The sequence below is a fragment of the Brassica napus genome, chromosome C3, assembly GCF_020379485.1.
Source record: "Brassica napus cultivar Da-Ae chromosome C3, Da-Ae, whole genome shotgun sequence".
Lineage (NCBI taxonomy): Eukaryota > Viridiplantae > Streptophyta > Magnoliopsida > Brassicales > Brassicaceae > Brassica > Brassica napus.
Window position 1 is genome coordinate 44,833,277 of NC_063446.1, and position 61,012 is coordinate 44,894,288.

Consider the following 61,012-nt stretch of genomic DNA (forward strand, 5'->3'; position numbering starts at 1 on the left):
CGACCTCTTCATCATACTCTACTCCTCATGTCTTTCTCTTCCCATATATTGATCTCATCTCAACAATTCTGACCCCACCATCGATTGACATTAGGTGACCGTCATCGATCGACAACCTCAAGCACCTATCAATCGACGAGCACCTATTACGTACCGAGTGCAGATGCCAAAGATAGATGTTGCACGTCTTAATGCACTCAGGCCAAAACCCAAACCTTCAGAAAACCCACCGGAGACCGTCGGGACACCTTCAGGTGATGGAGTAAATCCTATGGAAGTTGATAGGGTTCCTAAGGGGAGAACCCTAAGGAAAAGAAAGGAAAAAGTGGCGAAACATCTGAAGAGGGGGGTTAATGAAAAGGAAAAGGAAAAGGAAAGTTTCCGGAAAAGAGTCTTCAGGATTCCTCTAGATAAGCCATTCAATGAAGCTTATTATACCCATATATTGTGGATGTTCTTCAGAGAATCTAGAGAGACAGAAGAAGACATTAGGAGAATGTTCTGTGAAGCTAGAGAAAAGATGAGGATGAGGATTGCATTGAAGAAGAAGAGTGATCCTGGGCAATTTGCAATACCATGCACGGTGAAGGGTATTGAATTCCTACATGCCTTGTGCGACACAGGAGCATCAGTCAGCATCCTACCTAGGGTTATGGCAGACCATCTGGGTCTGAAAGTGGAGCCTTCACTGGAATTATTCACTTTTGTGGATTGTTCCCAGAGGAACTCAGTAGGAATTGTGCGAGACCTAGAGGTGCAGATTGGTAATGCCCTAGTTCCAGTAGATTTCCATGTCTTGGATATCAAGCTGAACTGGAACTCTTTTCTATTACTAGGGAGAACCTTCTTGTCAACAGTGGGAGCAGTGTGCAACTTGCAAACCAACCAGTTGTGTCTAACACTCATCGATCCTAATGCGCACTACGACCCTATCCCAGTCAAGAAGCCACAGAGGACCTCCAGAAGAATCAATGACCCAGGAATCATTGCAGCTTGCCACTATGGAGCCGAGTACAAGACAGAGTACTCAGCGTCGATCGAAACTCACACTGCAATATCGATCGACAGTGCCCATCAGATATTGACCGACACCCCGAAAGAATAATCGGTCGACAGTAGTCCAGATGATTGGGAAAACGACTACTACATGCCCACTATGGCAACACACACCATGCATACAGAAGCGTATGATGAAGATTATGAGGATGAACGAGCTATAGAGCAAAGAGCGACCCTTGACGAGGAAGATAGACTTCCCCATCATTCCTTTTGGAAAAGGAAGTCGCCATCGATCGATAACTACGGTTAAACATCGATCGACACTCAACCTCACCAACCAAACCACTTTCAAGTATCGACCGACAAAGCATACCTCCCATCGATCGACACTAACGTCGACGCTACCAGAGATGGAGATTACTCAATTGGCAATTGGGCAGATAATCGCTATCACGAGAGCTACGCAGTAGAGACAGCATACCGTCATCAAGGAGACGATGAACTTAATGAAGGTTTCACATACGAGGAGCCTCTCAACATGCAAAGACGCGATGAAACAAATCAGAATCGAGCAGCAGCTGCTTGGGAAAGAACACGCTTCAGCCATCCAATCGACAGGGAGAGTCATCCATCGATCGACACCAAGCATTCACAATCGATCGACATCAACAATACAACTTCGATCGACATCCGTCCAGTGCCAAAAATCACTGTAAGCGAAAAAGATAAATCTGAAAACCAGTATCTAACTCCAGACGAATTTGGTATTTTCAGGGACCCAGATGGCTACGCAAGAGCAATAGACGGACGTACACTGCACGTATCTTGAGAGGACATCGCAGACATCATTCAGACAGCTAATGGAGTAGACAACCTATTCATACATCAACGCAACATTCCAGAACACCAACAGAAGGCTACAAAAGAGTTCTATGACACAGCTGGTGGCATAGACAAAAGCTTCAAACACATGACTCGCCATCCAACTCAACTATCGATCGACGTTGATTTCCCAACATCGGTCGACAGAAGGCCAGAATTCGGTAGAAGAGCTTTCAATCTTTTCGGTACCAGGAGATTCTACTGGGAAGAAAAGGATAAGTATGGAATATACAGAGGTGATCAGGGATACGCCAGAGATCTAGATGGACACAGCATTCGTGTTCATAACAGAGATATCAGAAGACTTCTGGAAAGTGCATCAAGAGATGAGCCAAGCTACATATATCTTCCTGAACTTGCTAACTCATTCACACATACCATGTTGGTACCAAAGATCTACACCAAAGACAGGATCAATGAGATATTCAATGGAGTATGTGGAGAACACGAGAAGAACAAAGAAGCTTTCCAGATGAAACTTGATGGTGTCTATTATCCACTAAATGATAGTATCAGTTGGCTTACGAGTTGCATGAAGGAGATGAAGCAAGACATAGCCAGAATTCAGAGCGCGACCAACGCTACTCGACCTACATCGATCGACAACCATTTACACACATCGATCGACAGTGGCTTACGCACATCGATCGACAACCGCATATCAGCATCGGTCGACACCAATTCACCACACCCACATTTGATAAAGTCTCAACCTGATTTTCACACCAGGGCAGAGATAGATCAGATAGTCGAAGGGATCTACAGAGCTCTGGAATCTATAGAAGAGAGGCTTGATGGGAGATGTGATGACATCTATTTCCCAATGGATTTTAGCATTAGTGCTTTGACCTCAAAGATAGAAGCTATTCAAGGGGAATTGGTGGAGTTTCAGCGTTACATTGCCCGTCGACCAGAAGCATCACCATAGATCAACATACGCAACAACAAATCGACCGACATTCATCAACATATATCGATCGACAAAGCTTCAAACCGAGGGAGGCTAGTACAAAAGATAACATCAGACATGTCTGATACACACAACCATGAAGAGGAGATCTCAGCTGACACATACGCCAGACTTATGAGACATCAGTTCAATTTGGAGAGTCTTGGAGATAGATTGTAGAAGATAGAAGATGCAACTGCAATAATGAAGGACAAATGGCGCAGAGGAGATGAAGCAATGAGAGACTTCACTGATACATGGTTCAACAAGCGCAAAGAAGATATGGAAACTTGTTTCCCAACAAGTGCCAACTTTCAACATCACTAGCCCAATCACCTCCAAAGTCATGTTAAATGACTATAACAAAGCGCTGAGTGGGCGGCAACCCACTATTAGGTAATATTTATTTAGTTTTAATTAATATATTATTTATGTTGGTTTTTATTTATTGCAGGTCTAAAAAAAGAAAACAGATCCATGTAGACGATTGCCCTTCGTATCGACCGATGAGACACTGTCGACATCGATCGACAGGACAGCACCTGCATCGATCGATATCAACATCCTTACATCGGTCGACATTCATTCCGGTCTGGTATATCGTTCTAACTTGTTACATTGACTACTTATGATTTATTATCACCATAACTCCGACTGAATTTACACTGGGGATAGTGTAGTTTAAGTCTGGGGGAGGTTTACTGATATTAGTTTAATTATGAATTATAAAAATATATTTTCAAACATAAAGTTTTTATTGAGTCAAGAAGGGGATAATGAACTTATTAGATTTTTGCTTGTTATCTAACCACTTTTTAGCATCATTCTAGATTTACTGATTGAAGATAGTACTAAAGATACTAAAGTGGATCAACCTGTCAACTATGTTACACTTGCTGAGATTGTTTGAAGGAACCAAAGCTGACCTCCAACACTAAACTTGACACAACTGCTTATCTTGGGGCTTGGTATAAATGGGATCGGATTCTTCAAACAAGTCTGGAAGGTAAAGTCTTGTGTAGATAGATTTATCACCCTCTCTCTTTCTATTTTTGAAATATAGATATAGATATAGATTAAAAAAATATATATTATTATTTATTAGAGATTTATTTAGGAAGGAATTCGAACAGGACTTGGTGGCTACAACCATAAAGGCTTTCTTTATATGAATTCTATAGGCAAAGGATTAGAACAGGACTTGGTGGCTACAACCATTAAGGCTTGCTTCATAAATAATCCTAGGATATAGGTCAAAAAGAAGTGAACAGGACTTGGTGGAACCACCATTAAGGCTTGATTCATGGAAGCCTGTCCAATCTTGGTCAATGATCTTGCAAATATAAGCAGACATTGACTAGGAGAGAAATTAGTAGAGAGAGAGGATAGGAACTAATGTTTACCTGCAGGTCCAGATACTTGTATGAAAATCTTTGCATCCTGTGATCGATACTCCCAAGCTAAAGCCTACACTTTTATTTATGCTAAGAAATGAGGTTGGTAGAGGGGAATGTCAGCTAAGATTTGCTAAGTTATTGGCTAGGTGAATTTGGTTGCTAAGCTAGGATATGGTATAATGTACTTTTGTGATTAGAACTTTTTAGATGTGGATTGCAATATTGTAGAGGTGATGATTCTAAGTTTTAAATCATGTGAGTCCCTACTGTTTTCAAACCTCTTTCAGAGAGACTGCCTATTTGTTTTGCTTGAGGACAAGCAAAAAGGTAAGTCTGGTGGAGTTGATAGACCATGGATTTGACCCATTTTCGTGTATGGTTTATAGATGTTTTTACTATCTATTATTATATTATAGAGTCTATTTATTATATTTATAAGATCAGAAGTGATTTGGAGATAATTGATGATTTTGGAGCATTTTAGAGATATTTGGAGCAAGCACCCGAGATGACCATCGAGCTCGACCATCGGTGGATATTGGAAGAAGAATATCGATCGATGTTCACACTTGAACATCGATCGACAGCGAAGCGCGCAGAAAGCCAGTTGGTCACAGCCGACTTGAACCCAAGTCTTCACCAATTTACAAGATTACCCCTGACGAGTTTAAACCTAACTATATAAATTTTGTCACCATGTTAGAGGCAAAGTGTGCTTTTCTGGGTTTTTAGTTTTATTACTTTCAGCAAAAGGTTTTAGGATTGTGATAGATTGGAGAGAAATCTAAAGTTATAATTTGTGATTGGAACTCCATTAATATATATTTTACTATTCTATGAAGTTTTCTAACCTAATTGCTTCCATGAATTGCTTGGCCATGTCTGAGTAGTTCCACTGTTAGATTTAGGGTTTAAATAGGTTATGAGGGATTAGCCCCAACTATAGATTGCTGAGTTATGGTAATTGTCATTAGGATTGTTCATTAATGCTTGTTTCTAGATTAGCTACCTAGAACTTGCCCAAGGATTGATAGATAAAACCGAGAGCTTCATTCTCATCCTGAAAACATTCTAACTGAGCTAAATTTCTTGCTAAGAGTAAGGCGAGAGCTGATCTAGTGAGCTTTGTAAGCATTCATTCAACTCGCGCATAAAGCTTAACTAGAAGTGCGTCGATCGATATTCATATTGTATAATCGATCGACAGATCGAAAGGTGTATCACTGCTATTGATCGAACACATCTGTCTGGATCATTAGATCTAGTTAATAGACGAATTCAAACATGCGATAGCTGATGAACTTGTTGAATTGAAAGTTGAGCTTTACATTATCATGCATCTAACTCATTAGGCATCTGTAGGATTATAATTCCAAGTTTCCTGAATAGAAACCCTAAGTCTAGCTATTTCCTTTTAAGCACCAAAACCTCAACCAATCAATCGAGCAATTACTTGCTCAACCAAAACTGCAAAATTACATTTTAAATCTTATAAACTTCTTACTTAACAAATCATATTAGATCCATTAGGTTCCCTAGCTCCCTGTGAATTTGATCCCTAAGTACTACAACTCGACCTCTTATTTGAGAGAGTATAAATCACTCCTTAGGGTAATTTGAGTGATATCACATAGGTAGGATGATGATTGATGCTCATGTGTCGCACAGTGCATGTGGGAACTCAATACCCTTCACCGTGTATGGTAATGCTAACTTCCCAGGATCACTCTTCTTCTTCAGTGTAATACTATTTTTCATCTTTTCTCAGGCCTCACAGAACATTATTCTAATGTCCTCTTCAGTTTCTCTGTTTTCTCTGAAGAACATCCATAATCTGTAGGAAAAATAGGCCTCCTCGAATGGTTTCTCTAATGGAATCCTGAATACTCTCTTTTGGAAACTTTCCATCTCCTTCTTTTAGCTTCCCTTTTCAGATGCTTAGCAACCTTTTCTTTTATCTTCCTCAAGGTTCTCCCCAAAGGAGCCTTATCAACTTCCAAAGGCTCTGTTGCATCATCTGAATGTGTGCTGGTGGACTTTGGTGGGTTAGCTGAAGGTTTGGGTTGTGGCCTGAGTGAATTGAGACGGGCGACGTCTATCTTTGGCATCTGCACTCGGTATGTGAGAGGTTCGTGTCGATCGATTGGTGCTGGAGGTTGTCGATCGATGGCGGTCTCTCTCTGTCGATCGATGGCAGGACCAGTTTGCCGATCGATTTTGAAATAAACAGGGCTGGGCGGATGTGGGTGTCTTGCTGCGATGCCTCTGAAGAAAACGCTGAGCAGCTGGACCTCATTGAATCCATGGTGTGGACAGTCCCTCTGATAAGACTTGAATCTGATCCAGGAGCTTCTGAAGGACTCTGTTGACACTTGAGTGAATGTGGCAATCTTGCTCTTCAAGTCTTCAGCACGCGCCTCATGAAAAAAGTTTCATAGGAATGCATTCTTGATATCGGCCCAGGATGTGAGAGATCCTAGTGGTAACTGCTTAAGCCAATACGAAGCCTTGCAAAGTAGGTAGTCCTCAGGGACTCCTTTGACTTGAATAGCAGATATTAGATCCTCGAACCTCTCCAGATGGACATAGGATGCTCGTGAGATAACCCATAGTAGGGTGTCTGTCCCACGAGTGTGTAGTACTGTGGCTTCAACTCGAAATCCCCTATCTGGATAGTTAGAGGACGAATAGCTGATCTGTTTGTGTAGAACTGAACTGGACGGTTGTAATCAGCCAAATTTCTGGGTCAAGCAGCCTCATCTACAGGTAGAGCAGCTCCTGTAGCATCAGTATCGGACTCAGGTATTGCAGCCCCCCCCCCCCCGAGCATCTATCCTTTGACCTGCTGCATTACGCAGATGACCTTCCTGGTCATGCAGGTCTCCATTCTCATCACGTACAAGAATCAAAGTCGCAACCATGTCTCGTGGCTCAGTATTGATCGATGTTCGGACTGAAGTATCGATCAACGTCGGGTGGAAGATATCGGTCGACGGAAGAGTGTCTTCGGTCGACGGAAGAGTGTCTTCGGACGACGGTGGTGAGCGAGTGTCGGTCGACGAGACTGGTGTCTGGGTCGATGGTGGTTGGCGAGAATCAAGCGACGAACTAGTGTTGTTGTCGATCGATGAGGAGCGTCTTCCTTTGCGGATTGAACGTTCCCAACTTGCAGGATCTGATGGGAATAGGAGTTGATTTTTCTTGTTGCTTCTGGTACTGCTGGGCATGTACCTGAAAAGACAAGGAAAAAAAAATTGTGTCAGAAAGTGGGTTTAAGAAGAAACCTAGACTAAATCAAATTATATCTATCAAGCGATCAAAGCTCCCCAGCAACGGCGCCAAATTTGATCTCATTCAAATTACCCTAAGGAGTGAATTACTCTCTCAAATAAGAGGTCCAGTTGTAGTAATTAGGGATCGAATTCTCACGGAGCTAGGGAACCTAATAAATCTAATTAAATTGATTAAGCTAGGTTGATTATGATTAAATATAAAGACAGGTTTGTGAGCAAGGCATTTTCTCGATTGATTGATTGGGGGTTTTGGTACTTAGATGAAAGTAGCTAGACTTAGGGTTTTTATTCAGGTTATCAGAATTATAATCCTACAGATGCCTAACAAGTTGTATGCATGATATTGTAGAGCTCAATACTTATAAACAAACCATTAGGCTCTCGCTTTCTAGGTTTGTCTATTGACCAGTGTCGATCGATGATTCTATAGAAATATCGATCGATACACTTGTTGAACCGGCGACCGATTATTCGATTGGAATATCGCTCGACGCGTTTGGTCAAGCTTTAACGTGCGAGTTGAATGTGCTCACTAAGCTTCTTAGATCAGCTCTTGCCTTACTCTAGCAATCTTAGCTCAATTAGGATGGATTCAGGATGAGATGCAAGCTATCGCTTATGTCTATGACTCCTAGGGCAAGTTCTAGGTAGCTAATCTAGAAGCAGGAATTAATGACAATCCTAAAGATGAATATCACAACTTAGCAATCTATAGTTGGGGACAATCCCTCATAACCTATTTAGACCCTAAATCTAACAAAGAGAACTACTCAGACAGGGCTAAGCAATTCATAACAGCAATAAGGTATAAAAACTGCATAGATAAATAGATAGATATCAATGGAGTTCCAATCACAAATCTCTTTGGATCTTCTCTCCAGTCTACTAAAAATCCTAGAAAACCTTTTGCTGTGAAAATAGAAAAAACAAGAAAGCACACTTTGCCTCTAACATGTTAGCAAAGCTTATATAATTAGGTTAAAACTCGTCAAGGGTAATCTTGTAAATTGGTGAAGACTTGGGCTCTAAGTCGGCTGGATCCAAACGGGCTTTCTGCGCGCTTCGCTGTTGATCGATGTCAAGATGTGAACATCGATCAATTATTCTTCTTCAATATCGACCGATGGTCGTTCTCGATGGTCAGCTCGGATGCTGACTCCAAATATCTCCAAAATGCTCCAAAATTATCATTTTCTTCCAAATCAGTCATGATCCTATAAATATACAAAATAGGGTCTAGAATATAGTAAATAATAGTTAAAACACTTATAAACCATGTGTAAAAGTGGGTCAAATCCTTGGTCTATCACTAAGCAGTGTATTCAGGAAATAAACAGTCTCTGCTCGGCTTTTTTCTGGTCAGGTCCGGTGTTTTCTACTCAAAAGGCTAAAATTTCTTGGGCGGATGTTTGTAAACCGAAAGAAGAAGGAGGGCTAGGACTGAGATATTTGGAGGAAGTTAATAGATTCTCTTGTTTGAAGTTGATTTGGTGTATTCTATCATCCAGGTCTTTTCTATGGGTTCAATGGATTCAGAGATATTTGATCAGAAAGGGTTCCTTTTGGAATGTCAAGGAAACAAATTCTTTAGGATATTGGATGTGGAAGAATCTGTTAAAACTCAAACCCATGGCCATGCAGCTGACTAACTGGAAGTTAATAATGGCTCGATGACGTTGTTCTATTTTGATGAGTGGTCTAAGTTGGGTATTTTGATCAACCTAACTGGAGAAAGAGGTTGTATTAATTTTGGTATTCCGATAAATGTAACGGTGTAGAGGGCTGTGCGCACATCTATCACAAGCGTAGACACAAAAGCTCTGTCTTGCTGCAAATAGAGCAGGAGATCCTGAACCTCCAAGAGCATGGTCTTGGACAACAAGATGATACTTGCCTTTGGAAGCGGGAAAATGTTGAGTTCATACCGGGTTTCATGACTTCACAAACATGGAACCTAACAAGATCGCACGCTCCACGTGTTCCATGGTTCAAAGGGCTATGGTTCAAAGAGGCAACTCATAAGTACTCCTTTCTTAGTAGGGTAGCGGCCCATAACAGGTTATCGACTGGGGATAGGTTGCTCCGGTGGAATCCTCAAGCAATATCTACTTGTTGGCTCTGCAATGCTGCCACTGAAAAGAGAGATCACTTGTGTTGTGAACAAACGCGAATTAACTCGAAGAAAGCTAAAGGGAGCAAAAATGTATCGATGCAAATACCTGTTTAGGGTTTCTTATTATTATATGAATGAATAATCTTACAAACCCTTAGATCCGTATTTATAGCAGCCTCAAAACCTGATTTTCTTTTCCCAATAGGAATACATATTTATCTAGAAAAAGTAAATTTCCCAAACCAATGAATGTTGGGATTTTACTGGTGCACAGAGATTTAAGACACATCCAGATGCAACAAACTCCACCTTGACAAAAATTTCTACAAACACTTTATCTTGTCTATCTTCTGGGAGGAACCTCCTTTGCTTCTTAGCATCGGCCAACATGGAGCAAAACCAAGCAATGCTTGAATTTCTCCGTTGTAAAAAGCTTGGTCAACATGTTAACTGCATTTTCCGAAGTATGCACCTTCTCCAACAAGACTTCTCCAGACAATGCTAACTCTCTTATTTTATGAAACCTTATACGAATGTGCTTCATCCTTGCATGATACACTTGATTCTTAGCCAAACATAACGAACTTTGACTATCACAGTGTAGCTGAACACCTCCTTGATCAACAACGAACTCGGATACAAGACCATGTACCCATACTGCTTCGTCAGCTGCTTCTCCAAGTGCCATGTATTCAGCTTATGTGGTCGACATCGCTACAATAGATTGTTGTGCCGATCTCCAGAAAATAGGTGCTCCTGCAAGAGTAAAGACACACCTTGTAGTCGACCTGCTATTATCCAGGTCTCGACCATAATCTGAATCCACGAACCCAATAACTGAACCACACTCTTGACCTCCAAACATAAGCCCATAGTCACTTGTACCACGCAAGTATCTTAGGATCCACTTTACAGCATTCCAGTGACTTCTTCCAGGATTCGACATATACTTACTAACTTGACTAACTGCTTGTGTTAGATCCAGCCTTGTACACACCATTTCATACATTAAGCATCCAATTGCGCTTGCATTAGGAACTTCCTACATATCTTTGAGCCCTTTAGCAGACTTTGGACATTGCTCTGGTGAAAGTATGAAGTGTTTCGCCAAAGGTGTAGAATCCGGTTTTGCCTTCAACATGTCAAAATGTTCTAAGACCTTTTCAATGTAACTCTTCTGAGAAAACCATAATCTCTTAGAGTCTCTATCCTTGCGAATCTCCATTCCAAGAATCTTCTTTGCAGCACCAAGATCCTTCATCTCAAACTCATCTCCTAGTAACCCTTTTAAATGATTGATATCCGCCATATCGTTTGAGGCAACGAGCATATCATCAACATATAACAGCAGGAATATGGGAGAATGGTCGTCAAGGGATTTAACATAAACACAGCAATCGTACTCACACCTTTGATAGCCAATCTTCAACATATATGAGTCAAAACATTTGTACCACTGTCTCGGAGCTTGGTTCAAACCATAGAGTGACTTCTTCAATCTACACACAAGATGCTATTCTCCAGACTTAACAAAACCTTCTGGTTGCTCCATATATTTCTCCTCCTCCAAGTTTCCATGAAGGAAAGCCGTTTTTACATCCATCTTCTCAAGATGCAAATTCAAATTAGCTAACAAAGCCAACACAACTCGTATGGAAGTGTATCGTACTACAGGCAAGAATATCTCGTCGTAGTCTATACCTTTCCTTTGTAAGTATCGTTTTACCACCAGTCATGACTTAAACTTGGGAGGTTCATTCACAAACATCCCTTGTTTCTTCTTATAGACCCACTTGCAACCAATCGCTATATTCCCTTCAGGTAACTCCACAAGATCCCAAGTCTCATTTTTATCGAGACTTACTAACTCTTCTGTCATAGATCTAATCCATTCCTCCTTCTCATCGATAGGTGGTAGGATCATCCATCTCCACCACAAGAGAAAAATTGAACATGTCTTCACACCCGAACCTCACTGGAGCCTTTATTGCATGTTTTGGTTTTCTAGATACCAAACTCTCCTCTGTTCCAAGTTGAGCCTATTTCTTCCCTACTTCCACAGACATCTCATCACTAACTTCATCTGGTTTATCTCCACCAGACACCTCCTGAGTAACTTCAGAATTCAAACTAGTCTCAATGATCACAAGCACTCGGTCTGATATATCGTGCTTTACCATATATTGCTCATCAAAGACCACATCTGTTGGGCTTAAAAACGGACACGACGAAGTTAACATCCAAATATCCGTAAAAATCAGCATGAACGCTTTTACAAAAAGTAATCTTCGTAAAGAAATCTTTACGAAGAACTTTGCGGTGAAATCTTGCACTAATCTCGGTTGATTCATCGAAACTAAACACCCACACTCCAAGAACACGTTCATAAAACGTCAAAAAAAGATCCAAACAAGGTCTCCACGTAGCGACTGGACCGCAAACGAGCCGGTCGCTACGTAGCGACCAACCAAGCCGCTCGGTCGGTAGCTACGTAGCGACCGACCCGCGACCGACCAAACCTTTCATTCGGTCGCTACGTAGCAACCAACCAAGCCACTCGGTCGATCGCTACGTAGAGACAGACCAAACCTTTCGTTCGGTCGCTATGTAGCAACCGATCCAGCGCGGATCAGGTCGCTACGTAGCGACCGAACTGTCTCGGACATTGATCAACGGGTACGACCCAAATCCATGCATTCTCGTATGTTCCTCAATGCTAGCTCCCATGTACCGCAGCCATATCATTTCTCATATCATTCTGATCAAAGTTACCGCAGAAACTTTACGGAAAAAACCGCGAGAACTTGTTTTTGTTGAAAAAAAAATCGTAACAAACGTTTCGTATCGAAAGACGGCCCAACGAGGTCTAAAACGCGACTATAAGTCCACTTACGATTCAATAAGAATGAGCTCGTATATACTATGGCGGTTTATGTTTTTATTTTATAAAAACAAATATAAAGATAAGTCTCCACAATAAAAATGTTAAAGTTTCCGCGGATAAACATAAAGATCGGAAAAAATGGAATATCTCCATTTTTTGCTTAAGACGGCTTAAAGGCAGGAAGGGAAAAGCTAAAACCAACCTTGGAGGAGTATATAGGGAGTCCTAGGCGAGAGGCACAAAGAATAAGTTTTTCAGAGCAAACTTAGCACATAGAGCAATTTTAGGCAATTTTCCGTTTTTGTTATTCGAGCTGCGACTCAATTAGGTCTTACAGTCCAAGGGTTTTAGATTTAGGAATCTCGCCGATAGCTCTCGTAGCCTAGGCTCTTACCTTGTTGTAACGCTCAAACGCGGATTCGGAATAAGATCTATTTTGCTCTCTTTTCGATTTCTTATTTTCCCGCCTTTATTTCGTGTTTTGATTGCTTGGTGTGTGGTTTAGCAGATATCAGGGACCTTTGGGAAATTAGGGTTTTCCTAACTTTCCTTATTTAAACGGAAATCGACAATGCAAATTTCGGTTCCCACTGTTTGGCGCTAGAAGGAGGGGTGGTACGGATCAATCTAACTCTAGCCACAAGACGCTCAACCAGAGATGACAACTGACGACACGAATAACTTGCAAACTCCTCTCAACGAAGGAAGCAACGACAATCAAAACACTCCAGAAGCGGCCGTTTCTGCGGCCAACGCAACAGCTAACGCCGCGATGCTTGAGGAGTTCAAAAAGATGTTCTCTGCCTATGAAAAGAGGTCGGAAGAACAGGACAAACTCGTGGGTACCTTGACAAAAAAAGGTCGAAACCTTAACGGAAGAACCCGTACAGTCCTCCCTCGCGGATCTACGAAAGTCCACGGAAAAAAACTTTGACTTCGCAAATCCACTCGACAGGCCTGGAACGTCGCAGGAACGTCCTTCGGGTCAAAACCCTAGCGAAACATCCCCTGCTGAGAAATGGAACTCTCAAAACCCTCTACCTCCTGCAAGGGACACATAGGTCGATGAAGTCGAGCATGTCGACTTGGATCCCAACGACGTGTCGAACGATACGGAAGAGGACGCTGACATACATCCAAGAAGAACCAGAATCCGGTCGGCTCGGGAAGACTCTCCGTTTTATAAACCTATAACGGAAAAAGAGGAAAACCTCTACTGGGTCAAACAGGAGGAGTTGCCAAAAAATATCTACTTGTTGGCTCTGCAATGCTGCCACTGAAAAGAGAGATCACTTGTGTTGTGAACAAACGCGAATTAACTCGAAGAAAGCTAAAGGGAGCAAAAATGTATCGATGCAAATACCTGTTTAGGGTTTCTTATTATTATATGAATGAATAATCTTACAAACCCTTAGATCCGTATTTATAGCAGCCTCAAAACCTGATTTTCTTTTCCCAATAGGAATACATATTTATCTAGAAAAAGTAAATTTCCCAAACCAATGAATGTTGGGATTTTACTGGTGCACAGAGATTTAAGACACATCCAGATGCAACAAACTCCACCTTGACAAAAATTTCTACAAACACTTTATCTTGTCTATCTTCTGGGAGGAACCTCCTTTGCTTCTTAGCATCGGCCAACATGGAGCAAAACCAAGCAATGCTTGAATTTCTCCGTTGTAAAAAGCTTGGTCAACATGTTAACTGCATTTTCCGAAGTATGCACCTTCTCCAACAAGACTTCTCCAGACAATGCTAACTCTCTTATTTTATGAAACCTTATACGAATGTGCTTCATCCTTGCATGATACACTTGATTCTTAGCCAAACATAACGAACTTTGACTATCACAGTGTAGCTGAACACCTCCTTGATCAACAACGAACTCGGATACAAGACCATGTACCCATACTGCTTCGTCAGCTGCTTCTCCAAGTGCCATGTATTCAGCTTATGTGGTCGACATCGCTACAATAGATTGTTGTGCCGATCTCCAGAAAATAGGTGCTCCTGCAAGAGTAAAGACACACCTTGTAGTCGACCTGCTATTATCCAGGTCTCGACCATAATCTGAATCCACGAACCCAATAACTGAACCACACTCTTGACCTCCAAACATAAGCCCATAGTCACTTGTACCACGCAAGTATCTTAGGATCCACTTTACAGCATTCCAGTGACTTCTTCCAGGATTCGACATATACTTACTAACTTGACTAACTGCTTGTGTTAGATCCAGCCTTGTACACACCATTTCATACATTAAGCATCCAATTGCGCTTGCATTAGGAACTTCCTACATATCTTTGAGCCCTTTAGCAGACTTTGGACATTGCTCTGGTGAAAGTATGAAGTGTTTCGCCAAAGGTGTAGAATCCGGTTTTGCCTTCAACATGTCAAAATGTTCTAAGACCTTTTCAATGTAACTCTTCTGAGAAAACCATAATCTCTTAGAGTCTCTATCCTTGCGAATCTCCATTCCAAGAATCTTCTTTGCAGCACCAAGATCCTTCATCTCAAACTCATCTCCTAGTAACCCTTTTAAATGATTGATATCCGCCATATCGTTTGAGGCAACGAGCATATCATCAACATATAACAGCAGGAATATGGGAGAATGGTCGTCAAGGGATTTAACATAAACACAGCAATCGTACTCACACCTTTGATAGCCAATCTTCAACATATATGAGTCAAAACATTTGTACCACTGTCTCGGAGCTTGGTTCAAACCATAGAGTGACTTCTTCAATCTACACACAAGATGCTATTCTCCAGACTTAACAAAACCTTCTGGTTGCTCCATATATTTCTCCTCCTCCAAGTTTCCATGAAGGAAAGCCGTTTTTACATCCATCTTCTCAAGATGCAAATTCAAATTAGCTAACAAAGCCAACACAACTCGTATGGAAGTGTATCGTACTACAGGCAAGAATATCTCGTCGTAGTCTATACCTTTCCTTTGTAAGTATCGTTTTACCACCAGTCATGACTTAAACTTGGGAGGTTCATTCACAAACATCCCTTGTTTCTTCTTATAGACCCACTTGCAACCAATCGCTATATTCCCTTCAGGTAACTCCACAAGATCCCAAGTCTCATTTTTATCGAGACTTACTAACTCTTCTGTCATAGATCTAATCCATTCCTCCTTCTCATCGATAGGTGGTAGGATCATCCATCTCCACCACAAGAGAAAAATTGAACATGTCTTCACACCCGAACCTCACTGGAGCCTTTATTGCATGTTTTGGTTTTCTAGATACCAAACTCTCCTCTGTTCCAAGTTGAGCCTATTTCTTCCCTACTTCCACAGACATCTCATCACTAACTTCATCTGGTTTATCTCCACCAGACACCTCCTGAGTAACTTCAGAATTCAAACTAGTCTCAATGATCACAAGCACTCGGTCTGATATATCGTGCTTTACCATATATTGCTCATCAAAGACCACATCTGTTGGGCTTAAAAACGGACACGACGAAGTTAACATCCAAATATCCGTAAAAATCAGCATGAACGCTTTTACAAAAAGTAATCTTCGTAAAGAAATCTTTACGAAGAACTTTGCGGTGAAATCTTGCACTAATCTCGGTTGATTCATCGAAACTAAACACCCACACTCCAAGAACACGTTCATAAAACGTCAAAAAAAGATCCAAACAAGGTCTCCACGTAGCGACTGGACCGCAAACGAGCCGGTCGCTACGTAGCGACCAACCAAGCCGCTCGGTCGGTAGCTACGTAGCGACCGACCCGCGACCGACCAAACCTTTCATTCGGTCGCTACGTAGCAACCAACCAAGCCACTCGGTCGATCGCTACGTAGAGACAGACCAAACCTTTCGTTCGGTCGCTATGTAGCAACCGATCCAGCGCGGATCAGGTCGCTACGTAGCGACCGAACTGTCTCGGACATTGATCAACGGGTACGACCCAAATCCATGCATTCTCGTATGTTCCTCAATGCTAGCTCCCATGTACCGCAGCCATATCATTTCTCATATCATTCTGATCAAAGTTACCGCAGAAACTTTACGGAAAAAACCGCGAGAACTTGTTTTTGTTGAAAAAAAAATCGTAACAAACGTTTCGTATCGAAAGACGGCCCAACGAGGTCTAAAACGCGACTATAAGTCCACTTACGATTCAATAAGAATGAGCTCGTATATACTATGGCGGTTTATGTTTTTATTTTATAAAAACAAATATAAAGATAAGTCTCCACAATAAAAATGTTAAAGTTTCCGCGGATAAACATAAAGATCGGAAAAAATGGAATATCTCCATTTTTTGCTTAAGACGGCTTAAAGGCAGGAAGGGAAAAGCTAAAACCAACCTTGGAGGAGTATATAGGGAGTCCTAGGCGAGAGGCACAGAGAATAAGTTTTTCAGAGCAAACTTAGCACATAGAGCAATTTTAGGCAATTTTCCGTTTTTGTTATTCGAGCTGCGACTCAATTAGGTCTTACAGTCCAAGGGTTTTAGATTTAGGAATCTCGCCGATAGCTCTCGTAGCCTAGGCTCTTACCTTGTTGTAACGCTCAAACGCGGATTCGGAATAAGATCTATTTTGCTCTCTTTTCGATTTCTTATTTTCCCGCCTTTATTTCGTGTTTTGATTGCTTGGTGTGTGGTTTAGCAGATATCAGGGACCTTTGGGAAATTAGGGTTTTCCTAACTTTCCTTATTTAAACGGAAATCGACAATGCAAATTTCGGTTCCCACTGTTTGGCGCTAGAAGGAGGGGTGGTACGGATCAATCTAACTCTAGCCACAAGACGCTCAACCAGAGATGACAACTGACGACACGAATAACTTGCAAACTCCTCTCAACGAAGGAAGCAACGACAATCAAAACACTCCAGAAGCGGCCGTTTCTGCGGCCAACGCAACAGCTAACGCCGCGATGCTTGAGGAGTTCAAAAAGATGTTCTCTGCCTATGAAAAGAGGTCGGAAGAACAGGACAAACTCGTGGGTACCTTGACAAAAAAAGGTCGAAACCTTAACGGAAGAACCCGTACAGTCCTCCCTCGCGGATCTACGAAAGTCCACGGAAAAAAACTTTGACTTCGCAAATCCACTCGACAGGCCTGGAACGTCGCAGGAACGTCCTTCGGGTCAAAACCCTAGCGAAACATCCCCTGCTGAGAAATGGAACTCTCAAAACCCTCTACCTCCTGCAAGGGACACATAGGTCGATGAAGTCGAGCATGTCGACTTGGATCCCAACGACGTGTCGAACGATACGGAAGAGGACGCTGACATACATCCAAGAAGAACCAGAATCCGGTCGGCTCGGGAAGACTCTCCGTTTTATAAACCTATAACGGAAAAAGAGGAAAACCTCTACTGGGTCAAACAGGAGGAGTTGCCAAAAAATAAACCGAGATTACTCATAGCAAACGCCGACAGGCTCGGAAAGCTGCTTGCGAAAAATCGGACATACGCGACCTTCGTGATTACATAACTAAAACTTCAGCAGAAGTAAGGGCCGTGAAATCCCAGATCCATCATGCTACTAGCGCTGCCCCAGAGATCGATAGATTACTTAAGGGAACTCAGAAAACACCATTCACTGCTCGCATCTCTGATACCAAGGTATATGACCCAAGAAAAATCAAAGCACCAATATACAATGGTACGACTGATCCTAAAGCGCATCTTCAAGCCTTCCATATCACAATGGGAAGGGCCAGACTAAATGAGAGCGAAAAAGACGTCGGCTACTGCCGTCTGTTCGTCGAAAATCTGGAAGGAGCGGCGCTCGAATGGTTCGCACGCCTTATGCAAAACTCCATCGGAAGTTTCCGCCAGCTCGCATCAGAATTTCTCAAACAGTATTCTATGTTCATAGATAGAGAAACATCCGATGTCGATCTCTGGAGTCTATCCTAGAGGGAGGACGAACCTCTCCGCGAGTTCATACGCCGATTCAAGTTGGTTATGTCAAGGGTTAACGGAATAAGTGACAAAGTGGCCATAGACGCACTCTGAAAAACGCTCTGGTACAAGTCGAAATTCAAAAAATGGATAACCCTCGACAAACCACGAACAATCCAAGATGCCCTTCACAAGGCAATGGACTACATCATAATCGAAGAAGAAACGAAAGATTTGTCGCAAAAACATAAGTCGACAAAGACGTCCTCGAAAGATGCAGACCAAAAGCCTAAAAAGAAAAAGTCTCGTAACGACAAGTACGTCCATCATGAGGGGGAAGAACTCCATGGGGCGCATAACTATGCAGTCAGTTCGGAACAAGGCAGAACCTCGGGCAATACATGCACTCGCAATCCATGAAACGACGAAAACACCTTCTGCGAGTTCCACCAGACTCGAAGACACACGACGACTAACTGCAAAGTCTTGGGAGCGATACTGGCTGCAAAGTTACTAGCTGGAGAGCTCTCCGAAGTAACCAGCGTTAAAGATCTCATCATTGAGGCCGATCCTCCTCCAAAGACTGACAAAAATCCACCCGCAGAAAATTCTCCTCATAGAAATCAAGCAGGGGATAAACGCAGAAGGAGATCGGACGACAAAGGAAACGATAACAATCGTCGCAGAGTGAACATGATCATCGGAGGATCACAGTACTGCAACAACACGGTCTCGGCCATCAAAGCTTACCAGCGAAAGGCCGAGTCAAGTGCAAATTGGCCTACATGGTCTCCTCCCCGAGATGATCAAAGAGACTCGATAACTTTCACGGATGAGGAAGCCGGCGGAATCGATCAACCTCACTGCGATCCGCTCGTCACACGAGATCTGGAGGTCGCAAGAGTCCTCATTGACACAGAACACGGTTAATGTTATCTTCCGTGACACTCTCAAGAGGATGAACATCGAATTCGAGGAAGTTACCCCAACACCAAAACCATTGACGGGTTTTTCAGGTGAAACATCAATGACTCTTGGATCAATACGGCTACCAGTCATGGCCAAGGAAGTAATGAAGATCGTCGACTTTGGGGTGGTCGATCATCCCGCCATCTATAATGTGATCATGGGAACCCCATGGCTGAACGCCATGAAAGCCGTTCCGTTTACATATCACCTGGGCATCAAATTCCCGACCCAAAGTGGGGTCGCAGCCATCTGGGGTTGTCAGAAACAGTCGCGACTTTGCTTTCTCGCAGAGCATAAGTTAAGTCAAATTACAACTACTGCAATGGTAAAACGCAAACGCACGAAGTTAGCTCAGCCTTAGGCCGAAAACAATTCAAAGAAGGACGACTCGACATCGCCTGCTGAAGCAAATGCCTCGGACACCGAAACACAGCCTGATTCCAAAGTCAACGCTGTCACTCAACCGGACAAAGACATCGACCTTGCCACAGTCACCACGGTTAAGGCGGTTCAGCTATCCCCCTCTCTAATAAGGGGGTGGGGGGGGAGTGGGTACGTATACTCGTACACTCCCATGTTTTAAAACATGCATTGTTGTACTCGAGGTTTTTAAAACTTTTACAACAATACGCATTATATGAACTTTTACGCTTCAGCTACGCAAAAAGTCTAAGGACAGGCTTAAAAAAAAATCTCTACAAACATTAAAATCTTGTGAACGGTCGTATCTGGTCCAAATCGCAAAACGTTCGCAAACCTTTCAGAACTAAAAACATATGTATAGTCTTCAAAATAACAGCAAGACGTCGCCAAAGTTAGAATCAAGACTATACGAACAACTGTCCAAACGCGACCGTAAAATTTCAACGAATATTTACATCCTGCTCGTCGATTGGCCCCGACGAACACATCAGCCGTCTTAAACGAACGCACCCTGATCATTCTTCTCAAAAAAGAAATGATCCTCAAACATCCGACACAAGGACAAAAGCGCGCTATATAAAAAAATCGAAATTTTGGTCAAGCACTTCCAGTTGGCTTAAAAATTGTCTCTGGAGAGATGCTCTATTCATACCATACAATTCGTATAAGCCGAGAACCTATCACGGACTTTAAATCTGTACGAATCAGGTTGAAATCGCAAAAGGAAAATCGATAGCCGGCTAGTCACCGCATAAACCTTAAAACCGAAAGTAAACCTAGGTCTTGCCCTAAACCCAACACACTGGTCTCTAACATCTCTAGACATGATATCTAAAAATGATACGAGATCTTAAAGCATGTCTCTCCGTCCATATCTTAACGTTCATGAAACTTCATAAAAATAAATAAATAATTTTTACGAAAATTCACATCTCGAGAAAACTAACAGATTGAACGTCTCGCTAGAACTAAATATGAGACGACAACTCATATTTATTTCACACATATTCAGAACAAAGTAGTTCGATAATAATTCATCATATATAAAACCGTAGAGCGGTAGGGATTGGAAGCCACCAACGGCCAGTCTAGATAAACACAAGATAGGGGGAAACCTCTTCCCGTCAAATACTAACTTCGATCCTCAAAGGTCAAAGTTAAATTCCCTGGACATGGAAACTCCGAATGCATCCGCCGGACAGTCCACCTCCTCATCATCACCAGCAACCTCGGTCGTGACCTCCTCCGTATCAGGAGAAACCGGGATGGGATCCCAGAATCGCTGAATCCTCCTGTCGATAGGGGAAACAAGCGCCTCGGCATGGGCATGATCCTTCATGCCACCTTCCATGGTTTCCATCTCATCCTTGAAAACAAAGTCGTCTGCCTGCGTTTTCCAGAGGGTACCAACTGAACCACGACACTCGCGAAAATCACCCACCAAGGAATAAGCCTCCTTAAGGCTTCCATACTCGGTCTTGAACTGAGAAGCACAGTTTATCATCACCTCGACATTTTCTCTCCTACCTCTCCTTTCTGCTCGACGGACGGCCTTGTCATGATCGTTGGCAAGCTTCGAATCTCGCTCTAAAATTTCGTTTTGCATACGTGCGAGGTCCTTTTCCGCTTTCTCTGCCTTGAAGCAATAAACCATGGCCTCCCTGTGGCTCGCCTGAAGGGCTGAGCCAAGCATGTTCATACCCTGCAAAAATGACTAACGTGTTTAAAAAAAAAAGCGCATGATTCTATCCGCAAAGTTCCTAAAGAAGAAAGAAACTAACCCCGTTGATTATACGAGATCCTTGTGCGACTACCTTGGACCTTCCCAATTCGTCCATGGATGAAGGAGGATCGAAACTCGAGGGTAAACCAGCAAAGAACTCGTCAAAATCCAGAATAGGTACCTCGCTCGAACCACTACCATCACCGTAAGAAAGGTTCGGGTCCCATCCTGGAAGAATAGAGTCATCTACGAAAAACTCTATATCACCAAGATCAATGCCTTTACCCTTAGAGGATCTCACGTTCGTCTCCTCCACGGGAACGTCGCAAGGAGCAGGATCATCAGACTTAGAATCACTATCCGCTTCTACGCCCACACCAAGATCGGGATGCACGAGTCTCAACGCCTTGCGGACTCTCCTCGGCGTAAAGAAGATCCAGAAAAATGGACCATTCCTGAGGAGATCCCTCATTTCGATCACGTCTTCGGGGAATGGGAAAAGCGGGTTGATGAAGAGACTGTCATTCGGCTTGCTCCGGAAAAATGGGATGCAATTCTCTTCGAAGGATGCAGCATTTACACGGACAAAGAAGAAGAACTTTGTCCACGAGCTAGAGTTGGAAATAAGCCCCTTAATCACCATCATATATTTCCGAGGGACCAACCGGTAGAGGTGCGGTTTCGAAACAAGTTGCAGCCTAAAGATCGCTTCAAAGTGGTCAGTGGTAAGGGAGAGACCATGCTCATAGCTCAGGATCACGACACCAATGAGATGCTGAAAACTGGTGGGATTCAGCTGGCTTATCGATACCTCGAAACGGTCCAACACACGGACTATGATTTCAGGGATCGGAAACCACAGACAACAGCGCACCAAGAATGACTCATAGCAGGTACAGTAACCCTCCGGGGGATTATCAGCACTTTCCCCTCGAAAGGGAATTCGAAACTCTACCGCGTCTGAAATCCGGCAGAACGCCCTAACGGCCTTAAGGAATTCACCAGTGCTTCTGCTCGGCGCGCCTTTTTCAACCGAACGCTGGTTCATGACAGGAAATGAATTCTTGCTAGGGGGAGTAATCGACCCATATTTCGCTATCCAGTACGCCTCACCCTCGGCAGGATCTATCAAGTGAGGCACGAACTCGGCCTTCGGGACAAGGATATCATCATCGTGAACACCTTCGGACGAAGAACGGCGGGAGGTACCTCTTTTCGATGCCTTTTTTCTGCTAGACATCTTTTAAACTTTAATAAAAAAAGAGAAGAAGAGGGAGAGGGAAATTTTTTCTCAAGAAACATCTTATGAAAATGAATGAGTGAAAATTATGAGGGAAGTTATCTTCCTTCATATAGGCATTCAAAGTTACTATTTATCTGCGGATTCTTGAATGTAAACTCCGTCAAATACGCCTATCTTGCCTAATTCGCAAAACCGCGTGCTAGAATCTCATCGTAATCCACGATTCTAACAGGCTGGGGGGCTAACTGTTGGGGTCAAAAACGGACACGACGAAGTTAACATCCAAATATCCGTAAAAATCAGCATGAACGCTTTTACGAAAAGTAATCTTCGTAAAGAAATCTTTACGAAGAACTTTGCGGTGAAATCTTGCACTAATCTCGGTTGATTCATCGAAACTAAACACCCATAGTCCAAGAACACGTTCATAAAACGTCAGAAAAAGATCCAAACAAGGTGGCCACGTAGCGACCGACCAAGCCGCTCGGTCGGTCGCTACGTCTTGGACATCGATCAACGGGTACGACCCAAATCCACGCATTCTCGTATGTTCCTCAATGCTAGCTCCCATGTACCGCAGCCATATCATTTCTCATATCATTCCGATCAAAGTTACCGTAGAAACTTTACGATAAAAACCACGAGAATTTATTTTTGTCGAAAATAAAATCGTAACAAACGTTTCGTATCGAAAGACGGCCCAACGAGGTCTAAAACGCGACTACAAGCCCACTTACGATTCTTTTAGAATGAGCTCGTAGATACTATGGTGGTTTATGTTTATATTTTATAAAAACAAATATAAAGACAAGTCTCCGCAGAAAAAATGTTAAGTTTCCGCGGATAAACATGAAGATCGGAAAAAAATGGAATATCTCCATTTTTCGCTTAAGACGGCTTAAGGGCAGGAAGGGAAAAGCTAAAACCAACCTTGGAGGAGTATATAAGGAGTCCTAGGCGAGAGGCACAAAGAAGAATTTTTTCAGAGCAAACTTAGCACTTAGAGGAATTTTAGGCAATTTTTCGTTTTTGTTATTCGAGCTGCGACTCAAATAGGTCTTGCAGTCTTAGGGTTTTAGAACTAGGAATCTCGCCGACAGCTCTCGTAGCCCAAGCTCTACCTTGTTGTAACGCTCAAATGCGGATTCGGAATAAGATCTATTTTGCTCTCTTTTCTATTTCTTATTTTTCTCGTCTTTCTTTTGTGTTATGATTGCTTGGCGTGTGGTTTAGCAGATATTCGGGACCTCTGGGAAATTAGGGTTTTCCTAACTTTCCTTTTTTAAACGGAAATCGACAGTGCGAATTTCGGTTCCCACAACATCTCGAGTAAACACCCACTTCCTTGCCTCAGGATCCCATAACTTGAAACATTTTACCCCTTTCTCAAAGCCTAGAAAGATTCACTTCTAGGATTTCGAATCCAGCTTCGATCTTTGTCTCCCGAAACTAGCATGTAAGATAGACATCCAAATATCCTCAAGTTTGATAAATCAATATATATCCCAATCCATACCTCTTCTAAGACCTTTCCTTCTAAAGAACTCCTAGACAATCTATTGATGAGATAGACTGTCATGTTTACTGCTTCCGCCCAGAACTGCTTTGGTAACCATGCATTCAACCTTAAACACCTTCCTTTCTCTGCAATCAAATGGTTCATCCTTTCACCGACACTGTTTTGCTGAGGTGTTTTACGCACCGAGTAGTGCCTCTGAATACCATGCACCTCACAGAACCTCTGAAACGCTCCATCAGTATACTCAGTGCCATTATCCGATCTCAGATACTTCACCTTTCTTTTCGTTTGATTCTCTACTTCAGCCTTCCAAATCTTGAAGTTTTTGAACACTTCAGATTTATGCTTCATGAAGTACACCCAAACCTTCATGGAGAAATCATCGATGAATAAAACGAAGTATCTTGATCCTCCCATTGACTGTTCCCGAGTTGGCTCCCACACATCAGAATGAAACCTTGGACTGCTTTCCCATCACACAGAACTTGCAAAAGTCCATCTTGCAATCCTTCAACAGAGAAGACCCCTTCTTAGGAGTTCTTTCATCCCGTGCTCGCCAATGTGACCCATACGCATAAACCACAAGGCTATACACTCCGACTCAGAAACTGCAGCTGAGGCTCCACATACAACCACGTTCCCTATCAGCCGATAAACGCTTCCAGCTGTCATCTGTCCCTTCATCACCATCATAGCTCCATAGAAAACCTTCAATACTTCATCATCATCAGATTTGAACTTGAAACTGTTTCTATGAAGCATCCAAAGATATATTAGATTCTTCTTCATGACTGGAATATGCCTGACACCAGTTAACGTCCTGATAGTTCCATCATACATCCGAAACTTGACCTGTCCAATGCCCACAGCACCGCACACCTTGTCATCCGCAAGTCGAACAGAGCCCACTGCACTCCTTGTTAGGGGTCATGTGGAATGAAGCACAAGTATCCAATATCCAAGAATCCGTGTGATCCCCTGGCGTAACAGCAGGCATATCCAAATCAGCTGATCCCTATGAGTCTTCATTCTTCAGAACCACGTTTGCAGAATTCGTTCTTTCCTTCAAATTCTGAACTTTTCGGGACAGTCTCTTCTATAGTGGCCAGGCTTGCCACACCTATAGCAGACTACCTTCTTCCCGAACTTTGACTTTGATCTCTTCATGCTAGAACCATTCTGCTGCTTCCCCTGCTGCCTTCCTCTTTCCTGACTGACATACAATCTGTCACCTTGAGAGTTGTCAGTCATCCCAGTATTCTCCCTTCTCTCATGATGTGAGAGTAACGCGGCAATAACTTTCTCCAGCTTTATAGTCACTTTATCGACTGTTAGAGCTGTCAACACCGTCTCATAATGAGGAGGCAGAGAACACATTAAGATCATGGCTTGATCTTCGTCTTCAATGTTCACATCCACACGCACCAAATCCCCGATGATTTGATTGAAGTTATTGACGTGTGCAACAAGATCTCCGCTCTCAAACATCTTCAAACCAAACAACCTCTCTGTTTGAGGTATAGCTTGCTAGATAACAATCTCGACATATACATCTTTTCCAACTTATCCCACATCTCCTTACAAGTTGTGAGGTCCATCACCTGATGTGTTATGTCATCCGACAAACAGAGTCGAATCGTTGAGACAGCCTGATCATGCATCTCTTCCCAATCACCCTGACTCATGGCTTCCGGTTTCGGCTCCAACAGAGCCTTCTTCATCCCTTGTTGTGTAAGCAAATGCTTAACTCGCTGCTGCCAGAGTCCGAAATTCACTTTTCCATCGAACCTATGCACATCGAACTTTAGAGAACTTCCACTGGTCATCCTTCCAGGTATTCGCAACCTGGCTCTGATACCACTTGTTATGAACAAACGCAAAATTAACTTGAAGAAAGCAAAAGAGAGCAAAAACGTATTGAGGCAAATACCCGTTTAGGTTTTCTTATTATTATGTGAATCAATTATCTTACAAACCCTTAGATCCGTATTTATAACAGCCTCAAAACTCAATTTTTTTTCCCTATAGGAATACATACTTATTTAGAAAAAATAAATTTCCAACGAATGATGGGCTTTTACTGGTGCACAGAGATTTAAGATACATGCATGATCAGGGGGCTGGCTGGTACAGGTACTTCTGTTCAATGGCCTATTTTGTTGCAGCGATTGGTGATAGGCTTACAAGACAGATTATCAACTTTTCTATTTTGCTATTGCTTCCAAGCAGTAGTTTATGCGATTTGGTATGAGAGAAACACTCGCAGAGTGGGAGAGGCTCCTCAACCTGATGCTCGACTCCTCATCTTTTTGGACAAGTTGGTCCGGAACACAGCTATTGCTGAAAGGAAGAACAGACATCTCATGGAATTTGCTCGTTCAATGATGTTCCACAAGAGTGTTCCTAAGAGATTTTGGAGTGATGCTGTGATGACTGCTTGCTATCTGATCAACAGGATACCAACTAGAATCCTAGAGGATCAGTCTCCATTTGAGGTACTCAACAAGAGTCGACCAGTTCTGGATCACTTGAGGACATTCGGTTGTGTGTGCTATGTACTGGTTCCGGGTGAGATGAGAAAAAAACTTGAAGCAAAGAGCACCAAGGCTATGCTTTGGTTTGGGAGTAGATAATATTTTCATTTCCTTCTCTAAAAACATACTATAGGTTTTTACTTTCTACAGAAAGTAGCATTAAGTTGTACAAAGGTTTTTCGAAGTGAATATAATTTTAAATTCTTTCAAAAAAAAACTTTAACTGAGATATCTTAGGATCTGATTTCATTGTCGCCATTAATCGTTCTTTTTGAAAGGGTTTCAACTGAAAGGCATCAATTCAACTATACTTGCTCTTATCCCTAAGAATATTGGAGACCAAGATGGTTAAGGATTACAAACCTATAGCATGTTGCAATGCAATTTATAAGGTAATCTCGAAGATAATAGCAAATAGACTCAAGAAGCTCCTACCGGCCATAATTTCGGCAAATCAGTTAGCATTTGTCCAATGTCATCTCGTTGTAGAGAATGTTTTACTAGCCACTGAGATTTCATCTCGATTTTCTTTAAAAATTGATATCTCAAAAGCTTTTTGCTCGGTTCAATGGAACTTTATCCTGGATACTCTCCCACCGCTTGGTTTACCTGAATCATTCATCCATTTGATCAGCTTGTGCATTACAGGTCCTTTATTTCAGTACAAGTTAATGGAGAGCTGGCTGACTATTTTCAAAGTAAAATACGTCTGAGGTAGGGGTGTTCCCTATCCCCATGCTTATTTGTTTTATGTATGAATGTGCTATCAGCAAGGTTAGCTACCTAGAACTTGCCCTAGCTTCATTCTCATCCTGAAACCATTCTAATTGAGCAAAGATTCTTGCTAGAGTAAGGCGAGAGCTTATCTAGTGAGCTTAGTGAGCAGCATTCAACCCGCGCATAAAGCTTAACTAGAAGCGCGTCGATCGATATCCATACTGGATAATCGATCGACGGAGTGAAAGGTGTATCGATTGATATCGCTATAGGATAATCGATCGATACTTGCTATTGATCGAACACTCTTGTTTGGCTCATTAGATCTAGTTAATAGACAAGTCCAGAAACGCTAGAGCTGATTGACTTGTTGTTCAGTAGTTGCGCTCTACATTATCAAGCATGCAACTCATTAGGCATCTGTAGGATAATAATTCCAAGTTTCCTGAATAAAAACCCTAAGTCTAGCTATTTCCTTTTAAGCACCAAAACCTCAACCAATCAATCGAGCAATTACTTGCTCAACAAAACTGCAATTTTACATTTTAATCATTAAACCATCCTACTTAATAAATCCCATTAGAATTATTAGGTTCCCTAGCTCCTTGTGGATTCGATCCCTAAGTACTGCAATTGAACCTCTTATTTGAGAGAGTAAATTCACTCTTTAGGGTAATTTTAGTGATATCAAATTTGGCACCGTTGTCGGGGAGCTTTGATCACCTATTAGATTAAATTTTTTTAAGTTTCTGACATAAAATTTTTTCTTGAATTTTCAGGTACATGCCCAGCAGTACCAGAAGCAACAAGGAAACTCGACTTCTATTCTCACCAGATCCTGCAAGCTTGGAGCGTTCAATCCGCAAAGAAGCGTGCTCCTCATCGATAGACAACAACGCTTGTTTGTCGCTCGATTTTTGTCAACCTCTGTCGACCCAGGCACTAGTCCCATCGACTGATACTCGCTCACAACCGTCGACCGAAGACACTCATCTCCAATCGACCGACATCTTCCATCCGACATCGATAGACACTTCAGTCCGAACATCGATCGATACTAAGCCGCGAGACATCGTTGCGACTTTGATTCTTGTACGTGATGAGAGAGGAGACCTGCATGACCAGGAGAGTCATCTGCGTAATGCAGTAGGTCAGAGGAGAGATGTTCAGGGGGCTGCAATCCCTGAGTCCGATACTGATGCTACAGGCGCTACTCTACCTGTAGATGAGGCCGCTCGATCCAGAACATTGGCTGGCTACAACCGTCCAGATCAGTTCTACACTAACAGATCAGCCATTCGACCTCCAACTATTCAGAGGGATTTCGAGTTGAAGCCGCAGTACTACACACTCGTGGGAAGACACCCTACTATGGGTTATCTCACGAGCATCCTATTGACCATCTGGAGAGGTTCGAGGATCTTATATCTGCTATTAAAGTCGAGGGAGTCTCTGAAGACTACCTACTATGCAAGCTCTTCAAGTCCTCACTTGCTAGAGATGCTTCGCATTGGCTTGAGCAACTACCACCAGGATCTCTAACATCCTGGAGCGACATCAAGAATGCATTCTTATGCAACTTCTTTGATGAAGTGCGTGCTGAAGACTTGAGGAGCAAGATTGCTACATTCACTCAGGAGCCTGCAGAATCATTCAGAAGCTCCTGGATCAGATTCAAGTCTTACCAGAGAGACTGTCTACACCATGGATTCAATGAAGTACAACTGCTCAGTACTTTCTACAGAGGCATCGCGGTGGAGTACCAGATGGCTCTTGATGCTTCCAGCAATGGGAACTTCAACACTAGGAATCCAGAGGAGGCAGTGAATGTTAGGGTATTTTTATGTACAAGCGATCTGTGCTCAGCTCTACGGAATGATAGGAGAAAAGGAATGTTGTTGAGTGTATTATCCTGCTTCGATAGTTGATAAACCAGGAGATCTTGCTCTTAGGATACTGCCATATGGGTATGGGCCAGTATATGTCGTCGGTGCCTTTGTAGCAGCAGGGGAGATTTGTCGTTAGGCGGGGGCCGCCTACCGATAGTGAAGATCCCATGGTGTTCTTGATCTATGATTGATGGTTCCTTCTACCAGGGTCGGTCCTTGGGTGTCTCATGATCTGTAGTTGATGGTTCCGACCATTAGGGGCGGTCCCTGAGCGTCTAGGTGTGGAACCGTGGAAGGTGTTTGGGTTTATAGCTGCATCCTTCAGTGGGGATTTCCTACGTACCCTTCAGTGAGTGATCAAGCCGTTCGTAGTTCATGTATATGGAGGCATAGAGCCTAGATGGGTGCGGAGCCTGATTGAGGCACGTAGCCTGATGGAGGCGCGTAGCTTAATGGAGGCACGTAGCCTTGGGAGCACGGGGTTCTAGTGGGCACATGGCCTGATGGGCACGTAGCCTTGGGATCACTTAGCTCTATAGTTGGTAGGAGTCATCTTTTCTAGGGGGTACATGGCCGGAACAGATGGTAGACCTGTCAATATGCTGCAGTGAGCATGATGTATCGAGGTGCTTCAGTGAGCGTGGAAGGACCCTGCTGATGAGCTGGAGATAATGGCCTGAGCCAGTAAGTAGAGTTGTAGACGTGCTGCAGGGAGCATATATCTTCCACTGGTCAATAGTAACCACCTGAGTCAGCCTATCATAGGTGTGTCGAAGAAGAAGGTCTTCTAGGTATGAAACCTTGCCTTGGCGGCTGTGGAATTGTGAGATCTGGTCAAGGACGTCTCGGCCCCCTTTCTTTAGGTTTAGAAACCTATAATTATAGTGGAGGTCGTGCCTCTCTCTTGGGATTTGGAAATAATCATTATATCCTTAGATAATATAATATTTCTATTTTTCTTAAGGGAGGTCATATGTATTGGAATACTTCCTCTTTCTCTCGGATTTAGGGAGTTTCCCTCTTGTCCAAGCTGGTTACTTTATTAAAGGAAGATTTTCATTTATCTTAAGGCAGGATAAATCACTCGGCCTAGAAGCCGAAGGCTGGAGGCAGGGACCCAGACCCAGGGGAAGGGACCCAGACCCGGGGTTAGGGACCCAGATCCGGGGGTAGGAACCCGGAACCTGGAGGCAGGAACCTGGAAGCCGGAAGCTGGAGTAATCCCTTCATTGGAAATAACACGGTTTTCTTCATTGGACTTCGTGAGTTGCACCGTAGTATCAAGTTCCTCGTTGAGTTTGGAGTAGGACGTTGGCTCATAGCCTAGGCCATCAAACTTCCTTGTCGGTAATGCTCAGATGTACGCTCGGCGTGAAAGGATTTACAGCCTGATTGGAGATGTATGACCCGGAGAAATGGACAAAAATCCTTGACCCCATGCAGAGACATGGTAGACATGCGTCAATGGGCATGTGTTTGGTCTCTAGTTGTACCCTTGATTCCGATGACCTGGAAGTGGACAATCAGAAAGAACCACCATGTAGGACCTAGTAAATGCTCTAAAGGCGGACATCACTGTCGCGTATGACTCAAGTTGAGCCTATAACACTTTCTTCTTCTCTTTTATAAGGATGAGACGTTGCCCCCATGGGGGGATTGATCAAAGTTGGCCGAAGGTTTGATGGAGAAGCCGGGAACTTCCGCATAAAGGATGATGCTTCTGCTCATACCCCAGATGCTTGTGTTGCTCATGTAGCTATACTTGGCCTTAGTTCAGGCAGGACTTCAGTTTGCATTTCTTGGGCTCTCTGGTTCCATGAATCGTGTGGAGGAGTGTATGGGTCAGGACCTAGGAATTCTGAGAGGGAGAATCTTGGCGAGGCTAAGGATTAGGGGGATGAGGAGGTTTAATAAGACCCGGAGGCCGAAACTGAGGATCCTCATGCTTGATCCTGCTGGCTTTGCTTGCGCCTCTTGAGCTTGTAAAAGCTGTAATCGACTGTCATTCAGGTATTCGTGCCGGTCTCCTTATTGCGTTTAGCATACTTGATAATCCTTGAGGTTTTGATGTTGTAGTTGTAGCTTCTTGCCTCGTCTCGGGATTGTACCTTGACTTTTGGCAGGGGGGACGTTCAGCATGTTCGTCTTGGTACTTGGAGATAACCTAGTTGGCTCTTGGTCCCGGAGTAGAATTCTTGGACATGTTGTTTGTGGTGAGCAGTGTCCATGCTGAATAGAGAAGGTGGAACCGCTAGTTGAACTCGACCATTGATTCTTGGCCACTCTCAACTATGTAATATTACAATCTACCCCTGGAGATAGGCTACAATCAATGCTAGGATGGCCTTGTCTCGTGCTTTCTTGGAACCTGGAGGATCCTGGGCATGTTTTCCCAAAATCTGCAGATTTAGAGATACATCCTTCTGAAACTAATGGCTCGTGGATGCAATTCTTCATAAATCGGAGATTGTATGGACTTTTTGTCTAGGAACCCGGAGACTGGATGGACTTTCATCCTGGAACCCGAAGGCTGGATGGGCTTTCGTTCCTGGAACCCGGAAGCTGGATGGACTTTCGTCCTGGAACCCGGAGACTGGTTGAACTTTTGTCCAGGAACCTGATGGTCGTGTGGACCTTCAAGGGGACCTTCTCGTATATCTTTTCGACTCGAAGTCGCCTCCGTCGGGTAGACTCTCGTTGATTGCTAGGTATGCTTTTTGGAGAAGTGTCTTCCTTTATCAAAACCTGGGAGCGTCTTCTAGTGCGTCGTCCAGCTACCCTTGGGAAGACTTACAGATGCAACCAGATCTGTTAGGTTCGTGAACTTGGAGTATAGGGATGCGTCACATTCCACCTTCCGTAGATGGATTACTCGTGAATTTTTCCCAAGAGATAGGAGGTCTCTCTTATGGACCCGGATATTCAATAGCTGGATCCTGGGATCGAACGGAACCCGGAGATGTTGTTGGGATTCGAAGGTCGTTTCTGGAGCCCGGAGGCTGCCCTAGACCCGGCGGTCACCTTTAGAACCCGGAGGTTGAGTAAGGACCCGGAGGTCATTTGGGAACCCGGAGGTTCCTTCAGACCTTGAGGTCGTATTTAGGACCCGGAGGTCGTTTTGAACCTGGGGGTTGCTCTGGACCCGGAGGTTGCTTTGGACCCGGAGGCCGTTTGCGAACCCGGAGGCCGTTTGCGAACCCGGAGGTTCCTTCAGACCCTGAGGTCGTATTTAGGACGCAGAGGACGAATAAAGACCCGAAGGTCGTTTAAGAACCCAGAGGTTCCTTCAGACCTTGAGGTCTTATTTAGGACCCGGAGGTCGAATAAGGACCCGTATGTCGTTTGGGAACCCGGAGGTTCCTTCAGACCCTGAGGTCGTATTTAGGACCCGGAGGTCATTTTGAACCCGGGGTATGATAAGAACCTGGAGGTTTACCTTTTCCAGACCCTGAGATCTTTCCAGGACCTGGAGACTGCATGGGGACCCGAAGGTTCATAATAACCCGGGGGTTCTGATCTAATAACCCTGAGGTTATCTTTAGACCCGGAGTTCGTAAGAACCCGGAATATTAGGTTTTACAGGGACCATACTCTGCCTTCCTAGGCAAGACTGCTCCTGGTACCTGTTCGGATTTCGGATTCTGCCGCTCGGAAGCTGGCCACTATCGAGTTCCTATGTTGTATTCTACTTCTGCGGGAAGTCACTGACAGGCTTAGAGGGTGCTGGTGTGGGTGTTATGACCCAAGTGCCAGGCTTCGCTGCTTTCCACGTCTGGAGAAGCAGGGTTTTAACTGCTCCATGTATTTCACAGTATTTTTCCAATAAATATACCATGTGTTCTCTGTATTGTGTAGCTCGTAGAATTTTAATACATATACTTTTCACAATGGTACTCTAGAGACCCCGATGCGCCTTAGGCTGCACAAGGGTTTTAGGTAGTTTTGACAGCACACTCATGCTTGCGCAGATCCATTCTTGCTTTATGTCTCATATCCATTGTCGATCCCTGTACAAACTCTGAGTTTGAATATAGTACTTTGCGTTTGTACTTATGCCTCCTGCGTTGTTGCAGGATTTGGCATGTTTCATACGATGCTCCCTGCGTAAGAGTAAGCGTGTAAGCTCCTTATGCAGTACTTTGCATGTTATGTAATATGCTCCCTGCCTGAGAGTAAACATGTAAGCTCCTCAGGCAGTACTTTGCATTATAAGTTATATGCTCCCTGCCTGAGAGTAAGCATGTAAGCTCCTCAGGCAGTACTTTTGCATTATATGTAATATGCTCCCTGCCTGAGAGTAAGCGTATACGCTCCTCAGGCAGTACTTTGCATTATATGTACTCTGTGTCCTGCATGGGAGTAGGCTCATGAGCTTTCATGCAGGAGTACTATATTTGACCGCATACTATGGCTTTTTCTAGTCCATTCCTGCGATTGTCAAATATTTTCCAGCGTCATATGTGTGGGTTTTCCACTTATGCGCAAGATCATAGGATCTAGTAATCCCTTTTATTGATCTGGAGGCAGGGATGGATGCAGGGGTCGGAGCCAGAGCTTCTCTCAACAGGAACCTGGAGGCCGGTGTCCTGCCCGAGGCATGGATGATTTTTCCCAACCAGTTTGCCTCTTATTTCTCGATTTCGTCCTCGAACTCGGGGAATAACCTGTGCACTCAAGTCAACCGGAGTTGCTCATTCTCAGCAGGCTTCCCCTGGACAGGACATCGCTCTAGTAATCCTTCTTTCCCAGGTTCTTCTCAGGTCTGTACCGTGTTCGGACCGGGAGGAGAACAAATTTCCCCGGGACAGACCGGGGTCTAGTAGATGTTTTTGGGTTTAAGGGGGCTCGTGGCCTGAAGTTGTTCTCTCTGGTTGGGCATCAACACCGGCTTGTCGGTGGCAGGTTCTTTGGGCTTGGCGTGAACAGGACGTCGCTCCGAAGTCTCCTTTTCTAGGTTCTTTTTAGGCTTGGGCCGTGTTTGAACCTGGAGGAGAGTCGATTTCCCCGAGATAGACAGGGGTCTAATGGATATTCCTAGGCTTGTGGCTTGTTTAGGTCTATTGACCTAGGGAGATTTAGGATCCTGGCCTTGCATGTCGATGGATGGCAAGACTCGTAGGTTTGGCTGGTGAAGATCACTTGTATCAGTTGAAATCTGCTGTAGGTGATCTGTTGCCCCGCTCGGAAGTAGGAATTCTTGATCTTGGATTCGCATTGCAGTGATAAGCGAGATCTTTCTTCCTGGCGCAGGACCTCGGGGGCGCATAGTCACATATTTCCTGGATCCGAATGGCACATGACCGGGGCGAGGAAACAAATTATCGACTTACTTCTTGCTTATGTGCCCCATGATTGGATATCGGCTGGAGAATGATCTTCTGAAGAACCTACACCTTGACTCTAGGATGGAGAAACCCAGAGTTTGTGGAACTTGTTCGCTAGGAACCCGAAGGTTTTGGGGTATACCCTTCTGAAACATGGAGGTTCCCGGATGCTGGTGAGCTTCTTCGTCTGCCTTGCCAATGACCTTTGTACCTCTGGCGTATGGAGCAATATGGTTGCTCTTTGCACCAGGACGGCACTCCATTTGTGCTTCTGTTCTTTCGGGTAAAGCAACAGTACTTCTCCGTCCCTGGGCTTGGAGAGTATTGGTTGACATGGTCTCATGTGATTTTGGATCCAGATTGGTCCATAGGCAGGGATTGACCTGGGGTTTGGAGTCAGAATCCGTTGTTTGGATAGAAGGGGTTGGCGTATTCTATCGCGTATCAGGAGATGATTGTTCATCCTCGAATATTGATTTTCTCATATTCCTTCGATTTCCTTCTTTGCAGGCGTCGTTCGATGACTCGTTCTAGCTGCTCTCTGCCCCCGCTTGGGTGAGCCACTCTCAGCGTTTCACGATGTCTTTTAACGTCCAGGCCGCTCTCTGCTTCCCTTTGGGTGAGCCACTCTCAGCATTTTCTGGACGTCATTCGATGACTCATCGCCTCGTCTTGAATCTCCTTTGCCACAGGCATGTTGATGGGAGTTGTTGATGTGTGTAGCCCCGTGGGTTAACGCTAAGCTCATCTGCCCCTGCTTTCCTCGTCGTCGTGTCTTACTCATAGGTATATCAGGGTACATGGCCAGGAAAAGCGGTAGTAAGGTGGTCGGAACCCTGGATCCGGAACCTGGAAGCTGAAACCCGGAACCCAGAGGTTAGGCTTTTCCTTTTGGATGAATAGTAGCGGGAACATGTGTTATCCGGCTTCTTTTACTCCCATTTGCTCCAAATGAGTAGAGGGTATGAAGACCAGCACTCCTTGATGTAGTATTAGCATTTTCCCTGGCTCCTTTGCAGGAGGTAGAGCAGCAGTGTTCTCGGCACTTAGGCAAGCTTTCTTCGCGGAACAACTCCAATGGAATTCGACGAGTACTCAAAGGCGTTCTATCCACCTAGCTATCAGGCTTATCTAGGATTCCACTACCACTTAGATTCTAGAACCTAAAGAGAAAGGTGGTTCTCCAGTTACCTCTTAGTGGTTGTATGGTATGCCTGCAGTATTTCCAGGAGCTCTTCTTCTGACTCATCCTGTCTGGAAGCATTGATGGCGTCTAGGGCTTGCTATGTTGCTGCTAGTTGACTACCCGCTGATATTGATGTTGGTGATGACTGCTCACGTTGGGCCCAAAGGGCTAGAGGCTTGATATATTGTTAAGACCCGGAACCAGCAGGAACCAAAGATTGTAGAGGTCGGCTTTGAGGTTGGGACCCGGAACCGGCAGGAACCAACGACTGTAGAGGTCTGACTTGTGGTTTAGGCCCGAGACCAGCAGGAACCGAAGACTGTAGAGGTCTGACTTGTGGTTTAGGCCCGGGACCAGCAGGGACTAGCAGGAACTAGTAGGTAATTCCCTTATTGGATCTTGCTACTGATGTTAGCCTGGTGCTATCCCCCCTTGGAGAGGTGTTTCCAGCCGGGTGAACCATGGATCTGGTTAGAAGAAGTTGTTTCTTGCCCCCAGGTGGCTGGGGTTGAGAGATTTTGCAGGAATAGATGTAATGTCTCTTCCGCCTATCACATTATCACGTAGTTTAAAACTGCCCCTCCTTCTAGCGCCAAACTGTTAGGGTATTTTTGTGTAAAAGCGATCCGTGTTCAGCTCTACGGAATGATAGGAGGAAGGAGACATGTCGTTGAGTGTATTCTCCTGCTTCGATAGTTGATAAACCAGGAGATCTTGCTCTTAGGATACTGCCATATGGGTATGGGCCAGTATATGTCGTCGGTGCCTTAGTAGTAGCAGGGGAGATTGGTCGTTAGGCGGGGTCTGCCTACCGATAGTGAAGATCCCAGGGTCTTCTTGATCTATGATTGATGGTTCCGACTACCAGGATCGGTCCTTGGGTGTCTCCTGATCAGTAGTTAATGGTTCTGACCATTAGGGGCGGTCCCTGAGCGTCTAGGTGTAAAACCGTGGAAGGTGTAATGGTCCTGCTTTAGCTGCGCCTTAGCGCGGCTGGCGACATCTTCCTCCCATTTAACATGTGCCCAGGCTCGGGACATGACGTCTTCCATGGTCTTGCACTGATATTTGGTCAGCTCCTTATAGACGTCCCCGTCGGGGAGCAAACCTCTCTTGAAGGTGGAGATGGCAGTGGCGATGCTGCATTCGGGAATGGCTACCTTCTCTTGATTGAAGCGGGCTATATAGCCTCGCAGGGGTTCCACCCGATGCTGGAGGATTTCATAGAGACCATCAGAGGTTTTCTCCAGGTCCCTGCTGCTGGCGAATTGTTCTACGAACTTGCTGGAACTACAATGATTTGAGTATGAACCCTCGTTCTAGCCGCCTAGCTCTAATCTCTAAGTCTTGAAGTGTCGATCCCTTGCTCTAGGGTTTTGGCTCCCCTTATATAATTGTTTTAGGTCGGCCTTAGTCGGTTGAAGTAGGTTAAAGTCTTCCATAATCGGAAATATGGAAGGTTCTCCTTATCGGAAGTTTTCCTTTTCCCGGAGGAAGGGGGTGGTCCAAGGGACAGAACCCGGAGTACTTCCTAGTGGGGACCCGGAGTACTTCCTAACGGGGACCCGGGGTGTCTCCTAGCGGGGACCCAGAGGCCGGTGTCTTGCCTGGGGTCTGGAAGAATTCAATACCAGAGTATTTTTCCCCAGCAGATGCTTCCCTCATAGACTTACGGATCATGCGTGAGTCAGCAGGCTCCTTCTTTGAAGGACCTAGAAATCATCTCCTCATTGTTTCCTGGTACGGAGATGTATGTACCTGAAATAGAAGAAAAAAATTTATGAGAATAAAACCTAGACTAAATCTAACTAAACAAGATCTAATGGCGATCGAAGCTCCCCGGAAACGGCGCCAAATTTGATATCACTCAAATTACCCTAAGGAGTGATTAATACTCTCTCAAATAAGAGGTCGAGTTGTAGTACTTAGGGATCGAATCCATAGGGAGCTAGGGAACACAGTAGGTCTAATAGTTATATGATTAAGCTAGGCTAATAGTTTATTAATGTAGTAAATATAGTAAATTACAGTGGCGAACAAGGTAGCTGTTCTTATGGGACTGAGAGTTGTTTGATGGAAGGATGGTTGCTAGATCTAGGGTTTATGTACATGAATTGTAATAGATAAGATGCTAGGACTCAACCGCTCACTTTATAACACTATCGATTGACGGTCGAGTGTCGATGTCGATTGATGGTTGTGGCGAGTTGATTACCACTAAGAATGGTCGATCGGCTCTCACGTATTTCTAACAAACCTAACTCAATCAGAATATTATCAGGCAAAGAATCTACTCTCGCAGTATCCTATGTCGTAAGTTCAGGATTTAGTTAATTACTCTCGAACCATGCATTAAGAATACTTCTAATTAATGGGTATCAATTCTCTAACAATCCTATTTTGGGGCTAGTTCATCAGAGCCATATAGAACCCTAAACCTAACAGGTGAATCTACTCAGACATGATAGTTGTCACAGAAATCGTAGATGAATAGAAGAAATTGCAATAGATATTAAAACCAAAACCAATGGAGTTCCAAGAGGACTCTCAAGGAGTTCCTCTCTTCTCTCCTAACCTATAACTATGAATGAGAGAAAGTGTAGCCGTCAACAATGGCTTAGAAAATACATAAATAAGGTTTTAGGTCGTCCAAGGGTATTCTGGTAATTTGTGGTTGCGTATGGGCTTCAGTCGGTCATAAAATATGCTCAGCCCGTATTCTGGAATCACCGTCGATCGACACCAAGGGTCACCGTCGATCGACATTCCTTCATCTCCTCGACAGCTTCCTCTCGCGAGGCAGACTGCCCACTCTTCAGTAAAACGGGCATAACGTTTGCTGCATGATGCTGATTGACCTCAAACCGGCGGCATTGGAAAGCTAACTCAAAGCTCTATCTTCTTCTAAAATATTGTCTCAATCTTACGGTGGGAAGGTCTCCATCCATAGCTAAACATCTAACGCGTATGTAGCTCTGCACTCAAAAGGTTCCAAAAGACACCAAAATCACCACTTTCTTAGACACCAAAGTCACCACTTTCTTAGACACCAAAGTCACCACTTTTTTCCAAATCGTCTTTGAACCTGTAAACATTCTAAATAGACTCTATATCGTAGTAATTAGTTATTAAAACACTTACCATGGCTAAAAGTGGATAAAATCCATGGCCAGTAAACTAGAGTCCAGTTTAATCGATTTAATATTAGTATGACTAGCACTAACCGGGATGTTGATGGTTTACAACAAACTATACTGTATCTCTTGTAAGCGCCAAGATGGAAACTTGACAGAATTTGAGAGACAAGTGTTGAGTTGTTTATTCTTAGGACCTACTCTTACAAATTCAATGAGATCAACTTCGTCTTTCCACTACAAAAATTTACTTAGATAGCTACCGATTATTTTGTAGCTATCACACACAATCCGTAGCTAAAATCAGCTTACGACAGATAGCAACAAATTAATTCTTGCACCGACGCTAAACTCGATCCGTAGCCATTTTGTAGCTATTTAGCAATGAACTAGCAATAGCCATTTCCGTAGCCAATAGCAACAATATAGCTACAACTTATTTTATTGCTAGTTAGTGACAAATATAGCTACAGACTTTTTGTAACCACATTATGATTTAAATAATTTAAATTTAAAATAAAATTATTTATTTAAAATTATATTTAATTCTCAAAATTAAATAAATTTTAAATTTAATTTCAGACATAATTGAACAAAAATTAACTTGTCTAATACTAAAATGTTAACATTGTAAAAACTAAATACAAAAAGTTCTAGAACTACTAAATTTTTTGTTGAAAACCCAGCTTCTCCAAAGCTTTAATTGGTCATCTTGTCCGTGATGGTGATCCGTTTAGAAATCCTAGAGCTGCAGTTTAGAACTTCTTTAGTTTGAAATAACGAAAATTTACTAAGCGATAGAATCTTTAGAAGAATTAAATTCAATGAGGATTTACCCCTGAACAAATCAATGCAAAATATAAGTACAAGGCCAGGATAGCCCAAATGTAATTTCTCATTATATACAAAAAATGAAATCTCATTATATGCAATATTTTCGAAAAACTATAGTATTCATAATTAATTAGCAAATAAAAACAATTGTAACCCATTTATGACTAATTAATTTTTTTTACTACAACCAATTTATATCTAAACAGCTACAGATCGCTACAATATATTGTAATGTCTATTGTAATGTCTGAATTATTGTCAAGCTATGTAAATTTTTGTCAAGCTGTTTAGATATATTTTTGTAGACATTACAATATATATGAAGAATTATTGTAATGTCTCACAGTGAATTATGGAATTATGAAATTTATTGTTGGAGGGATTACATCGATGGAACAAAGCCCATCAAATAAACTGAATTTGTCACAGTTTATTAAGAGGCGGTCAAAGGAACACGTCGACTTGGAGGTTAAAAAAAAAGGGAAATTGGGGCACATGTGCATAACAAAAAAAAAGAAATAAAGTGTATATCCATAGCAATAATTAGGCTAGAGTATTATGTGTATTTTATGTAATATTACTTGTTTTACCCTTTGAACAATTTCAACCATTGATTTTCATTTTTTTTGTTTTTTTTCATTTTCTTTTTTCTTTTGTCTTTTTTTTTCTTCTCCCCCTCCAAATTTTATTGATGTATATTGTTTGGATCAAATATAATTCAACCAAATAATTATGTTAGTAAAGATATACATATTTTTTTTTACATATGGCATAACTTAAAATTTTTAAAACAGATTTTTAAACAATATCGGACAAAAATTATATTATACTATTCATTAAAATAAAATAGTATATTTAATTAAACGTATTTAAAACAATGTGTTACTAATACTTATAGTAGTATACTATTCTATTTGCTTAAATAGTATAATTTTTTGGAGCTCCCTCTTCTTCTACCTTCTCCCTCCTCTTCTTCTTCTTCCTTTTTCCTCCCCTTGCTCTTACTTCTCATCCTTCCTTCTTCCTCTTTCCTCCCCTTGCTCTTACTTCTCATCCTTCCTTCTCCCTCCACCTCCTCTTCCTCTCTTCTGCTGCTGCTCCTCCTCCTTAAATGCATGTTATTTTTGCATAATTTTTCTATACTTTTTCTATACTATTTACTTAATATACATAGTATGGTATAATACGTTTATTATGTTAGATATACGTGACACAAGCTTCCAGGGAGAATAAAATCAAAAATGTGTCAAATTGTCCCATCAAATAGTGATTAGCGTAGTATGGCTATATTCTTTATTTTATGTTCTCTTATGTATATACAACAAATTCTCCCAAAAAAGAATGGAGTCGACTTTATAAGAAAACGACCTATATTATAGCATAATTATTCACAATCACACAAAAATCGCACAAGAATAATGGTTTACATAGCTTTAACGTTCTTGTCAAGTTCATGATATATTTACTATTTCATCTTCTATTTATAATCAAATTTAATCAATGAGTAAACATATTTTTAATAACTTAGCATTGATTTTGTGCATTCATCTCGTATGTGCCGAATTCAAATTAAACATGCTTTTAATAAATTACAAGAATATGTAATATTGGTTTATCTTAACTTAAATTTTATTTAAAAAAGTTACATCAACATATAAATTAGTATATCTATTAATTAAATCATCGTAACTGAGAATTAAGATCAAGAAACGAAAAAAAAAAAAGATCAAGAAACGTGGATTATGGTAAATGTAGACATTTGCTTGCACAATTATTAACCCATCGATCATCTTATTTTCTCTCCAGGATCTTAACTTATCTATCACAGAAAGAGGGGTCAGTTTAGAAAATGGGAGAAATTAAGCGCCCATATGCGAAATTGATGTGACATTTTCTGCCCCCACCCACACTCAAACCCACAATTGCCACATGATGGATAAGAATATAAGATAATAACTCGTTAAGATCTTTTTTCTCTTTGATCAATCTTCACATGGGTTATGGTCCCTACTTGTGTATGAAGTGTTACAATTCTTCTATGTGTGTTATATCCTTCAGTAATTTTGTCCACAATGATTCCGACAAAATATTTGAATCTATAGTAAACCGGTCCGATATTTTTAATCAAGTTTGGTCGTGATCCATTGGGATGATCAGTCTGTATTAGTTGCGCCGTCGAACAAAGTACACATTGCTTCTCTGACTCTTGGTCTAACGCAACATGTTAAGATATCAAATGACCTAACTGTACAAGTACATATTTTTACCATTACAAATAGTAAAAAGAAAGCTTCACTACGTTTAAAAATCCATTTGTTAGTAATATATCTCGTTTCTGCATTTGCTGGGTATAGTTTGGCGTTTCCAAATGACAACTCACTCACACCTATAGTCACTGACACAAATCAGAAACTTTTAAAGGAACAAACCATCACTCGCACACACTTGTGAGTTGTGTCATGTGTCCTTGGGAATTTTATTTATTTATTTCTGCTTTTCAAGTTACAACAAGCAAGTTTTTCTGTGCTTCTCTAATATAGTAGGGTTTGTCTTAAGTTATACTGAAATTAATCCAAAATATTCTAATGTTAAGTCACAACCATTCGTGTCATTTATGACCACCATATAAATTTATTATTAAGGATCCTCATGTTTATCTAATTATCAAGACTAACGAGTTTGAGATAGTAGTTTTGTTTATGTATACAACCTTTAAAGGTTAAAAATGAAAAATAAAGCCATGTGGAATCAGAAACATTAGAGGCATGGGAATATCAAATAATCCAGTGATGGAGCTAGAAAAAGACATTCAATCATAAACCCTAAATATTTTTTTATCTTTCTTGAACCTTTTCTTATCAAAACTTTCCCTTGTTTTAAAAACCCTCAGCAAAGTTAAGTTTTCATTCCGAACTCTACTTTCAGTTGTTCTGGTGTGTCACGACGAGAGATAGTGAAAGAAATTCGGAAGATAATCTGTTTCTTCCTACAGAAGTTAATTTGCCAGGTAGTTTCCCCTTTGCTATCCTGCTGTTTCACTTGCCTTCCTACATAGTCCTCTACAAAAAGAAAAAAAAAAGTTAAACATTCTTAGAGAACATTTAAAACTTTCAAATGAATATTTCTTGATGTTTTATTTGTTTTGTACATCTGGTTCGATCTGTACGTTGACCTTTAGGGTTCTTGTCACATTTTGTGCGTTTGGTTAAAATGGGTAGTAATATAATCACCGAAGCATATCTCATTTTATGTTGTCAGTTTGGTCTTTTTTTTTTTATAATCGTAAGTGTGATCCCAAAGGCTTTCTAGGCCCAAGGACTAATCACTACGAGACCCGCAAAATCTGCGTTTTCTTACCATTCAAGGCGCTCTGAGTGACCATGGGGAATCGAACCCAGGGTGGTACTCACAGCTGTAAGCCATTTACCACTAGGTCAAGCTACTTGGTTATGTTGTCAGTTTGGTTTGTAGACTAGTTTATTTAGTAATGCATGCTTACATGGAATAAAAACCGATTTAAGGATGTCACTTTTTTGTTTGAATGTCAGTTTTTTTCTGTGAAATTCACATGGTAAGCTTACCATGAGGTGCTCGAAATTCTCCTTCAGTTGTGCTTTATGTTGATTCTACTCCATCGGTTTGGTTTTCCGAACCGGTAGATTTTTTATCATAGTTTAGTTATTGTTGTCAAAAAAAAATTTGCATGGCAATTAAGTTTCAAAAAAAAAATCACATCGCAATTGTGTATTTTACTGAACTGTTATAGTTATCTAACCCTAAAAGTCAAGGTTAGAATATTAATACTTATGTAAATATTACAGTTACGGAGTTACCAATCAAAAATTTACTCTTTTCATCTTTAAATAAAAATCATTTTTATCATACAAACAAGGCGTCGATAGTGACTGTGAAAAAGATAGTGCGACATGCTATAATTTTATAAAATTTATAGCAATAAAAAACCATATTAAAATGAAAATATAAGAAAAAAATTATTTAACCAGAAAGGAAAAAAATTACACCGTCGTAGCTGTACAAAATGCTGAATTTTGATAATTTCACTTATATTTAATATTTAAATAATGAATTTTGTCAACAGAATTTAGTTAAAAGCTTTCAAATAAGAAATGATTGATCGAATAGCTATGGAACTCAGGTCACCAGACAAGCCGAGAAATTAGCTCAGCTTATGACACTGTCCATTTTCATAACGAAATGACTAGAACATCCCTAGAAAATGCATGTGTTGCGTGGTACTGAAAACTCAAAAAGTCTTGGAACTTTACAAACTTTGTATCGTTTTCTCAATTTTAGCCCCCGCTTCAGAAGGAATTGTCACTCTCAACATTGCCATATTTCCAGTTCATATATCAGTTTTTTGTGGTCCACAAACCATATATAACTCTTCCAAAAAAAATTTGATATCAACATATACCTGCATGCATGCATATACATATATAAATATATATATATATATATATATATATATATATATATATATATATATATGTATTCATTATCATGTTGGATATGTGTAGTCTATTCTTTCCCAAAAGAAGACACCAAAGAGACGAGATTCTTGTCATCCATGGTAACAGTTTTATAGATTTAAACATCATGAGTGATTGATAAATTTTAACGGTCAGCATCCTGGAAAATTAGGTATAATATTATACGTTTTACCTGTGGGGGTGGTAAGTCTATGTAATATCTTTTAATTTACATATTTATCGCAATTTAGTTAATAAGTATATTAAAAGCCTATTTATCACTAAAAGAAAATGTTTTAATTTTAAGAAAAACGATTAGCTTGACTACGAGACTAAATTAAAGAGAATTCATTTTCAAAATCTATCACTTTGGTTCTTAACCACCATTATTATCAACACACTTATGTATACCATCATTTCTTATAGCATTTACTTATCGTCACATATGTATGTGTAGAAGGTTTCACTTTTGGAAATCAAACAAAGGATCTACTACGAAGAGAACATAGCAGCGTGTCTATTTTTAGCAAACAGATAAAATATTATACTATATATTTCTGACAAAAAGAGCTACTAAAAAGTTTAATAAATATATATGTAGATATACATCAACATTTTTATTTGCCGATTTATATACATACGTGCGGTGTCTATGTCTATGAATCTAACTAATTATTTACGTGGTTCAAAAAAAAAAGAATCTAACTATTTATATACATACAACTTAATTTTGGACACAGTTTTGTTTCCTTGGCAGAGAGCTAAGAGATGGAACCAGCAGAGAAACCATCGATCAAACCGTCTTCTCGGACTCTCCCTAGAGACACTCGTGGCTCTCTCGAAGTATTCAACCCATCAACTTTCCCAACCAGACCTGATAACCCCGTTTTCCGTCCAGAACCACCAACGTGGCAAAACTGGAGCGATCCACGTGACAGCCCCCAACCCCAAATCCAACCTCTGTCTGAACCAGCTCCCTCTATTCCGGTTCGGTCTGAAGAAATCGCCGTCACAACCTCATGGATGGCTCTGAAGGATCCATCACCGGAGAAAATCTCCAAGAAGACGATAACCACCGAGAAACCACAGGTTGCGGCAGTGGCAGCGGAGCAGAGAGCGGCGGAGTGGGGACTTGTTCTGAAGACTGATACTAAGACGGGAAAGCCACAGGGAGTAAGCGTGAGGAACTCAGGTGGGGCAGAGAATGATCCGAACGGGAAAAAGACTTCGCAGCGAAACTCGAGCAATTCTTGCCGGAGCTCCGGTGAAATGTCAGATGGAGATGTCGCCGGCGGGAGAGGTGGGATCCCGAGGGTCTCGGAAGATCTGAAAGATGCCTTGTCGACGTTTCAACAAACGTTTGTTGTTTCAGATGCTACCAAACCTGATTACCCGATTATGTATGCTAGTGCCGGTTTCTTCAACATGACCGGTTACACTTCGAAAGAGGTCGTCGGCAGAAACTGGTAAAAATATTTATAATTGATACAATTCTTAAATATTTTATCTTTTTGTTTTAAAATAACCACAAAGATTCTAACAAAAATATATATAACATATTTTAGGTTTATGGATGTTTGCTAAAAGTAGAACAATATCTTAAAATGATTTCATCAACACCTTGTATAAACGTAATTTTGTGTTACTTTTAGAAAATATCAAGAAACTTATATCTTTTTTTGTGGTGCATCTTTGTCAATGTTAGTAATTTATTTTTTTAATTTAAGAAAATAAAATAAAATTATGAAGATCGTACTTTTTGGGGTTTTTTTATTGTAGCCGATTTCTACAAGGTTCAGGGACAGATGCTGATGAGTTAGCGAAGATAAGAGAGTCATTAGCTGCAGGAAATAATTATTGTGGGCGTTTATTGAATTACAAGAAAGATGGGACCTCATTTTGGAATCTTCTCACGATTGCGCCGATTAAAGACGAGAGTGGCAAAGTCCTCAAATTTATTGGGTTAGTCCTTTAATACACTTTTTGCTTTTACTCGTTTAAGTCCTTTATTTATTCGTTTTTCTAAATTCCATCCTTTTGATGGGACTTGAGTTGAGTCTGTGGACCTGTAATTGCGTTGCTTTCTCCGCAATAATTCTAACAGTTGTCATTGGCTTATCTGATCTCTTCGATCCGACGGCCAATTTTATCCCTTTTAGTTTTTATATTTTTTTGTCGTTAGTTCTTATATAATGTTCTCTCGCGAATTGAAATGTACAAGACAGATTACTTTCGAACGAAATTAATAACCGATAGAATAGTAATGTTTTAGGATAATTTTTTTTTGTTTGACAACGGATTAAGAGAATAATATCTATACTATAATATCTATTAAAAAAAGAATTCTTAAAAAATCTACCTATAAAAAATTGTTGTATCATTTTATTAGACTAACTTTTATTAGTCTTACCTTATATATTTATAACAATACGTTACTCAATACCATGTTTGTCAAAAAAAAAAATTCAATACCATATATTTACCCGATTTTTATTCCTTCTTCAGACAATACGCGCGACAGTATTAATTAATATTAGGTCTGGGACGGATCGGATATCCGGGCAATTTAAAGGTATCTAGATCCGGATTCTTATCCGGCGAATCCATAATTTTACTATCCTTATCTGGATCTGGGTTTTCGGATATCCGGGTGTCGGATATCCTTCTAAAAATTGTAATATCCGGCGGATATCCGGTCCGGATTTGGATCCTTAAAATAAATAAAAAATAATATTAATATACATAAAATATTAACAATAATTTTAAAATAAAAATATATATAATGTATTTAATTATTTCTATGTATAATATTACGAAATTCACATAAAATTTATATATATTATTATAAAAATTAAAATAGATTAAATAAAATTAATTTTTATATATAGATATTATTATTTTTGAAATATTTATTAATAAAACTTACGGATCCGGATATCAGGACTTAAAAATTAAGATATCCGGATCCGGATCCGGTTTTGACGGATCCAACATTTTACTATCTGGATCCGGATTCGGCTCCTCCGGATATCCAGATTTTCAGATCAGATCCGGATCGAATCTCAAATCAAATCTCGGATCGAATCCGGATCTCGGATAAAAGTCCTTAGTTTGTCAACGAAGTCAGAGGGAATTAAATTATGGTAACTCGGCCACTCTTGTGCATTCCCATGTATCATGTATGGAGCCTGTTCAGATATGCTATTTTACTGTTTATTGTCTATACTTCTTGATTAAAATGAACTACATATTTAATTTAATACAATATATATATATATATATATATATAATCTTTCCATGATGGACGTATAATAATACAATCATCCAGTTAAAAACATGGTTCAAAATCTTATTCTAAATTTTTAGTTATTGTTACTCTTTATATTGTATGATACACCTTTTCTATAAATTAATTTTATATTTCATCGTAGTGGTTGTAATCAATAATATTATACACTATATTTTATGCTCAGGATCTACAATATTTATATATTAATTATTAAATGAGTTAGTATATACTGTATTATTAAACATATTCTACTATGGTTTACAAAAAAAACATATATGTACTATGTTATTTTACATTATATAGTTTCAAATATTTAAAAATCAAAGTTAATAAAATAGTTTTGCAAATCATATGTTAAAATAAGATTATATATAAAAAAATTGGCTAACTTAATTTTTATAAAATTATTATAAAAAAAATTATTAACAAATTTTAAAACTATTAAAAACCTACAAATATGTTCTACTACATAAGCTAAAAAAATCTACCAAGTAAATCTTAAACTATATCAATTTAACAAATGAACTCTTATGAAATACACACAAAATATAATGAGAGAGTAGATCTGGATATTCAGATATTCGGGTCGGCTCCTTTTTATCCGGGGTTTTTGGGTCATAAACATTTTGACCCAAATAGATATTTGATTTTTTTTTAATTTGGGTTTAGGTCGGTTCTTTTCATGTCCAGGTCGGTTCAGAATCATAATTCAACCACATGTAAAATACATGTAATATTTAGGTACGTAGCATGTCATGTTGGTTCAGATATTAAGATTTGAAAAACATTTGAAGTACCTGAAAATCTGAAAATGATCTCATACTTGAAAAATAACCGAAAACCCCAAAAAATATTTAAATACTCGAAAAAGATCTGAAATGCTTCCTGAAATATAACACAAGAACCGACAATGCGTAAACTATTATCTGAATACCCGAAATATATTTTTAAAATTTTGAAATTTTACCTAAAATCTGAAAGTATAACTGAAAACTTACCCAAAAAGAATATCCGTAATACCAAAAACATATCCAAAATACCTAAATATGCCTAATATACACAAAACATTTATGTACTTTGGGTACCCGGCCAGATTTTGGGTTGGATCCGTCTGAACCGAGATCTACAGGTCCAAAAATCCCCAATATGTACATTTCCCTCGACCCGGATCCGATTGGGTTTATTTTTGGATTCGAGTAAAAGTTTAGGTTTAAAAGAGAGAATTATATAAAAATGTACATACATAATCTCAAATAAACTAATTCATAAATTATATAATTTTGAACAAAATTTCTTTTTCGATACAATATAATTTTGTAACATAATAATGTACAATAATCACAAAATACTAATTCATGTCAAAATTTAGCTATAATAAAAAAAAAAAAAACGCTTCTAAGCGAATATCAAAATCTAGGGTATTTTATATCTGGAGGAAAAATAAGATACAAAAGTATTTTCTGTTTGTTTCTATTTGGACCAGAATGCAAGTGGAGGTGAGCAAACACACTGAAGGAGCCAAAGAAAAGACTTTGAGACCCAATGGGCTTCCTGAATCTCTGATTCGATATGATGGTATCTACTCTTTATTTTCATTTGTTAATAGATCATTAAAATATGATTACTCTATAAATATAGTAGTTTTCCCCACCAAATTCATAAATCCTTCAAAAAATTTAGCCGATTTCACTCTAGAACTCGACCCTTCTGCACTATGCCGCCGTAATAAAAAGCGTTAAGTGGGGCAAATGCTACGTACTTTTTTTTAATTAGTTAGGATTTGATGGAGATAAAAAAAAAATGAAATTAAAGATTCTGAGTGCTTAGGTCGCGCAAAATGGATTTATGTTAGACTTTAAAGATGTAAACATTTCTCATTGATGTTTTAACAGTTATTTTGACGGTTAGCAAATCACGTACTTTGAACGATTTGGTCAACGAAAAAAGGATTATATTTTGAGATCCCTTATATTTTTGGTTTAAAATTTGATTTTTTTTGTAAATCTTTTTGAAATATTTTAGTAAAATAAATCTTTTTTGTTTTAACAACAGAATGTAAAATATATCTAAAATTTGTTTTGTGACAGCCCGCCAAAAAGATATGGCGACTAACTCAGTAACAGAGCTGGTGGAGGCGGTGAAGAGACCTCGAGCTTTAAGCGAATCAACCCATAGCCATCCCTTCAAGAGAAAGTCGGAGAGCGATGAGCTTCCTGCAAAACCTGGCCGGCGAATGTCTGAGAACGTCGTTCCATCAGGACGGCGAAACTCCGGGGGCGGCAGAAGAAACTCGATGCAGCGAATCAGCGAAAATCCCGAGAAGAAACCGGCAAAAACTTCTCGTCTTTCTTTCATGGGGTAATTCTCACCATATCACTTTTGACCCATAACTTTTATAAAGATCAATTTAGTCCCTATGTTTCTTTATATTAAAAGTTAATCGAACTCTGCTATTAGGATGAAGAAGAAGGGTCAGTCTCAAGACGAGTCTCTTGAAGATGGATTTATAGAGTATGGTGAAGAAGATGACGAGATTAGTGACAGAGACGAGAGACCAGAGAGTGTTGATGATAAAGTTAGACAAAAAGAGATGAGAAAGGGTATGGATCTCGCAACCACACTCGAACGTATCGAGAAGAACTTCGTCATCACCGATCCTAGGCTCCCCGACAATCCCATTGTAAGAGCATTAGATAAAGAGAGCAAAAAAAATACTCTCTCTTTCCATGACAAAACAAAACACTCTCTCTTTCACTTCATGTTCTGAAAGAGTTTCATTTGCTTGGTCCTCTGTTTCCAGATTTTTGCGTCTGATAGTTTCCTGGAGCTCACGGAATATAGCCGTGAAGAAATTCTTGGCAGAAACTGCAGGTACTACATTAACATGAACTAATTTTTCTTTTTATTATAGATATCTTTTTTAAAAGGTTTTTATTATGAGCATGTCTACATTAACAATCGAGAAAAGAGCATGTTTTTATTATAGATATCTTTTTTTCAGGTTTCTGCAAGGTCCAGAGACTGATCCAACAACGGTAAAGAAGATTCGAGCGGCTATTGATAACCAAACCGAAGTGACGGTTCAGCTCATTAACTACACCAAGAGCGGTACTCAACTTTTCGATTACCTTAGATCAATCTGTGAATCAATAATGTAAAGAGTCTTGAAAATTATGCATTGCTTTTCTTTGTTTCAGGGAAGAAGTTCTGGAACATTTTCCACCTGCAACCTATGCGTGATCAGAAGGTACAATGATTTACATACATACGTATCTTGCCTAACACGTCACCACAAAGCCGTGCTTGTTAAAGAAAATTGAAAGCATTGGCTTAGAGCATCATTTTATTCAAAATTTATCTATAAAGCACATTTACAGAACTTTTATTTTGTATGGTCTCTGGAAAACTGTTTGTTAAGTTTTTATTTAAAATCAGAATTACAACTAATATTTTAAGTTTTTTTTTCTACAATCACAATTTGATTGTAAAACTGATTAACTACATATGTCTACATTTACAAAGATGTCTATTTTATTATTTTACTTCTTCTGAATATGTTATTTTTATATGTTATAAACATTATGATAAAAGCATATTCTTTTTGAACTGAATTCATTATTAAAATCTTTAGAATTTTTGTTATATAATGCTATTTATTTTAAAACTGTAAAATAACTTTTGTGATTGAAAATATTAGTAAATAATATATCAAAGATAATTTTTGATATATTATATTTTTACAAGTTAGCATAAAATTGTAAGTAGTATTTTTGAGTAAATTTTTTAATGAAACTTTAATTTTACAAAAAAATGTCTGTAATAGACATTGCAAAACAGTTTAGTAAAAGTTATAAAAAAAAGTGGCATATGGCATACAAAAAAACCCTTGCCGCGGCTCAGCGTCACCTTCAAGTTTATTTCAACATTACATTTTACATGTCAGAGTTTTAGTCTATGAATTTTAAACTAAAAATACGTATTGTTTGATATCTTATGGACAGGGAGAAGTACAATACTTTATCGGAGTGCAACTAGACGGGAGCAAGCACGTTGAGCCAGTTCGCAATGTCATTGAAGAAGCTGCAGTGAAAGAGGGCGAAGAGCTGGTCCAAACCCTACTGCCTTTAAATCTCTATTTTCAATTGTAATCGTAAGGTCGAAACATGAGAGCTTAACCCATTTTTTTTCCTGAAATCTGAGCTCTTCAGGTGAAGAAAACAGCTGTAAATATAGATGAGGCTGTACGAGAACTTCCTGATGCCAACATGGTAAGTGATTGATTGAGTATCTTCATCTGATAGTTTTAGATCAGGGTTTAAAGGATATTTCTGATTGATTGTTTTGTTGTTTTATTGAAGACGCCAGAGGATTTATGGGCAAACCACTCAAAGATTGTTCATTCAAAGCCTCACAGGAAAGATTCACCTTCATGGAAAGCTATCCAAAAGGTACTGGAGAGTGGAGAACAAATTGGTCTGAATCATTTCAGACCGGTAAAACCTTTGGGTTCCGGTGACACAGGAAGGTTTGAAACTCTCTTTGAATCTATTAATTAATGAAACAGTTTACAAAAAAAAACATTTTTGTCATCAAACTTACAAACGTACCTTTGTTGTTTCATCAGTGTCCATTTAGTGGAACTTAATGGAACAGACCAGTTGTTTGCAATGAAAGCAATGGACAAGACCGTCATGCTTAACCGTAACAAAGTAACTACAGTACCTTGCGCAACAATCTTGTTTTTCATGCTTCTGCCATAAAGGTAGCAATTGATGAAAAAATTGACAGGTGCATAGAGCTAGAGCTGAGAGGGAGATCCTAGATTTACTTGACCATCCTTTTCTCCCAGCACTCTACGCTTCATTTCAGGTAGAAAAATCTGTTTGCATATTTTTATATGCGTGTTCATAAGTCTCATGACGTGACTGATGTATCATGTTTAATCTGCAGACAAAGACGCATATATGTCTTATAACGGATTACTATCCAGGAGGAGAACTCTTCATGCTCCTTGATCGACAACCTAGGAAGGTTCTCAAGGAAGATGCCGTAAGGTACAAGTTTTACTACATAGACAAAATCTCCATCCTTTTCCAGTTAAATCATGAAATAATAGAGAACATGAAATTTGTTTGTAGATTCTATGCTGCTCAAGTGGTCGTTGCACTAGAGTATCTTCACTGCCAAGGCAAGTCATTCAACATCCACTTTCAATTTCATAGAAACTTGGGATGCAAGTATTGTTGACATATGTAATTTTCTTTGATTTCAGGAATTATTTATCGGGATTTAAAGCCAGAAAACGTATTAATCCATGGAAATGGAGATATCTCCCTAACAGATTTCGATCTGTCTTGCTTGACATCTTGCAGACCTCAGGTTTGCTCTAACATTCTTCCCTTATAAAATTCTTGCTCTAACATTCTTCCCTTATAAAATTCTTGCTGGAAAGTTTGCTCGTGTCCTAATTAATCGTGGTCGATGTATCTCTTAGCTGTTGATTCCGAGTATAGATGAAAAGAAGAAGAAGAAGCAACAAAAGAGTCAACAAAGTCCAGTCTTCATGGCTGAACCTATGCGTGCATCAAACTCATTTGTTGGCACTGAAGAGTATATTGCTCCGGTTAGTGTGTATACAAGCTTAATAATACCGGTTAAGGTATTTTCCCTCTCTGTATTAACCGGGAATTAGTGTATTATATTGACAGGAAATTATAACTGGGGCGGGTCATACAAGTGCAGTAGACTGGTGGGCTCTTGGTATCCTTATGTACGAAATGTTATACGGATACACTCCTTTTAGAGGAAAAACCAGACAGAAGACTTTCGCCAATGTTCTTCAGAAAGATCTGAAGTTCCCAGCTAGTATTCCTGTAATTGATCATTCACTATTTATATATCAATTAATCTCATGTTAATAAGATATACAACTAATTTTGGCTATCATGGGTTTACAGGCAAGCCTTCAAGTGAAACAGCTGATTTTTAGGCTGTTACAACGAGATCCGAAGAAGAGACTAGGCTGTCTTGAAGGAGCAAACGAAGTCAAGAACCACTCTTTCTTCAAAGGCATTAATTGGGCTCTGATTCGATGCACGGTAACTTCACAGCTTTCTGATCTTTACTTGGGTTAGAAGAAATAGTTTCTCTTTGACTTGCGAAAGAAGAAAACCAATATGTTTCTGAGTTTGTTTCGATATCTGCAGACTCCTCCGGAGCTCGAAACACCAATATTTCCTGGCGAAGCTGAAAACGGAGAGAACGTCGTGGACCCTGAACTAGAAGATCTGCAAACAAATGTTTTTTGAAAATTTGAATTGAACGATTCTTGTTTTCTTAAAAATGCTTTCAAGAACCTTTTGAATCTCTTGCTGTCCCAAAGCTTCAAACGAGAGTGCATGTTCTTTTCATTTCGTTTTTTTCTTCTTCTTTGACCTATTCGATTGGTTTTCCTAAGTGTTTCTTCATTTCTTGTAATATGTGTCTATTTGTGTGATTTCCTGAGGAATATTTTATCCTACATTTCAATAAAGCTAGTCTTTTCTTCTATTTTTTAGTAATTATATAATGCGATGAAATTGCTAGCAAAGACATCTCTAAAACGATGTTTGTTCTAAATTAATTTTTGCAGATGAGTGAGTAACTAGTGAGTTTTGTTACCAACAAAATTTGGGCTAAAATGAAGTATGTGGCAATGATTCTATATGTTTAATGATTGTATAACATGCTAATTATTTATTATACTAAGATAAATATTTAGCTCTAACATATATGTCGCGCATTAAATTATAGTATGGTGTTTTATTATTTTACTAGATTTTGATCCGCGCTTTTAAAGCGCAAGATATTTTGTCATGAAAATTTTATTAACAACTCTATAAATGTTTTGTTAATCTGAAATTTTTTGTATATTTAAAAAATTTGTATTTAAATCAACACTTTTAAACCCGACCCATATCAGCTGTCCAACCGGTAAATCTGATGATTTGATATGTAATCTTGTTTAAATTTTAAGAAATACTCATTATATAAATACTTCATAAAACCTGTAAAAATTGGTAAAAACACATAATTAACCGTTTGAACCGATTGGTGATCGATATGTATAATACAATTTTATTTAAATTATTATTTTTAAATTTTAACGTTCATTTCAATGTTTTATTAGGTATTTCAGTATTTATTAACTTTAATCTTATTGCATGTTTTTAATACATGTCATAACTTCAACTTGTTAAAATTATCTTTTTATAACTTTGATGTGAAATGAAAAACAAAGAAAATAAATTTTAAAAATTTACTTTTTTTGATCCGCGCTTTGAAAGCGCGAAATACCTTTTTGATTAATATTTTTATATAATAATATTATATGTTTGTTCATAGTGCGATATCAAATTCGAATTTATACATGTGGACATTGATGATTCTACATGATAGTTTAGATGCGTAAAATGTGTCGTAATATCAAAATGTGTAACTGTAGACATGAAATAGCCATATGGAGGATAAATAATCCTCTTTACGAGAAAGAAAGGATAAATGAACCGCAAGAAGCACTGGAAGAAGTCCAAACTGATGATAACATAAATCAGAAAGAAATATTAGATGTTTTCAGGAAATTACAAGAGGCATACAAAGATGAGAATGATTATTGGCAACAAAAGAGCGCAAACATGTGGTATCCTGCAGGGGATTCAAATACAAAGTTCTACCTTGCCTTCACAAAACAAAGGCAATCTCGAAATCCGATTATAAGGTTCCACAACAAATATGGGCAATGGATAACATATGAGATGGGTTATGAGAAAGTGAAAGTGGACTATTTGGATGAAATATTTACATCTACTTGTCCTTTGGATTTTAAATATTTTTTACAAGAAATTCCGAGTACCATAACTAATCAGATGGATTCCTGATTAATAGCACTAGCTACATAAGAGGAAGTTCGACAAACCTTGTTTATGATACATCCAGAAAAAAGCATCAAGATCAGATGGAATGCCACCGCTTTTTTCCAGCATGCTTGGAATATAATTAAGGCGGATGTAATTGAGTTAGTGAACACATTCTTATGGACATGGAAATTGAACACAAGGTTAATTCTTATGAACATCTGCTTGATTCCCAAAATGAAAAATACAAGTTGACAGAACTAAGACCAATAAGTCTCTATAATCTAGGATACAAGATTATTTCAAAGGTTTTATGCCAGCGGCTGAGAAACTGTCTACCGCAACTAATATCTGAAACTTAGTAGGCTTTTGTCTCAAGACATCTAATCTCAGATAATATTTTGATAGCGCAAGAAATGTTTCGTGGATTAAGGACAACAAATCATGAGAAAACAAATTAATGGGATTAGAACAGACATGAGCAAAGCTTATGATAGAATGAAATGACCTTTTGTACAGGCTTTAGTTACATAAATGGGGTTTGATGCTCAGTAGATGATGGAATGCATTACAGAGTGCAATACAAAGTCTTATTAAATGGCTAAAGGTCATATAAATCCTCAAAGGACTATGTCCGGGGGACCTACTCTCCCAATACCTTTTTATCATGTGCATGGAGGCTTTGATCACCAATATCAGGAAAGCTGAAAGCGATAATCTATAACAGGTTTATATTATAATTATTATATAATTAAAATAATTATTTTTAATATAATTAATATTACCCGCAGATTTGGCGGATTACATGCAGGTTTTGGCATGGCGAATGTGGGTATAAAAGTTTTTGTTTGCGGGTTATGCGGTCAAATTTTTGAATCAAAAAATGATTCGACCCGCGGCGGGGCAGGGTAGATTGGGGCGGATTGACCCGCGACACCAACACTAAAACAAGCGATGTCCTACTCACAATAAGCCTGCTGAGATAGAATGACTCCGGTCGACCAAAGTGCACATGTTATTTTCCGACTTCGCCCACAAAATCAAAAGATAAGGGCAAACTGTTGGGGATAAATAATTCAGAAAAATATTACTCATGCTTCCTAGCGGGATGCATGCCTTCAAATTCATGCGTAGATAAATCCAAGCTCAAACCCGGCTCTATCCTTGCCTCTGGGTAGAATATAAAACCTATAGTAAAGAGATTCTTCCATATTTCTGAATATGGAAGTCTCTAACCTAATTTTCGACTACGAACAGCCGTATATTATTAGAGCACAAGCTCAAGTCTATGAAGCCAGACCCAAAATCCATATATATTAGGGTTCCCAGCAAGATAATGATACCATATATTTTACCCAATTTTAGCCATGATATATAGGTGTTTTAGAGTACATTATATGAGTTTGGAATATGTTTTAGAGTGTATTCAGGTTCATGTACATTTTAGAGAACTTTGATGATTTTGGAGCCTTTTGGAGCCTTTTAAGGTGAAGAACTGCACAGACGCGTCAGATGTTTAAATATGGATGGAAACCTTCCCACAGTGAGATTGAACCCATATTTTGACACAAGATAGAACTTTGAGTTAGCTTTCCAATGCCATTGGTTTGAGGTCAATCAAAATCATGTAGCAGAAGTTATGCCAATTTTACTGAAGAGTGGTACATCTGCCTCGCGAGAGGAAGCTGTCGAGGAGATGAAGAAATGTCGATCGACGACAGACCCTGGTATCGATCGACGGTGATCCCAAAAAAAGGTCCAAATATATTTCAAGAACGACTTAAGCTCAGAAGCCACCACAAATTACCAGAATACCTGTGGACGACCTAAAACCCTATTTATTTGTTTTCTAAGCCATTGTTGACGGCTACACTTTCTTTTATTCATAGTCCTAGGTTAGGAGAGAAGAGAGGAAATCCTTCAGAGTCCTCTTGGAAATCCTTTGGTTTCTTTATTTGGTTTATATTTTATATCTATTCAGCTCATGATTTTTGTGACAACTATCATGTCTGAGTAGATCCATCTGTTAGATTTAGGTTTTCGAGGGTTTAAATGAACTTGCGATATATAGAATTGCTAGGTGATTTATTGTATCCTTCACATGATTGTCCTTACTGCTTGCCATCTATAGTAATTAACTAGGATCATACTTCTAGGTGTTGACAACTACGAGAGTAGGCTCATACCTGATAATAATTATGTTGAGCTAGATTGTTAGATACATGCGATAGCTGGTCTAGTTATCTAGTGAACATATCGATTAGGGCAATAACGCTTGTCTAAGGCAGCGTCGATTCAAGCTTATACCATAGCATCGATCTATGCTTGATCCATGTTGACATGCGAGAGCTAAAACACTGGACTTAGTCAATACATTAGACTCACAGTGAGAGCTGGTCGTTTTTTGCATTCGATATCGAGTTCTAGGATCAAACCCTTAGCATCTATAGATTGAGTTCTTATAACCTGAATGAAACCCTAAGTATATCAACCATCCTTCCATCACAAACAAACTCCTGATTTACTGCTTGTTATTTATTACTTCATATATTATTTGACCTAGCATAGTCTGAAACTAAATCTAGTGTGTGAGATATCGAGTCTCTTTGGATCCGATCTTCAAGTACTACGTCGAACCTCTTATTTGAGAGATTATTCTCAAAGCCATTGGCAAAGCTTCTAGCACTCCTTATTGCTGAGATGATAGACAAATGAGAAGAGTCTGTGGAGCCTTTCACGAAGAAAGAGTGATGAAGCTTCAAAGAATAGACACTGAGACTTGGTTTGGAGCAAGTTCTCATTCTCATACACACTGAATAAGATCTCCAGAAGTCAAGCTAATGACTGAAAATAAGCGCTGAGTGGGAGGCAACCCACTGCTAGGTAAAAAAAAAGATAAACAGTTTCGTTCGCAGAGCCGTCGATCGGCACTGTAGCGTCATCACTGTTCATCGCGAAAAAGAAGAAGAAAAGATCCAAGGAAGAAGAGTTGATATACCAGTAGCGATTGACGACAACATGACATTGTCGGTCAACAGAGCATCACGAGTATCGATCCATCGCCACTTAACTGTATCGATCGACGCTCACCATCAACGAGCATGTATACCGTTTCTCCTTGTTAAATTTAGTATTTATGAATTGTTTTCCCACCAATCTTATACTGTATAACATTGGGGACAATGTTGTTTAAGTCTGGGGGAGGTTCTACTGATATTGTGTTTTGTATTAAGTTTTATTTTTATGAGTTTTATTGAGTTTTATTGAGTCAAGAAGGGGATGATGAACTTTTTCAATTTTACTTACTATCTAACCACTCTCTAGCACCATTCTTTGAGGTTATTGATTGCAGGGTGTACTGAATGGAAACACTAAAGTGGATCACTTGCCAATAACAACCATGCTAGTTGAGAAAGTCTGAAGGAACCAAAGCTGATTTCCAACCTTAATCAACTCAACTTGCTTGTTTAGGGGCTTGGAATACATTGGATCGGATTCCTTCTGCAAGTCTGGAAGGTAAAAGTATGTGTGTTACTATTCCCCTCTCTCTCCCCTTCAGTGTTAAGAAGAATTAGAATGAGACTTGGTGGTTACAACCATTAAAGCTTGATTCATAAAAATTCGAGAAAGAGATAAAAGTCAAAAAGAAGTGAACATGATCAGGTACGAAAGCCTGTCCAAATATCTTAGTCAATTTAAAAGATAAAATAATACCCTATAAAGAAGGGAGACATTGACTGAGAGAAGTGAGAAGAGAGGGAGGAAAAGAACTAGAGAAGCCTACTTGTGTGTTCAGATACTTGCTTGAGTAAGAGTCCATGTGTTCTGTGATTGATACTCCCAAGATTTAGCCTACACATTTATATGCAGAAATGAGGTCAGTAGAGAGGTATGTCAGGCAAAATCAGCTAAGCAGTGGGCTAGATGGTTTGGTTGCTAAGCTAAGGTCTATTGCATGAAGTGCCTCTAAAGTTGGCAATGATCTGATGTGGCTTGCAACATTGCAGAGGTGAAAGTAGTAAGTTTAAAATTGTGTGAGTCCCTGTTGTTTTCAAACCTCTTTCACATGACTACTCTATGTTTTGCTTGAGGACAAGCAAAATGGTAAGTCTGGGGGAGTTGATATACCATGGATTTTATCCATTTTTAGCCATGGTATGTATATAGGTGTTTTAGAGTATATTATATGGGTTTGGAGTATGTTCTACAGAGTTTTCAGGTTCAGGTACGTTTTGGAGAACTTTGATGATTTTGGGGCCTTTTGGAGCCTTTTGAGGTGCAGAACTGCACAGACGCGTCAGATGTTTAGATATGTATGGAGACCTTTCCACGGTGTGATTGAGCCCATCCTTTAGCACAAGATATATCTTTGAGTTAGCTTTCCAATGCCATCGGTTTGAGGCCAATCAACATCCTGTAGCAGAAGGTATGCCCATTTTACTGAAGTGTAGTTCGTCTGCCTCGCAAGAGGAAACTATTGAGGATATGAAGGAATGTCGATCAATGACAGACCCTTAGTGTCGATCGACGGTGATCCCAGAAGAGGGGCCGAGTATATTTCAAGATCGACTTAATCCCAGAAACCACCACAAATTACCAGAATACCCATGGACAACCTAAAACCCTATTTATGTGTTTTCTAAGCCATTGTTGACGGTTACACTTTGTTTTATTCATAGTTCTAGGTTAGGAGAGAAGAGAGGAACTCCTTTAGATTCCTCTTGGAACTTGTTTGGTTTCTTTATTTGGTTTATATTTTATATCTATTTAGCTTATGATTTCTGTGACAACTATCATGTCTGAGTAGATCCATCTCTTAGATTTAGGTTTTCTAGGGTTTAAAAGAACTTGTGATTTATAGAATTTCTAGGTGATTTATTGTATCCTTCACATGATTGTCCTTATTGCTTGTATTCTAGAGTAATTAACTAGGATCATGATTCTAGGTGTTGACAACTACGAGAGTAGGCTCATACCTGATAATAATTATGTTGAGCTAGATTGTTAGATACATGCCATAGTTGGTCTAGTTCTCTAGTGAACATATCGATTAGGGCGATAACGCTTGCCTAAGGCAGCGTCGATCGACGCTTATACCATAGCATCGATCGACGCTCGATCCATGTTGACATGCGATAGCTGAAACACTGGACTTAGTCAATACATTAAATTCACAGCGAGAGCTGGTCGTCTTTTGCATTAGATATCGAGTTCTAGGATCAAACCATTAGCATCTATAGATTGAGTTTTTATAACATGAATGAAACCCTAAGTCTAGCAACCATCATTCCATCACAAATAAACTCCTGATTTACTGCTTATTATTTATTACTTCATATATTATTTGACCTAGCACAGTCTGAAGCTAAGTCTATTGTGTGAGATATCGAGTTTCTGTGATTATATCCTCAAGTACTACATCAAACTTTTTATTTGAGAGT

At 40.1% G+C, this 61,012-nt stretch overlaps 1 protein-coding gene across 1 annotated transcript; it reads left to right on the plus strand.

Annotated features, from left to right (window-relative positions):
* The first annotated feature begins 45,070 nt into the window (after positions 1 to 45,070).
* Positions 45,071 to 54,228, plus strand: LOC106377197 (phototropin-1). The gene is made up of 20 exons (XM_013817379.3): positions 45,071 to 45,856; positions 46,170 to 46,352; positions 49,163 to 49,254; positions 49,767 to 50,037; positions 50,137 to 50,359; positions 50,480 to 50,550; positions 50,681 to 50,787; positions 50,877 to 50,926; positions 51,681 to 51,785; positions 51,888 to 51,947; positions 52,038 to 52,204; positions 52,304 to 52,388; positions 52,468 to 52,548; positions 52,630 to 52,733; positions 52,818 to 52,867; positions 52,952 to 53,058; positions 53,174 to 53,302; positions 53,388 to 53,552; positions 53,637 to 53,777; positions 53,886 to 54,228. The coding sequence occupies exons 1-20, from the start codon at positions 45,159 to 45,161 to the stop codon at positions 53,985 to 53,987; spliced, it is 2,991 nt and encodes a 996-aa protein (XP_013672833.1). The 5' UTR covers positions 45,071 to 45,158; the 3' UTR covers positions 53,988 to 54,228.
* Positions 54,229 to 61,012: the final 6,784 nt, after the last annotated feature.

Bases quoted from the DNA above. Each gene is read 5' to 3' on its own strand.
- LOC106377197 (XM_013817379.3), top strand. From the start codon at position 45,159: ATGGAACCAGCAGAGAAACCATCGATCAAACCGTCTTCTCGGACTCTC. The intron at 49,255-49,766 runs GTATCTACTCTT...GTTTTGTGACAG, and splicing joins ATCTCTGATTCGATATGATG to CCCGCCAAAAAGATATGGCG. The intron at 52,868-52,951 runs GCAAGTCATTCA...CTTTGATTTCAG, and splicing joins AGAGTATCTTCACTGCCAAG to GAATTATTTATCGGGATTTA.